Source organism: Bidens hawaiensis, unplaced genomic scaffold (genome assembly GCF_021521415.1).
Source record: "Bidens hawaiensis isolate Kalapana, Puna unplaced genomic scaffold, B.hawaiensis_p1.1 tig00002423_1, whole genome shotgun sequence".
In the NCBI taxonomy this organism is placed as follows: domain Eukaryota; kingdom Viridiplantae; phylum Streptophyta; class Magnoliopsida; order Asterales; family Asteraceae; genus Bidens; species Bidens hawaiensis.
In genome coordinates, this window is record NW_027491133.1 from 1,897,542 (window position 1) to 1,958,489 (window position 60,948).

Sequence of the window (60,948 nt, forward strand, 5' to 3'; positions counted from 1 at the left end):
TGTGCACCTTTACGATCTCGATTCAACCGAGCTTTTCTTGTGAGACGAGGCGATGTTTGGTCGTCACCAAATAAAACATGTTCGATCGTAAACTTCATTGCATGTAGAAAAAAATCCGTATCGCCGGACGAAGAAGAATCATTCATTTTGATATTTTGGGTTGAAATTATATGATTTTGGTTTAATTATGTAGGTTTGAGAATGGTTGAAATGGTTTGAGACTGGTTGGAACGGTTTTTCAAATATAATAAAATCAAATTTTTTTTATTTTACCTTTGCCAACGGTCAAATGAGCACCCACATGAAACCCTCACTGACGCGAATAAGGGAGTGTTTGAGATTCCTTATTTTACTTCCTTATAAATTTTCATTAAGTTAATAAGTTACAAAAGTGTAACTTATGGAGCTTTCTCTCTCACAATATAAGCAATCTCAAACACTTTATTACTTTTAAAAAAGTTTATAAGCTAAAATTTGGTGAAGATAAGCAATCCCAAACACCCCCTAACCATCCTCAGTGAGGTCAGGTCACACGTGACCAAAATGGGGGCGGGGCGGTGTTTTCGTGAGAGCAGTGAAGGTGGCCAAGTGACTGCCACCTAGGATCAGCGGGGGTTGCCCACTAGTGTATACCCTAAACCTTAAAGATATATCAATATTATGAGAACGTACATTAATTACAAATAATTAAATAATTAAGTTTTACTCATCAAATTAAATGCTAATATGATCTAAAACGATGGCAATGCTGAAATCGATACATTCAAAGTATAAACTTGCAGGGTCTGGATATGGTAGAAACCATGTATTGGGTAGGAAACGTAAGAAACAATCTTATCCATTCATTATTAGATCGAAGGCGTGAGATCATTCCAATCAATTCAATATGTTTTTAATGTTTAAACGGTTAAAAAAGGGAAATTGTGGTAAAGTGTTGTTTTTTAAAAAAGGGCAATGCTTAAAAGTTGCATCGTTATTATTCTTCAATCAGCAGTAAGACTCACCAAAATGTTCACTCCCTAATCACACTTCACATCCGAGTAATCAAAATTGAAGACAAAATGAGGCAATCGAAGATCATCAATGACATTTCAACCAGTAAATGTCTCGATTTTCTACCGATTATAGCAATTAAGTAAAAGAGTTAGTAAACCTTAAAATTTTTGGTCGTTCGAATTTGGTGCTGCTCCGTTAAATTCCCAACTGCTTTATGTTTTTCCGGTGAGGGTTCAAATCTGTCAACTATAGAAGGAGTATCGGCGGCGGTTATCCATAAAGTGGTTGTGGTGGTGGCTCCGATGTGTGCAAATGAACAGGGAGGTAGTCGGCGTGATTTCTGGCGACCGGCAAATTTTAGGTTAAAGTCGAAATTCGATGATGTACATGCGCAATTGACTTTTAATTTTATTATATTTTTTGAGGTGCATACAGTTGGTGTGACCAGTTTACTTGGTTTTGGTGGTGACAACAATTGGTGTTGGTTTTAGTGTGTGTTAGCCACATAGATGTGTAGGTTAAAGGGTCTGTTGGTTGGGCATGTGATACTAACTAGTTTATATTAGTTCAAGTGTTTGGTGGAAATTTTTTGGTTGAGACTATGTTGGTTTGTAAAAATATTGGTAACCAATATAGTTAAGTTAGTGTTGGTATGTTATTAAACGATTATGTTGCTGTTGTATAAGTGGTTGGGTCGTGTTGCTTGGGACTGTGTTGGTTGGTGAAGTGAGCGTAGCCAAGATAGTTAGGCTTGTGTTGGTATGTTAGTAAAAGGTCGTGTGGTGCTGGTTTTGCTGTATTGTTGGTCTATTTGTGTCTGTGTTGCACCAGATTGTGTTACCGGTCTACTTGTGTCGACGTTTGGGTTAGTTTGGTGGTCTTTTTTGTGTGTGTGGTGTTGGTTTTGTTGTGTTGCAGTTAGTAGAAGTTTATTGGAAGGTGATTTTTTGTGTTGGTAGTAACATATTTTCTAAGTTGTGTGGAATTTAAAAGTGGACAGGTAAGTGTTATGAGGTGAGGGTTATGATGTGCTAGTAATTTGCATGATTTAAGATATATTGACGTGCATTTGATATTTGTAATGGTGGTGGTATAAGTTCTAAAATTGTAACTGATGGTGCTTGATTATAGGAATTAAATAGATTATATTTTACAATATTGCCCTTTATTAGTTAATAATTAATTTTTATTTGCTTAATTCTAATTGGTTCTTACATTTCTCACCAAAATAACACTTTCTATTTGATCATTTAAACTTGCAAAACGCACGTAAACATTTGTTGGAAAAATAAACACAAATATTACTATACAAACCTTTTAACAACTAATATATATATATATATATATATATATATATATATATATATGAGAGAGAGTTATTTTGAGAACCATGGTGAGTTTTAAGAACTTTAAGAACTCAATTTTGGACCACACATTTAATTAAATGATATGAAACATGTGACTGAGATTAAATGTAATTAAAAAATGAAGCAGGAGTGAGAATAAATAATTTTGATAATTACACAAGTTTAAACGTAAGTTACACTTGTGTAAAAAGTCGATTCGGTGTGTAAAAAAATACCATAATTTTTTGTACATCACTTACACTTACGTATTACACATGTGTAAAAAAAATTCGGAAAAAAAAATTGTTACGTTGAGTTCTTTCAAGTTCTTAAAACTCAAAGTGGTTCTCAAAAGAAATCAATCCTATATATATATATATATATATATAGGATGAGTATCATTACAGAACTGATAAATTATTTAAGAACTTGAAGGAACCCTTGAAAACTAACGTTTTTTATAAAAAAATTTGTATGTTAATATTATTTGAGTGTAGTTTTATCATTTTGTATATCTATATTTACGATTACAATTTTGAAAATTAGTTTTTATACATATCTACCTTTTGTTTTACACATATGTAAATTTGTGAATTAATATATTTAATCAATTTTTTTTATATATAATATGATAAAACTACTCTTAAGTAATTTTAATATATAAAAAAAATTTAAAAATGTTTGGTTGTGTAGAGTTCCTAAGAGTTCTTAACTTTTTTATACCAACCCTATATATATATATATATATATTAGCAACAAAAAAAATTTCATTGTTAGAATTACAAGATAGAATCATAGAAAAAGATTCATACAATATGAATGTATAATATGCCATGTTACTCAGAAATCGTTGGCGACGACTTTAATAAGTCGACGCATCAAAGTAAACCTTATAATTTTGTTATTTAGTATCAATTTGCATATTTATAGTCAAAGTCTACGACTAACTTGAACGTCTCATCCTTCTATATATACTTACATTTTCAGCCACAATTTCCATACACATGCACCTCACAAAAATGGAGAACAAAGTGTTGGGCTTCTGCGCAATTGCAGCAGTGCTTGGAGTAATATCCGCTGCCACAGGATTCGCAGGGGAGGCGACAAGAGTTAAGGTAACGACAACAACTGATAGTAATAAGTTTGTTTAACTAAACTTAAGAAATGTTTTTGACATTTATAATGATATGTGTGCAGGCTTCTGAGGTTTTTATTTATGACGATTCGTGTGTTTATCCAAGTAGTCCGGCTCTCGCACTTGGAATCGTGTCAGCCGTGTTCACGATCATTACACGCATTTACACAAGTGTTTCATTTGGCGGAGCTGGTTGTTGTCGAACGGACCCTAATTCGACTCCGATTTCCAAACTACTTTTTGTACTCTCATGGTATGATATTATGATATAGATCTTGTTTTCAGTTACATATTATTATAGCAATATGTAATCTAGTAACTATATAATAATTATAACTAGTTTAATGTTGGATATCCAGGGTAGCTTCAGTTATAGCAGTGGTTCTACTGTTGACAGCTGCAGGACTAAATAACAGACAAGGTGGAGAGGTGGATGCATATGGGTATATTACAGCTTCAGTTAGCCCTGCTTGTGGTGCGCACATATGATGTATATATGTGTGAACCCTCGGGTGGGCAAAAGTGAAATTGCACTAATTTTGACGTTATTTTACTAATCTCGTGAAAATAACGTTAAAAGTGACGGACGGTTAATCAGGCATCATGTAGTGGCGTTGATAGCCGAAAGACAAGGGTACATGCACCGATCAGCCGGTGTCCCGATGATTGAGTTCTATGTGCCTTATGTCCAACGCTTGATGCAAAACTACTATCGAGCCGGGGGTCTCACCGAAAGCAGCCTCTCTATCCTTATAGGGTAGAGGTAAGGCTGTCTACATCTTACCCTCCTCATACCCTACCATAGCTTTGCTATTGGTGGGATATACTGAGTACGATGATGATGATGATGACATGCTATGTTGTGAAGCCTGGAATATTTGCAGCAGGAGCTATTTTAGCTCTCTTAAGTGCGGTTCTTGGTATTGCGGCGTATATTACACTAGCTCCGCCATCGCAAACCAACACGTATCCTGCGGCTGCGATCCCGATGGGTACTGCTAATGTTGATCCAGAGAAGAATCCAGGGCCATTCCCTCCTCAGCAATACCCTCCCCAACAATACCCTCCTCAGCAATAGTCAAAGTAATAAGATGGGACATGCATTTTACACTAGTATCTGAATGGAATTTTAATTGTGTGGTTCATATTGTAAGACTTGTTTTCTTTGTTGTTTGACTTTGTTATTTGTAGTTTCATTTTCAGTACTCCTTCATGATATGGTATGTGTAATAGTAAAATGATTATATCAATTGTTAAAATAAGTCTTTTCTCCACAAAGATTTAGTCAAATACTTATTGCATTTCATTAAATGATTTGACTAACTACCATCACTTCTCATGTTCTATTAAATTCTCAAAAGATGTTATTTTTGCATCTATATATATATTAATATATGAATTACAAAAAAATCAGTATTCTTGTAAAGCAAGATGTATTTTGTACTGTAAACGGTACATGCTTCGTTTGCAATGAAAACACACATACAAAAATTAGTTAAGATATCGTCAGGAAAGTATCAAAGATAAATGCGTGTAACATTCTTCTTTTGTATATTTCTTTCTAAAGTTCAAACAAAAATTATAAATCTGATAAATATATACCGGTAGACCACTAAACATGAAAACAAAAAGGGATAAATGATGTAGTAATATGCCCTCCCCAACAATACCCTCCTCAGCAATATCCCCCGCAACAATAATCAAAGTAATAAGATGGGACATTTTACACTAGTATCTGAATGGAATTTTTGTTGTGTGGTTTATATTGTAAGTTTTGTTTTCTTTGTTGTTTGAACTAGGTTAGTTATCTGTGTGCAATAAATAAATTTATTTAAATAATAATATAATGTAAAATACAAAAAATATATTCAAAAAATATAAAGATATATTATATGGTAGAATAAATTACACATTACATAATATGAAAATAAAAAGTTGTTAGAAATTCATAAATCTCTAAATATTTCTTTGTACACAATACTTGTAGTTTAACTGTAACTTTATTTTCTATATAAAAACATAGTAGTTTCGCATTGTTTTTGTTTATAACTCTAAATAATGCAACATTTAACTATCATGAGTTAAAATAAATTGTCTAAAAAACATACCAACCATCTATAATAATTGACCTTAGCTTTTATTAATCTTTAATGCAAAATAAAAATAAAGTGAAAATTTCATACTTTGAAATTAATCATTTTATCTAAAGGTATAAGATTTTTTTAAGAATAAAAATTGAGTTCCAATATTACTTCCGGATATGATTTTGGCATCTATAACACAGTTATCTTAATTGTTGTATTTTCACATATAGTTTAGTTTCACTGCATATACCAATTTTCTAGTTAATATTTTAAGCAACATTAATTCAACGTCGACTTTTTAGGACTAATCTATAACTTGACAACCTTAGATTTTAAGGTCATTTAAAACATCGCTAAACTAATACTTTTTTGTAACGTATCATTTTATGACTAATAGAACATAGATAGCGAACTCTTGCTAGTTTCTTGAATGACCACTTTTTTCGGTGCAAGTATAACTCACTCACTAAAGAAAAATGAAATTTTAAAATCTTCAATAATAGAAGAATATACAAAGTCAATTTATCATATGATTAATAGTGTGCTAATGTCTAACATGTGTATTCCAAAGATAAGTGATTTTATCCACCTGAAAAACCAAAACATGTAGTCTAGTTTTTATATTTTTGTGAATTTTTAAGATTATGAACTTAACATAAATGATTGGTTGATTAAATAGTTAACTAAAAAGAAGTTGTAAATGGCTATTTTTTAAACCAACCCGTGGACTGAAATTTATTTTAATCATAAACTGTTTTGACTTGAACCATGTTTGATATTTTAACCGGCTAAAGAAACCCGCTGGTTTAAGTTAACACAAACACTAAGAATACATCAATAGTGAATTTTTCTTTTCAGGGTTTGAAATAAAAGGACTTGTAATTTAGTAAATAATCATATATATTTAATAAGTTAAATTTTATTGAAATTTGATTTTAAAATTAATCTTGCCTCTTCATCTAATAATATCATTTCTTATAAAACCTTAATTAATATAATATATTTAAAACCTTAATTTTTGAAATCATTATTCAATATCAACGTGAAAATTGGTTAATTAAAAAAACCTAATATTAATAACTAATATAATATATTTATATAAAACAGAAAAACATATTTACGTTAGTATTTAATTGTTTAAATTAGGAAAGTATTATTAAAAAGAGAAAATGAAAAATTAAAAAGTAAAAAAATAAACTACAAAATTATTAATAGCAAAGAATTATTAAAAAGAGAAAATGAAAGATTAAAAGGTAGAAAAAAATGAAATACAAGATTATTAATAAGAAACAGAATTATCAAAGGTATTTAATATGAGAGAAAGGAGGAAAAATTTGTAAGAAAAAATTTGATGATTACATATGACACTTATTAATTTTATTGATTATATAATATAGATTTGAGTTTGTAATTTGTAGTTTCATTTTCAGTGCTCCTTCATGATATGGTAAGTGTAATACTAACATGATTATATCAATTAATTGTTTAAATAAGTTATTTAACTAAGACTTAGTCAAATATGTATTGCACTTCATTTAAAGATTTGACTATCACTTCTCATGCTCTATTAAATTCTTATATATATATATATATATATATATATATATATATATATATATGATTGATTTCTTTTGAGAACCGTTTTGAGTTTTAAGAACTCGAAAGACTTAACGTAACAATTTTTTTTGTGAATTTTTTTTACTCATGTGTAATACGTACAAAAAATTACCGTAATTTTTTACACACCGAATCGACTTTTTACACATGTGTAACTAAAGTTTAAACTTGTGTAATCAACAAAAATATTTATTCTCTCTCCTGATTCATTTTTTCAATCAAATTTAATCTCAGTCACATATTCTAACTCATTTAATTAAATGTGTGGTTCAAAATTGAGTTCTTACAACTCATCAAGTTCTCAAAATATCCCTCCCCTATATATATAATGGATCTTGCGAGAAGTGATATTACAGCGAGAAGTGAATGTATAACTCCATTAATCCCTAATTTCACTCCCTTTCATATGATGTTACATACATATATGTAGGTTGGTTGTATTTATGTCTTAATTACACATTCAAACCAACCTACAAACATATAAATGTACTGAGTCACATTCAAACCTATGTACCTACACACATACAAACATACACATATACAAACATACACACACATATACAAACATACGTACCTACACACATACATATGCACCTACACATAAGAAAGGGAGTGAAATTAGGGATTAACGGAGTTACACCTTCACTTCTCGCACTTCTCGCTGTAAAAAAACTTCTGAAATGATCTAATACCTATATATATATATATATATATATATATATATATATATAGACAGTAGAAACTCTATAAAATAATACACTTGGGACCACCAAAATTTATTAATTAAAAGAGTTATTAATTAATCGATAAATTAATAATTATTAATTTATATATTAATTAATATTTTATTAATTTATAAAAGAGTTATTAACTAATTTATAGTAAAATGTAGTTGCACAGTTGTTGACTGATGAATAAATTATTGAAAGCGTTATTGAAATTAATAAAGATGATATCGATGAAGAAGATGATGAAAATTCTACAATGGAGCCCCCTTCGTGAAACGAAGCTATTAAAGCGGCAATCACGTTGAACAATTTCTTGTTGAGCTATGAGAAAACAACACCAGAAGTTCTTACCATGCTAAGGAAAATTAGATACGAGATTCAAGGGGAAATTGATTTCAGCAAAAAACAAAAGACAATTGAGTCATTTTTCAAGAAACATTCATAAATCATTCATGTAATATGCTATATATAAGGAATTATTACTTTATATTTTATATGGGGTCTAAAGAAATTATTAAAAATGTATTATCTTATAATTTTAGCAAATTATTAATTTAGCATCCTATCCCCGAGTCGGGACCGGCAAAAAATATTATCTTAGAGAGTTTATTAAATAATCAAGTATTAATTTATCGAGTTTCTATTGTATATGTTATAAAAATTTAGAATTCTTGTAAAAAGCAAGATGTATTTTCTCCCGTAAATGGTGTTCGTTTGCAATTAAAACACATGTACATGCAATAATTAGTTAAGATATCAATTCATTTCCTGTGATACAAGATCAAAAAAGCATAAATGGCAGGGCCGTTTCGTGGATAAGCTAAATGAGGCAATGGCTTTAGGCCTCCAGATTTATAGAGCCTCCAGCTTAAATAAGAGTTATGTATTATGAGATTTTAAAGTGGAGTTCTTTTAAAATTGGTAACTCAATGATGAGCCACAAGCTAAGGATGATTGCTTCATATCCATTATCACGGCATATCATTTCATATTCTATAATTTTTGTATACTCTCTACCGCTATACGCATAAATAAAAGAAAATAAAAAGGCCTCAACATTTGAGTTAGTTTTAGGCCCTCGAGGACGTTAAGCCAGCCCTGATAAAAGGTAAATGACAAAAATTATATGACAAATATATAACGGTAGACCACTAAAACATGAAAACCAAAAGGTTGAAATGATGTAGTAATATGCCCTTGCAAGCTAAATGTTTGCAACAACGTGAAGCTTGGAAAGAAGAATGTCAACTTGATCGAGTGGAGAACGCCTAACCTTTTTTAGAAAACCAACAACTTAAATAACATTAAGAACTTAAATCACAAAAGACTAGATATATAACAAACGATGCGCTTAAGAGCGTCCCAATGACTTGTCATTGGAGCGTGCATGTGCATGCATACTTGCTGAACTGCATAACTGATGTCTGGTCTGGTGAAAGTAAGATATTGAAGAGCACCGGTCATGCTATGGTATAGCGTCTTGTCAGAAAACAGTGTGCCGGTTGAGGCACTTAGTTTCCCATTTGTGTCGACTGATGTAGCTACGGGCTTGCAAGACTCCATACCGGCCCTTTTAATTATGTCTCGAGCGTAGTTAGCTTGAGATAAAAACATGTTGTCACCTGTACGTGTAACCGAAATACCAAAAAAGTAGCTCAACGGCCCTAAATCTTTCATGGCAAACTCGCTGGATAGGCTAGACAGTAGATGTTGACGGAGTGCATCAGATGAGGTGGTGAAAAGAATGTCGTAAACATATAGTAACAGGTATGCTGAGTCGTTTCCCTGATTTAAAATTAATAGAGAAGTATCGCAACGAATTTGTCTAAAACCCAATCGTAAAACATAATTAGTGAATCTTTGATACCAAGCCCTTGGTGCCTGCTTTAACCCGTATAATTATTTTTTAAGTAAACAAACATAATCCGAATAATCTTTGTGACGAAACCCCATCGGTTGATACATGTAAACTGTTTCGTTTAAATTCCCATGTAAAAAAGCATTCGTGACATCCAACTGATGAACTGGCCAAGATCGTGATAAAGCAATAGATAAAACTGTGCGGATCGTTACCGGTTTAACAACCGGACTAAAGGTTTCTCCACAATCAATACCAACCTGTTGAGACCGACCGCTGTAACACCCCGGCTAAAGCGGAATACGCCCGAGTGTAACATACAAATTGCTCAAAACACATGTGACACTATTAAGTGACAATATTATCATTAATTAATTTAAACATCAAGTATATAAGTTTGTAACAAGAAATACAAGGGAAATACAAGAACAATTAACAACTTGTCCATTTATTACTAAAACCTAAGTTCTAGTGTCTTCTTCATGGCAGCATACCTCTACATAAGGTACCTGTAGCACATATATATATAAAATAAAGGTCAACTATATGAATAGTTGGTGAGCTTCCACGGTTTGATATAAGTACAGAAAAATCATACATGTAACGCCCCGATCTCGGTGCCCTACATTGGACGTTGGATTTACTCATAAACACAGTTCTACAATCAGAGTTAATTAAAACTTTCGCGGAAACGTTAACTTAAATCATTCGTTACAAAACATTTAATCTTTTCTTTAAACCATAACATAAAAACATCATATTTAGAACATCACTTCTTCCATCTTTAGATGCCAGCCGTTCAATCCTTGCCATGTGCCCTCCTCATGCTAGCTCGTTAAACATATTCACCTGCGTGCATACTAAAAGTCAGATACGCTGAGTGAGTTCTAGTTACTCAGGCGACATACAATACATACATATATTGTACATACATACATATCTTAAACTTGTATAAATATCCATAAGAGGAACGTCACGTAATATCTACTAAAAGAACTATTACTATTGTCCATGCTATAAATTCTCCATCGAAGGAACACACTCTCTCTCTATATATATTATCCATAGAAGGAACACTCTATTTACTTTCCATAGAAGGAACACCCTATAGACTTTCCATAGAAGGAACACTCTGCTAACCATAGAAGGAAAAATACACTATCCATAGAAGGAAACACTATACTATCCGTAGAAGGAACATTATACATTATCTATAGAAGGAACTCTATATGTTATCCATAGGAGGAACACTGTATATAATTTATTATCTCATGTCCATGTAAGGAGCTAATCATTTCCCTCGGCAATACGTGCAATATATGAATATCGTTCATGTACCGACAAACAATCATTCGTATCTACCACATATATCATACATGGCATACTCTTACCATTCATACATTATATATATCATACGTATCTGTGATCATAACCCAATAGTACATGCAATATCCGAAGATCGTACATGTACACATCATACATATATCATTCATACATTACATATAGAAATCATATCTTTAAACTACCACCTGGCGATACATGCAATATCCGAAGATCGTTCACGCACCGTCAAGCATTCATCATACATGAATCACACAAGGTATACACTTACCACTAGGTAAGTGTATTAGCTATCACATCGAGTATGCACACAACCCCGAAAACATAACAAGGAAGTGGGGCTAGAACTCACCTGAATGCGGTTACGTTCACCGTTAATGGTTATTCCCTTCTTTAGTTGTGCACGACTAACTGTATAACAATTACACGTATTAATTACTATCACTAACCATATTGTATTTCCAGTTTAATTATAACCCTCAACGAACGGGGGTCCGGGGGCAACGCCCCTGGTAGCGGGGTTCAAGAAGCAGAGCCCCTGGCTGGGGTTAAGCTGCCAGGTCAGCTTAGAAAAAATTTATTTTCATTAATTGTCTTAACACATTTTCCATTAGGATTTCATAATAATATTTTATTGTTAACCCCTTAATCCTTTAAGGTATCTTCTATAAATTAATAAAGTTCAAGGGCTATTTTGTAATTAAATCATTCTTCTCTAAGTCCAGGGACCATTTATGTCATCATTTAAACTTAATTCGTTACCCTGCATAACGAATTGGTGAACTAATTCGTTATTTGATCACAGCCTGATTCGTTATCTGAACTTAGCGAATTGGTGAGTAACGAATCACTTGATTCGTTATCCTAACATAACGAACTGGAAGAGTAACGAATCACTTGATTCGTTATCTTAACATACGGGTAACGAATCACTTGATTCGTTATCTTAACGAGTTGGTCATCATCATAATGAATTGGACCTTAATTGGACCTTAACAAACTGGTCATCATTATGACGAACTGAACCTTAACGAACTGGTCATCATCATAATGAATTAGGCTAGTTCGTTAAACCTTCATTAATGAATTAGGGTTCCGGCGCCGCCTTTCTGGCGCCGCATTTGCCGAAAAAACGGGATCTCGTCGGAAAAGCGAGATCTCGCTTGTTTCACCACCGTTTTCACCGTTTTTCGTCACGTTCAATCCAGATCTGAGTTAGGGTTATTCCTAACCATCCGGATTGTTCACCAACGTACTCAGATAAGCACAAGTAATGTCTTTTCCAATTGGTAACAACCAATGTACTCGGATCGGGGGTCCCTATTCCACTCATAACATCGAGGTCTTGAGTGCATAGGGGGCGTATGATCATACTTATTAAGGAAACCATGATCAATTAATCTTTGAGCAAGTAAGCAAATACACACACAAGTCCATGTAACGAATTGTAGTTTGTAAATAATAAATAAACGAAATTGTAATGTTGATAGGATATATATGCTACCCCAAAAATATTTAAAAGCGTTAAAAGGGGGGGGGGGGTGAGAAACTCACCTTGATGTTGAAGACAAACTTGTAATAAAACCGAAAGCACGTAAATGAAATCGAAGCAAGTGAACGCCACGAACTAGAATTAAAAGCATAAAAATTAATATTAACTGACGGCTTATAAAAGTAGATATTCATACAAGCACTATAAGTATTTTCTAAGCGATTCCTATAATCCTTAGTATCCAAACAATCCCACGGTTTATTAAAAGTTTGACCAAAGTTTGACTTTCCGTTGACTTTGACCAAAAGGTCCAAGTTGTTGACCGTTGACTAAAAATATTGACCGTTGACCAAAATATTGACCGTTGACCTTAAATGTTGACTAACGACCCGTTAGTGACTTTTGACCAATTATCTAAACTTAAAATAGTCATAAGATATTCATAGTCGCAACCTAATAATCGATCATGTAATTTGCAGTTAATCATTTTTTTTCATGCAACCCTATGGCTAAGTCACACTTTTACCAATTTAATTTCCCATAAGTAAGACTAACCACTTAGCTAAATGGTTCTAAGTTGACCCATAAAGCCAAAATTCAATTTACCACAATCAATCTATTACAAATTACAATTATTTTCACTAACCAATATGTTGATCATCCTTAACAAGTTTTCAATCATCAAAATTGATTTTTTTCAACCAACCAAAACTTGTGTTTAAATTACCAAATAATTCACACATATTCTTTCAAGTATTATGTATAACATATATTTTTCTTATAATTTTCCAATTCACACAAATATACAAAATATTCACACTCTACAACAACCTAATTTCAGTCTCTGTTTTAACACAGTAGTACACAAATATTTGCTAAAAATTCTATATTTGTCCAATTGATGCAAGACCAATTGTAGATTCCTACTTAAATTTATAACATTCTAGAAGTGGAATAACACCCATATCTATTTTCAATCTCAAGTTATACAATTTAAAACACAGCTCAGAAAATTTCTCTTTCAATCAGGATTGCAACCCGATGTTGTAAATTAATAAAAACTAGTCAACAAAAGTCTAAAAATTATTATTCTTGACTTTTTGAAAACTATATTCAAAGTACTTAATCACAGTATCACAAATCAATCAGAAACACCAACGTATCATCAAGTTATACAATCTACAATCTAAAACATAGAATCTGTCAACAAGAAGATTCAAACAAAAAGTCACAAAAATCATAATTCTTATTTCCTTATGATCTTTAATCATCAAGGAACCATTTTTATAACCAAATCTTATTTATTTCATTATTTTACTGATTTATAAAATAATATTTATGTACAAAAGGTTTCCATACTTTCTTTTATGACAAGACACACAATTTCTTTTAAGACCATCAACTTGATCATCTTTTTATTTCTTATAATTACATGTGTTTGGATACTCAATCCCACAATCCCAAATCAAAGAAACATAAACAAAATATATATTAACCATTCTTACTTACTTGCTTGATCAATGCTATATCACTATTTGTTCCAAGAATCACCTAACTTGATTATGATATTTTAAGAGTGTTTTAGAAAAATAAAATGTATGTGTGTGATGTGATATGGACGGCCAAAATAAAGAAAAAGAAAAGTTATAACCTTAATTGTTATTTACTCATCATTAAGCCATAATTAATTTTATTAAACTTTAGGTTATGTCAATTTTTATTACATGTGACATGTTACATTATATTATAAACATTTTCTAGTAACCATATGTTGTGTACTATTCTTTTTGTTACTTGTCATGTAATATATCATAGGTTATGTTATTTTAATTATTCAATTCTCCTACAACAAATAAGTATACAACAACTAATCATGTAGCATGTAACACAATTTCACCCACCACATATAATACATGTAACATATCATGTGTGACAAATTTATTATAAGATATCATATATTATAACATGTGTGACAAGTTTATTATTCTAGTTATCAATAACTAGTTACTCTCACTTAGGTCACCAACGACACCACTGACTCAATGTATGCATACATGACACTATATGCATGGGAGTTCATTAACTTAGTTAACAAAACTAACTGGGTTTACTGACACAGTCAACAGGATTTAACTGAAAATGTCGGGTGTCACATCAGGGATTAGAAATGTTGAATCTATATTTTATTATGGAGTTGGATATTATAATATGTTTTTATACATATAATTATAAATAAAAACCAAAAATTTAAAACGGGTCGGATTTTCGGGTTTGAAAAGTAACGAATGTTACAACCGCCACACACTAGTCGAGCCTTATATCGCTCGAGGGTGCCATTCGAGTTAAATTTGTGCTTAAAAAGCCACATGCTACGAATAATATTCATTTGAGGATGACGTGAGACTAGTTTCAAAGTCTCATTTTTAAGAAGGGCATTAAACTCGTCAGACATGGCGTTACGCCATTCCGGGACGGACAAAACAAAGGTTGGATATTTTGAATAAGGATTATGGAAATCGTAGAAAGATTAAATAATTTCTTAGGTTTGACAATACCATCTATGCCACGTGTGCGCATGGAGCGGGTAGTGGGCGGAGGTGGATGAGGGGCGGTGACAGGAGTGATGGTGGTGGAAGTTGTATTTGTGTTCAGCGGTGTTGCGAATGAATTGGTTTGAGATGGTGGGTGAGCCGATGTTGGTATGATTTGAGAGAGGGTTGTAGGAGAAGTGGTAGGGCTAGGTGTAATGAGTTGGGTATGTGCATGATGTGATGGAGAGCTAGAGGAGTTGGTCGTGGGTGGGTATTGAGTTAAGGTGGGTGTGGGTCAATATGGGCCCAGATTTGGTAAGATCCATACCCGTGAATTCGGGTTAAATGCATGAGAAGCCTCCATTTAAAAATCAAGCAATCTGGTGGCTTCCATAAAAGAGGGGAGCGACCACATAGCGACACGTAGGATTTTTGAGTTTTCGTTTATCTATACTACATTATAATACAGATAGACAACTTTTCAAATTCATGTACTCTCTCTCTCTAAGATGCTGATTAATTACCCTACACCCATCCTTCTCACTCCTTCTTCAGCAACCCATCCCAGCCGCCACCCTTCCAACTCCGGCTTAAGCAAATCATCTCGGCCACTACAATCCTACCGTCGACCTTAATAATTTCTTTTAATTTCTCTCCTCTCTCCATACGTTACATCTTCAATAATCAATTTCTTCTTCAACAATCAATCAATTCATCAATCAATTTTTTTTAATTGATGTCAGTTTGTGTGTAATATAATGCTATAAAAACAGCAACACGAACTTGTTCTTCACCAGACTCTACACAAAGGTATGTTATACTCTTCCTTTGTATTACAATTCCCATGATTGTTGATTACTCATAGTTTAGAAACTAATTCACTTTTAAATTGGGTTTAATTGTGGCTTATTGGTGGATAATTAGGTTTAATTTTCTTAGGTCATATGTATTCATAATTTCGTGATTTCATTCTGGTTTGAACCTAATTCACTTTTAAATTGGGTTTTAATTATGGTTTATTGGTGGATAATTAGGCTTAATTTTCTTAGATAATTTGATTTTGGTAATCTATACAAGAAATTTGAGGTTATGAATTGGGTCTCTATTGTATTTATAGCATACACATAGAACACCTGTCATTTTTTTTTACTTAATTCTTCTTACATTTTGGTTACTCAGGAGCTACAAAGGAAGAGGTTGAAGGTGATGGTTTAAAAATACATGATTGGTCTAATAGGGAAATGGTAGCCTGAGAGTTTAGAGATTAGCTACACAGTTTGAACTTACCGCTTTCACATATCAACAGGTGTATATTTGATGTATTTTGTTATTATTACTACACTTGACCTTGACACATTGCAGTGGTTATATGGCATATCTATACCTTTACTACATATTAAAAAGCTAACTTGTTATCTTATTTTTAGTTTATGAAAGATCTTATTTGCTGTAAAATACCAAGTCATTGAACTTCATCTCAACTTGATTTTTTTGTCATTATTTCTAAAGACTAATACAACAGTGTGCATATAAAAAGATTGTTTTCAAACTATCAAACCAGCCCATCAAGATGTGAATTAACCAACCAAACTGGTTTGGTTTTACTGTCCTTTAACCCTTTATATGACTTTTTCTCCAAATGTAATTTATGTGTATAACTTCAACTAATTCGATAAAAGCCATAGTTGTAACTGTCCATTTACCTCTTTATTGTATGTTTTACACGGATTTCATTTGTCATGATTTGTGAAAAAAAATTATGTGATTTAGATATATTATTTTAGATACATGATACTATGTTGGTGATGCATTTTGGTTATGCCATGTTTTTGCTACCATGACTTATATTGTTAATTCGTAATATTTTATATACTAATTTGTGGTATGTTATCATGACTTATGTTAATTCTTAATCTTTTATATAGTAATTCAAGGTATTTTTATTACAGCATGTTAACCTCGACATGTATGTCTGTACCATGACAGGTTTACCCCCTCGCTTCATTGAACCCGTATCAAGGAAACTGGACCATTAAAGTCCGTCTCACGGATAAAGTGCCCACGCGTCACTACAACCATACACGAGGACAGGTGAAGGATGCTTTTTTAGTGTCGAGCTAACTGACGACGATGTAAGTCCCCGTTTTTTCGATAGTCATTATATGTTATTCCAAACTATGAAGACTATTAGTGCGGTTGATTATGGCATAAAAAAATTACTAAAAAGAAATGAACCATCCTAAAACGGAATTCATGATAAGCCGGTAAAAGGTCTAATATACCCTTTTCTGAATTTACAAAATCATTTAATGTCAAAATGTAACATAATTTTTTTGCTCTTTTAATAGATTAATTTTGTGCTTGAACCTTTCTCAATGCATCCATAGAAGTATAATGACATGTCTTTAATCATGCTTTCATTTATATTATACAAATATTGTATTACTATAAAAATTATTACTCCTAACTGTTTATATTTATATTTATCTTTGTGGCATAGGCCTTTATGATTACTTTTAATGGGACCAAAGATATGATTAATGAACTGGTCTTTATGTATCTTGGGGAATTTTTATGAAAGGAAACAAGTAATGTAAGTGTTACTATTAATTTACTAATTTCAATGTTAAATAATTTTGTGTTTGCTTCCATGTGATTCTTTAACTTATGATTAAGATTGATGGTCGGTTAATTTGTACATATTTTAGTTTGTTTATTATTTAGTTTTAATCGTTTATTTTAGAACTTTGGTACTTCATACGTGCTTTTATATATCAGGTCATTGATAATTAAAGATGCTAAATAGGAGACTTGTACAAGCATGGAGTTATATCTCGGGAAGACTGAAGCATGATTTGATGTCTTGGGAAGTGTTACAAGGATTCGGGAAGAGTATGGATGAGTGATCATAAGCCGATGCTAAAACTGAACAAGATGGGTTGACAAAATGCGACCTTGAAGTAAAACGAGCATATCCTGAGCTAGAAAATGAGTCACGGGAGCTATAATATATGAATTTTGGGTTTCTCGACGAGAGGAATCTAAAAATGTGGTTTTCTTAGGTCGCGATACGCGATGGGATGGTCATATGTCCATCGCGTATCGCGGTGGACATAAAAGACGGGAAAATTAGGTTTTAAGCATATTATTCATGATAAAGAACCCTAACTCCGTTTTGACGAAGAAAAGGCGATTCCAGCAGCTCCAAGAGTCGATTTCCACCATTATAGCTTGTGCCAAGACCTTCTGCATGATCCATATCATCCATATTGAAGATTCAATGATGTCAAGGCTTGGCTAATCTCCTAGAATCGCACCCGGAATGTATAGTTTGTAATCTTTACAGTTTTTCTCATGTGATTAAGAACACTTGTGTATAATTATTGATGATTGATATATTATTATTGATGTTTGGTATTTCTGTGTGTTCGGTCGGTTTAAGTTTACGTTGGTCTGAACGAACTGTTACCAGTTGCTAGATAATTAATCATATAATTGTTTGGTTAGATTGAATTCGATAAAACATACAAATGCCCTTAACTGAGTCACACTGGCAAGGACTGTTTGATAACCACTACCGTGTCTAAAGTGATTATTGATGTCTAAGGTTTTGTCCGATTGATCAGTTTTCAGTTAATCGTTAATAATTAACCTGTTAGGTTGCATGAGATAACTGTTTGTTGCTTACTTGAATTCCCGGGTGTGATTTGTTTTGTTAACTGCTTAAAACTCGTTTACTTGTTCGTTACTCAGTTCTCTAAATTCACTTAAATTGCTTGTCTGATCAGCACTAAACACTAGTACTTCATAATATTAAATCTGTACACGAATTGCATTGACCACATACTCCTTGTGATACGATACCCTACTTGCTCTAACTATTTAGTTTAATTAAGTTTTTGATTGACTCAAACGACGGTCATCAAAATGGCGCCGTTGCCGGGGAGTTAGTGCGCTTAGTGTTTTTTGTGTTATTTGATTTCTTTGTTTATTTTAGTTTAGTTTAGTAATTTTTAATTTTATTTTTGGTTTTTATTTTATTTTTCCATATTAAGCGGGGTGTGTTGTTTGTGCAGGTAACAGGTTTTAGACACCCGCCACTTGGGCAGACAGTCACCGCTTACGGGTTAAAACCAAAACCCATCCCGAAACCCGAGCACACAACTGTCACTATGAGCAATTATGGTGATTTTCGTTATTGTCAAGGCCCGTATCATTATCGGTATTGTCCAGTAGTTGCACAAAATCGGCAAGAGCGTTGCCATGGGCGAAGATATATGACGACATTCTATGAAGATAAAGAGATTTTGTCATGTTATTCACACTCTGAACAACAGACATCACCAAATTATGATGAAGATTATCAATCAGACATGGATGACCAATATGATCAAGAGTCGTATTATGCCAACTGAGAACCGGAGATGCCCTATTCCTCAAGTTCCCAAGACACGGTGGAATCCAAACTTGACAAATTGATAAATATTATGGTTGAGCATAACAAGGAATTAGAACAACAAAGGAAATCACTCGAGGCTAAGTGGACCAATCAAATTAATGAAGAGATTATACACACTGAACCAGACTATGATGAGGATGATTATGAATATTCTCCTGAAGAAGATGATTATGAATATCCTCAGTCGGTTGATGAAGACCAACAAAATATTCTGCACTCTAAGATCGATACCATCATGAACACGTTAATGGAACATAAGAGACATATGATGGAAGAAGAAAAGGAATATGAGCTAAGACATGAAAGAATTTTGGCCTCGCTCAATCCGAATATTGAGGACAATACTAAAATCAAACAAGACTAAGAAGAGTTGGCTAGTGGTACTGTGTTTGATGGTGATGAAGAGAATGAGGTTGTTGATCTTCCAAAGCAAGAAAGTGAAAGTGGGATTCAAGTAGAAGATACAACTCCTTCAGAGTATGAAGAGCCCAAGTTAGCCAATGTGAATCCTATGCCTTCTCCAGTACTTATTATTTAAAACAACAAGTGTGAGAATGAAGGCTTGGTAAAGAATGAAAAGAAAGTAAGCTTGCAAGATATTGGGGAAATAATTAAGAAGCGGCATCACAATAATCATTCAAGTAGCATGCCAATCACTGTAAAGCGGTTATGGACTTGGCATGTAAGCTACCGAGCGCATATTGGAAACTCGATGGGTAAGTGTGCACTTCGACCACCGTGATAAATTCAGGTATTGTCAAGCTGTAGACATCAATTCAGCGCTATCCGGGAGGCAACCCGGGGTTTGTAAGTATCTTTCCAATTTGTTTTTATTTGAGTTATTATCTGCTGTATTTTGATTTATTGTATATTGTGTTGTATTTGGAACTTTGTGGGTGTAGTTCACTATAAACCCTCACGAGACCTCACTCGTCCACCCGGGCTACCGGGGGGTTTAAAGGGCTTGTTGCATACGCTAAATGCAATCGTGATTCCTACGAAAGTGAGTTAGGTCTTTTAACGTTTTAACTTGCTTAACAAAATTAATTATGAAACGACTTAATTTGGCTCGTTAGTTATTTTAATAAACTCAACAGAAAATCAATTTTTTATAACTCTTAAAATACATAGGTCTTACACTTGTGAGAAGCTTGCTTCTACACGTCTTGAGATTTTGCAGGTTCGGTTGTCAATTTTGGTACTTGGTTGAGACGAGAGTATACGAGTGTTTACGAGAGTTCGCGACCCGACTGGTCCTTTTCGAGTCTCACTGATATCAGGTGATTTCAGTTTCTTAATCTATTTTGTTTTTATTAGTTTAAATGTTAAAAGTGTAATTGTATAATTGCTAGTAGAACCATCACATTTGAGCCCCGAGTTTTTAAATTGCTTAACAGTCAAAAAGTCAATTTCAACCCTGTCCCTCAAATGTTCTTTATTTATTTAGCTATTTCAACATTGAGGACAATGTAAACCTCAAGTGTAGGGATGGGTAAAATTTGAAAATTTTAACCCGATAGTACCTCGAAGAGTGTTCAGAAACCAAAGTTGTTAACTGTGAATTATTGCCATTAATGTCAAGTTATAGGTTTCTGGTCATGGTTGGTTTTTCAGCTTCTCAATAGTCTTACTCACAAATGTTTTCATAACGAGAAGTTGAAAATGGGGTCGTTTAGGCGGGGATAACGAGTCATGAGGACAGGTACACATGTTTATATCGTCAACCATATTCCTCCGGTACGTGTGTGAGCTGACCCAAATATATATAATACACATATAATATATAGTACACACATGTCAATTGAGTGCTTTGATCGATGTTCATGGATTACGGGATCGTAGTTGGCAAAATGCAAAAGTGATAGAGGGAATTAGGTTAAGCCTCGTCTGGATGAGCGAGAGTGTGGGTACTGGGGGGTTGGGCCTCATACATTATACATATGAGTGTGGGTAATGTGAGGGGCGGGGGGTTGGGTCCCTTAGAAAACCTTTCTTGGACTTATTTTTCATTGTTTAACCCCGACATTATGTTACGAGACAATCCGGCTTACTAAGTTTATTTGTAAGTGTATTTGTCTTTGTTTTTATATTTGTATTTGTTCCATTATTAAGCATCACGTTATTATGGTAAAAAAAATTGAGGAAAAAGCCAAAAAGATGTCTGTTTTTATTCAGTTATGTATTCAATAGTTCGTTTAAGTAAAAAAAATGAAATCAGTATGTATGTTAGTTTGCTTATTTAGAGGTTGTATAATAAGGCAGACAGTTTGTATAGTAGTTCGTTTATTTAGATGTTTTGTAATAAGCCGGTTCGGATCGTTTGAGCTACTCAAATATTTCTTTTTCATACCCTTACACCTGGCCCTGTTACAACCCTTTTAAGACCTCTTGATTTGCATTTGTGTCAAAGCAGTTTTATGGATGAATATTTGCTTATGAGTGATATTGAGAGCAGAGTGATAATGGCACATCTTTTGCTAGTCCAGATATTAAACCGAGAGGAGAGATGTTATATTATGAGGGGTATGAGCATGTGTGCCTTAACCGGAAACAATGTACACTTGTCTGAGCGCCTCTATTGTTTTTATTATAGAACTTAACCTTATTTGTGAGATGTCAATCTAAAAACAGTGTCAGTCTGGGAAACTGGGTATGACCTTAAACCTTACTAGTATTAATGGTGATAATTTACATATATATGATGGAGGTTAATGTTTGCTTTAGAGTTTGCTTGAGGGCAAGCAAAAGATAAGTGTGGGGTTGTGATGGTCGGGTATTTTGTATATATATTAGTGTATTAATTATGTAGTTTTATTGAATATATTGTTAGAACTTTGGTACTTCATACGTGCTTTTGTATATCAGGTCATTGATCATTAAAGATGATAAATTGGAGACTTGTACGAGCATGGAATGATATCTCGGGAAAACCGAAGCATGATTTGATGTCTTGGGAAGTGTTACAAGGATTCGGGAAGAGTATGGATGAGTGATCATAAGCCGATGCTAAAACTGAACAAGATGGGTTGACAAAATGCGACCTTGAAGTAAAACGAGCATATCCTGAGCTAGAAAATGAGTTACGGGTGCCATAATATATGAATTTTGGGTTTCTCGACGAGAGGAATCTGAAAATGAGGTTTTCTTAGGTCTCTATACCCGATGGGATGGTCATATGGCCATCTCGTATCGCGATGGACATAAAAGACGGGAAAATTAGGTTTTAAGCATATTATTCATGATAAAGAACCCTAACTCCGTTTTTACGAAGAAAGGCGATTCCAGCAGCTCCAAGAGGCGATTTCCACCATTATAGCTTGTGCCAAGACCTTCCGCATGATCCATATCATCCATATCGAAGATTCAATGATGTCAAGGCTCGGCTAATCTCTTAGAATCGCACCCGGGATGTATAGTTTATAATCTTTACAGTTTTTCTCATGTGATTAAGAACACTTGTGTATAATTATTGATGATTGATATATGATTATTGATGTTTGGTATTTCTGTGTGTTCGGTCGGTTTAGGTTTACGTTGGTCTGAACGATCTGTTACCAGTTGCTAGATAATTAATCATATAATTGTTTGGTTAGATTGAATTCGATAAAACATACAAATGCCCTTAACTGAGTCACACTGGCAAGGACTGTTTGATAACCAGTGTCGTGTGTAAAGTGATTGTTGATGTCTAAGGTTTTGTCTGATTGATCAGTTTTCAGTTAATCGTTAATAATTAACCTGTTAGGTTGCATGAGATAACTGTTGGTTGCTTACTTGAATTCCCGGGTGTGATTTGTTTTGTTAAATGCTTAAAACTCATTTACTTGTTCGTTACTCAGTTCTCTAAATTCACTTAAACTGCTTGTGTGATCAGCACTAAACACTAGTACTTCATAATATTAAATCGGTACATGAATTGCATTGACCACATGTTCCTTGTGATACGATACCCTACTTGCTCTAACTATTTAGTTTAATTAGGTTTCCTCTCATCGAGAAACCCAAAATTCATATTTTATGGCTCCCGTAACTCATTTTCTAGCTCAAGATATTCTCGTTTTACTTCAAGGTCGCATTTTTTCAACCCATCTTGTTCAGTTTTAGCAACGGCTTATGATCACTCATACATACTCTTCCCGAATCCTTGTAACACTTCCCAAGACATCAAATCATGCTTCTTCTTCCCGAGATATCATTCCATGCTCGTACAAGTCTCCAATTTAGCATTTTTAATGATCATTGACCTGATATACAAAAGCACGTATGAAGTACCAAAGTTCTAACAATATATTCAATAGAACTACATAATTAATACACTAATATATATACAAAATACCCGACCATCACAACCCCACACTTATCTTTTGCTTGCCCTCAAGCAAACTCTAAAGAAAACATTAACCTCCATCATATGTATGTAAATTATCACCATTAATACTAGTAAGGTTTAAGGTCATACCCATTTTCCCAGACTGACACTGTTTTTAGATTGACATCTCACAAATAAGGTTAAGTTCTATAATAAAAACAATAGAGGCGCCCAGACAAGTGTACTTTGTTTCTGGTTAAGGCACACATGCTCATACCCCTCGTAATATAACATCTCTCCTCTCGGTTTAATATCTGGACTAGCAAAAGATGTGCTAGTATGACTCTGCTCTCAATATCACTCATAAGCAAATATTCATCCATAAAGCTGCTTTGACACAAATGTAAATCAAGAGGTCTTAAAAGGGTTGTAACGGGGCCAGGTGTAAGGGTATGAAAAGGAAATATTTGAGTAGCTCAAATGATCCGAACCGGCTTATTACAAAACATCTAAATAAACGAACTACTATACCAACTGACTGTCTTATTATACAACCTCTAAATAAGCAAACTAACATACATACTGATTTCATTTTTTTTTACATAAACAAACTTAAACGAACTACTGAATACATAACTGAATAAAAACAGACAAAGATTTTGCTGCAGACATTTTTTCCAAACCTATTCATACAGTGCTAAGTTGTCTCATTGGTGCCTCTCTCATATTCATACATGTGTGGACTTTTATCTAAACCGATCGGGCCGGGTTGGTCGGTTGGCACATCAATGGTTTTCTTTTAAATAAAATTGTTGTTTCAATCTGGTCAAACTAAGAAAATTAAGCACACAAGAGAATAGATTAAACGAGCCAAACGAGTAGAAAGTATTGAATTGCATACGACCTCTTATTTTTTCACTCGACTAATTTTGGTGCAACAATAATAATTGGTTTTTGGTGATTGTAGGACATTGCTATGGCAACCTTTGGGTCGTTGAAGCAATACTAATTTAATAAAGGAACTCCACTCAAGCTTCACATACTAGATTTAACTAAGCCACTTGCATATTATTTGTATAAATGTCATCAGTTTTATTTGTATGTAAATAACTAAGCATGTCAAAATAGTGAGCTGATATATTAACATGTCAAGTTAGGGTGAAACAACATTAAACGGGTCAAAAAATGTTGTATAAAATGAAACGTACCAACATATGGCATTTTAAAATGAAACGGGCCAAAATCTATTTACTTATTCAAGATCGAGTTGTTAAAAAGTCAAATTAAGGCAAGCCAAAACCATAACTAATTTAATAAGGGAACTCCACTCAAGCTTCACATACTGAATTTAACTATGGCACTTGTATATTATTTGTGTAACCGTCATCAGTTATGTTTGTATGTAAATGACTAAACATGTCAAAATAGTGAGCCGATATATTAACAGGTCAAGTTAGGGTGAAACAAAATTAAACGGGTCAAAAGATGTTGTATTAAAATGAAGCGTGCCAACATAGGGCAATTTAAGATGAAACAGGCCAAAATCTGGTTTACTAAAATGAAACAGCTCAGAACAAACTGAATTAAAACATGTCCAAATATAATAAACGAGTCCAAATATGGTGTATTAAAATGAAACGGTTCAATATATGAACGATTCAGAATACGGGGAAACGAAATTAAACGGGTCAAAATAAGTTGAATTAAAATGAAGCGGGCCAAAATATGTAGTTTCACGATGATACGGGCCAAAGTCTGGTGATTCAAATGAAACTGGTCAGAACATAGTGTAACATTCGTCAATTTTCAGACCCGAAATCACGACCCGTTTTAAATTTTTATTATTATTAACCGGACATTTGTAACATTTCGGTTATTTTATCAATCGAGTTCCATATTTGTTTAGTTTTTATTTATTTCTTTTATTAATAACTATGAGAGTTGTACAAAATCAACCCCTTAACTAAATTTTATCCACTCTTGCACCCACAACTGAAGACCAAGGACCAAATCGCAAAAATCATCCAAACCCTTTTCCCTCTCTCCCTTCCTTCCCGTCGACGTCCAAGACCCCCCCCCCCCCCCCCCCACCTTTGCCTTTTCCTCAATCTTCGGCGAAATTAATCTTTCCAAATCCTTTGCTAACCATAAACGCGTTGTACCGACGCTCTATACATGGTAAACTATAAATTTGACAGCTGACTCGTTAATAACCAAACTGCGGCCAAAAGTGTCCCTAAACCACTATAAATACGTCGCCATTTTTCAATTAAACCTACACACACCTCCCTCTCTACCTCGCGACCTAAAACCCTAAGGCAATCAACCCATACATTGCTGTTAAGATTGTTTTCGCATTCAAGCTTTGATCCGTAACCCTAAACGGTCGTTATCACTCAATTAATCATCAATCATGGTAATTATGATTGCTTTATGTTCGTTTTTATGTAATTAATAGAAACCCCAACTCAATTTAACCAACTATGAACGAATTAGACGATTTTAAATTCTAGGGTTTGTTAGTGTATTGGGGTTTATCTTGTTACCTGGTTATGTATTATCATTCTGGTTTCCTACACAAGTTAGACACCAGCCCAGTTGGCTGGTGCACTCGTTTTAAAAACTAAACCGGCCTACGGCGCGGGTTCGAATCCCCCAGGCCCGGTTTTTGGTTTTTATTTCTTAAAAAAATCATTTTACAAGTTTTGGTTACTATTATGCATATACATATTTAGTTCAACTTGTTTGCCTTTTTTTTATTTAATTACAACTCATAACTTTTTATAAACGTCTTTTCATATATAAACCTATTACAATAATAAAATCTTTTACTATTCTCGCTTGTCGAACTAAACTATATTCTCGTATGATTTTTTTATCATATATATAAAGATCCGATTATATAATGTTATTCTTATTTGTGACCCAACGTAAGATTTAATAATAATAATAATAATAACAACAACAACATTAATAGTAATAGTTTAAACCATAAATGTCTCCAAAATCCTTTTAAACCAATTTGTAACCGTTATGTCATGTCATTTTTTATTTTATTGGTTATACCTTCTAATTTATATGATAACTAAACTAATAACAACTTTTGTTTTTATCAAAGAACGCGCTTTAACCATATCAATTCTCATATCCGTCCTACGCCTTGTTATTATTTAACTAATATTATTTAGTTAATATTAATATTAACTAGGAACTTTTGTTGACGTAACCCAAGGAGCTCGCCACTTTTATCTTAAATTTTCTCTTGTCGCCTTCTCATTCTCATCAATCCCACACTCTAAGGTGAGTTTACATATCCCCCTTTTTTCATCTTTTATATTTTGGGGGTGACATGTATACCCTATTTAAATTACTCATTTTTATCTACTTATCTATTCATAACACAATTCAATATATGTTTATGTGTGATTATTGCGTACTCTATGATAATGCTTTATGTGCTTAATTGTTTATTTTATGTTTGGTGGTTGGTATCCCATCCTCATATATTCTCATCTAGTATGATCATACATTTACCAAAGTACTTTGATTTCGTATCAATAAGAACGGGTCCACATCTATTTAGTTGTTTACATTTTCATAGGAATTGTAATACTCATCATTAACATACGAATTGTGGTTTTTATCTATATATGTATCTCAACTAAAAACTTATGTATTCTCACCAACATTCGTGTTGACAAACTCTATTTTTATACATGTTACAGGTACAAGTAATATACATTGATCAAGATTGAAGATATTAGTTTTTACCTTAGGATATTTATTCAAACAATTAACATGATGTAATTGTTTTGATTATTATAATTATGTACTTGTTTTGATATTAATGAATTAAATGTTTATTGTCATTTTAATTAGTGTCTTTTGAGCTACTGTCCAATCAATACGTTACGCCCCGGCATGTTCCGCCTTTGGTCGGGGTGTGACACATAGTGACTTAACAAGTCAAATTATAGTTAACTGATATATAAACAAGTCAAAATATGGTGTATTAGAATGAAATGGTTGAATATATGAATGGATCAAACTACGGGAAACGGAATTAAATGGGCCAAAATACGTTGAATTAAATTGAAACGAGCCAAAATATGTCATTTTAAGATGAAACGGACCAAAATCTGGTGTATTAAAATTAAACAGGACAAAACATAGTGACTTAAAACGAAAAGGTTCAAAATATAGTTATAACTGATATATATATATATATATATATATATATATATATATATATATATATATATATATATATATATACGAGTCAAAATATGGTGTATTAAAATGAAATGGGTCAAAACATAATGAATTAGTGATAACCAGTTCAGGTAGTGAATTAAAATCAAGCAGGTCCAAATAGGCGCTTGAATTGAATCCGTAAAAAAGGTTCAAAATAGTCAACCGGGTCATGTGGTTTTCCAAAAATGTTTTGATATTATGAAAGGAATGTTTTGTTCCACCTTTTCTGAACTATATATGGTATTCTTACTATTGTTCTCCTTACTAGCTTATCATGTGGTTAGAACGAGCCAACCATTACACCACCGCTCGGGTGAATTTCACAACGTAAACACATGTCTTTATGATAACATGTTATTATTACTTCTCGAATGCATTTTTTGTCCAGCTATGCTACAAACTAAATCATATACAATCGACTTAGGGGCAACTAATGGATGGAACCTAATCCAACTAACCTGCTTTATAACATCATATAGTTATGCTTTGTTCATAGTTAACTCCTTACATCCAATTCTAATCACAATAGCTCCGTTTCTTATTCAACTATATAAATTATTTGCTCACTTACACCTATCATGCACTCGCCACATTGCCGTAAACAGTTACTGACTGAATTCTCTAAGCGTCACCAACACACCGCAAATCGACCCCATACCGAACACATCCCCTGCCTCCCCGCCGCAACGCGTGGACACAACTACTAGTATATATTATAGATGGATTATAAACATTTAGGGCATGTTCGTTTCACAGAATTTGTGGGAATTCAAAGGAATTTGAATTAAAATCCCATGACATGGCGTGTTCGTTTCGTTGGAATTGGAATCTTAATTCCATTTTGGTGTGTTCAGTTCAAAGAATTGGAATTGGAATTCAATTCCTTCAAATTCCTTTAAATAGAAGAGTTTCAAATCCTTCCAAAATGTGGAGGAATTCAAGGATATTCATTGGAATCTTATCTCGAGTGTTTTTTTTTAACGAGGAACATTTTAGTTTTTTTAGTTTTTTTGTTTTTTAATTTATATTTTGAGTTATGAATTTTTTATTATTATTTTTGAATATTTTTTAAGGGGTTTTTGATCTTAATAGAAAACCCATAAAAATAAAAAAAATAAAAAAAATCATAACGTAAAATATAAATTAAAAACAAAAAATCTAAAAAAACTAAAATGTTTTCGCCGTTATCATTGTAAAAAAAAACTTCTTGATTTCTATTCGTTTGTTAAACGAACACATTAAGAATGTATTTGGATTTCAATTCCAATTCCTATTGGAATGTTCAGATTCCAAATCCAATTCCTTCAAATTCCAAATCTTAGCAAATTTCAATTCTAATTCCATTCCATTCCATTTCGTGAAACGAACACGCCCTAGTATTCTTGTATATAGCAAGATGTATTTTGTACTGTAAATGGTGTTCGTTTACAATCAAAACACATGCACATGCAATAATTAGTTAAGATATTAATTCATTTCCTATGATACAAGATCAAAAAAAGTATGAAAGATAAATGACAAAAATTATATGACAAATATATAACGGTAGACCACTAAAACATGAAAACCAAAAGGATGCAATGATGTACTAATATGCCCTTGCAAGCTAAATCTTTGCAACAACGTGATGCTTGGAAAGAAGAATGTCAACTTGAGTGGAGATCGACTAACCTCAATTAGAAAACCAACAACTTAAATCGCATTAAGAAGATATCAAACTAGGACTGTTTGTGAAAGCACTATATCGCAATAACATTTAAACAAATCTTAATATGTTTCATGCATTAGTGAAACATCAGTGGCAGCAAAATGCCTAAATATATGTCGTCAATGTTGTCACACAGTAGCCTCTTAACAGTCATTAAGAGGCTACCTCTTAATGGGTCATAACTTCTTAATGGTTAAGAGGTAGCCTTAGGTCTGAATGGTTAAGAGGTAACTATTAAGAGGTAACCTCTTAACCATTCAAACTTAAGGTTGTCTCTTAACCATTCAGAGGTTACGACCCATTAAGAGGTAGCCTCTTAATGACTGTTAAGAGGCTACCAAACAGCCCCTCAGGGGCTAACAAGAACATCCAATTCTTTAATACTAGACCTCACAACAATATATTTTTTCTTTCAACTCCAACCGCTGAGGTTGATTGGCGAAATACATAATAGATGTAACACTCTGTCTTACGGGGTACAGTTTAAACGAGGAAAATTACTTATAACTTGAAAGTTGAAAGTGTACTTAAGAGGGTGTAAATAGAATAATGAATAAGGTTAAACAAGTCTACTAGGGCATTTGAAAGTTAAGGACTGCAATCTTGTCAAATCTGCAAAGCTAATGTCTAGGGACTAAAGCGTATATTTGTGAAACTCGACCTATATATACAGGCTATGAGGTCTAGATGGCCATATGACAGCTGATAAGCAATATTCACATAAACCTTTCCTTTTGCCACACTTTCATCAATGTTTCACCCGTTGGAAAAGGAAACAAAAATATTGAGAAATTAACGAGATCTGGCTTTAAATAGATGGTCAAAACACAATCAAGATAGAATAAGACCAGCAAATCTCGAGCTTTCTTTTAACAAATTATTCCTTGTTTAAGCACAACTTGTATCTATATAACTTTGTACAATTGCTCAAATATAACAAAAAAGTTCAATACAATTCAAAACTCTTGATTCCTAACCTGGTGATGTGATGCTTGCTCATAGGACAACTTATAGGGAAGCATGGCTTTGACATAGAAGACTAGGACATCCGTCCACTGGTTATTTGCATCTTTTGTTCCCTAAATTCTTCCGTTCCAACGGTATGTTAAATTGTGAAACTTGTATTCTAGCCAAAAGCCATAAAAAACATTTAAACCAACTAACACCATAGGGTTAATTTACCTTTTTCTTTAATTCATTCTGATGTTTGGGATCCATCCAAAGTTAAAGGTATTGGGTTCAATTTTAATTTAGTCATTTATCCTTTGGTATCTTTTATGTTTATCATTTTATTGTATCGATAGGGAGAGATTTGTTTCTGTATTTGAATCCAAAAGTCTTATGTACTTATTCCCTTCTACCATTTGGTTTTGGAATAATAAGAAAACAAAAATATTCTTCTCTGATATTATTTTCATCACCAAATCCATAAAACCTAACTGCTCAAATAATATCCTCATGGTAGGAGACGACTCCCAGCAAAAGAACAATTCTGATTAGAGGAACGACGCCTCGAAGCATACCAAGGTCTCCGTCATCTTACTGGCGGAGATACTCACCGTCTCCAGTTAGCCGACGGCACCGGAGGGATAGTACTCGTTCACCTTACACAACTTTTCACAACATGGGAAGAAGTCACTCTGGTAGCCTTCGTTGCCGTAGATTTCAGTCATCGGTTTCTGGACGTAAGAGAAGTCGGTCTCCAACACCAAGGCGTCATAGAAGGCGAAGAAGCAGAACTTTTTCGCTAAGTCCTATCGGGTCACCAATTCCAATTACTAAACACAGCAATGCCATTGAAAAATCAAGAAAAGAAATGGAAGATGATAAAAAAGAAGGGTTGAACAGGAGATGAAATTCAAGGATTTAAAAAAAGAAAAAATAAGGGAAACCACCAGGATTGGTGGCCTGAATGAAAATCAATACCAAGTCCTTCTTAAACACTTTACAGGGGCTAACAAGAACATCTAATGTGATCGGCTATTTTATGCTAACATGGCCATGGCGAGTAAGCCTTCACAACTTGATGAATAGATTATTGACTTGGGTTCGACGGATCATATAGTCCACACACTTAACTTTCTTGAAAATTACACCGAACATACCAAAGAAACACCCGTAATGATTTCGAACGGTGATAATGTGACAGTTAAGGGTATGGCAGAAAGTAGGTTAAAAGACCAAACAAAGATAAATAGAGTTCTATACATGCCCGACTTTAATTGTAACCACTTTCGGGCGGTAGACTTGCCACATGACTACCTCAGTTTAAAAAAAAATAACGAAATTTTTTGAAACCGATGTTAGAAAAAAAGTACCAAATTATCCCCGACTTAACGGAAAAAATAGACGAGGTTAGAAAAAAAGTACTAAAAATCCAAATTTTTTGAAACCGATGTAGTCATTTGCACAAAATAAAGAATATATACTAAATTTTTGTAATTGGCCAAATCACATGTACTAAAATAGCACTTAACTCTTACAATTATAACAACAATGGATATATAGATTAGGATTAATTTAAAGATGCTAACTCATCCACTAAAAATAATTAATATGGACCTAAATAAACCCGACCCCAAATTCTTCTTCATGTAAACCAGATAACCAAAAGCCCGAATTGGCTTCGCAAATCCTATTAACGTATCTATCTAAATTAAGAAAAATAAACTATCTTGTTACAGCAATTCCAATTCCTAGGTTGACAACAGAAACATTTACATATTTTAAAGAATATTCTCCAGCTATTTTATGGTATCATCCATCTATATATACTTATATTTCCAGTCCCAAGTTTCTTCACCCAAAGTCTTCTTAATATAACACTCCATATTCTCATACGCAGCTCATAAATGGAGAGCAAAGGAGTCGGTTTCTGCTCAGTTGTCGCAGTGCTCGGAATAATATCAGCAGCCACTGGTCTCGCTGGGGAGTTCACAAGGGTTAAGGTAACTATCAAAACCAGTATGATTAAGCTATAGTATATTACGTTTGAATATAACAAGAACTTTAACTGTTATGCGTATATAATATGCATTCAGGCTTCCGATATTTCTATTCAAGATGATTCATGTGTTTATCCAAGTAGTCCGGCTCTCGCTCTTGGAATAGTATCAGCGGTTTTCGCAATTATAACTCAAGTTTACATAAGCGTTACAATTGGAGGTTGTAGATATTGTTGTGCAAATGACCCTACTTTGAACCCAGCTTCGAAACTCTTTTCTGGACTGTCACGGTACTAGACAAGCGCCAATCTTGATGTTTTATGTTTATCAATTATCATGAATGTTATCTTATAATGCTAGCTAGTTAATATATAGAACTAATATAGTGTTGAATATTCAGGGCAGCTACTGTGATAGGTGTGATTCTACTGTTGGCAGCTGCCGCGCTAAATAATAAAGGTGGACAAGTTGATTCATATGGTTATTTTACATGTTATGTTGTGAAGCCTGGCATCTTTGCAGCGGGAGGTTTAGCTCTTTTGAGTGCAGTTTTTGGTATTGTTGCTTATGTTGCATTAGCTCCACCAGCTACACAGACCACCACAAGCCCTGCAGTTGCATTGCCGGTTGGTGTGAATGCTGATCCTGAAAAAAGTCCTGTACCTTTTCTTCCTCAGCAACACCCTAATTGGCAATACGCTTAATTAAACAGATTGGTAATTGGTCAAGTCATCAAATAAATATATGGATCGGTACCAGGCAAAATGAAGATTCGAGTACATACCTTTCACGCTTGTTTCTGGGTGCTTGAAATAGGAGAGTTGGGTGTTGTTTTGATGAATTTTAAATTTTTATCTGTGTGTTTTGCATTTCTAGTTTTGATATTGAATTATCAGCTTTTATACTCTGAATTTTTATGTTGGTATTTAACAAAGATGGTTATATCTACATATGTTTCTGCTCAATGCATGGAAATTAGTATAAATTAATAGAGACATTGACAACACGTTAATGTAAAACCATATGCACAATATCTAATGTTAGCATTTTGGCCTTCAATTGAATGATCGATCAACATTATATATTCATATTATATTATGTATTTAACGTGTCATATTAATTATATAGGTTGTATTAATATTGTGTTAAACTGGGAGCACATGAAAACCAAGAACATGTTCTGAGTTTTGATCAACGCTTGATCCACTCTTTTTGTTTACAATTAACTTAAAACAAAGAACATTACAAGGATTTATATATACCCGCCATAAAAGAAGTAACAAGAAATGAAGTTGTACCTTTTTGAATAATTCCATAGATCTTGTGATTGAGGTTTTACCTTTATTTGTATGCCCTATCAGTGATAATAACTCTAATTACCATTTAGTTTCAGTAATTGAAATTGCAATCCACTATTGTATGATGCCATTATTCCCAGAATTCTGATCTTCCCATGGTTGTCATCTTTCGTAATTAGCTACTGAGGTTATTTTTGCCTATTCAATTTGAGCCAACGCAGGTTCGTATTGAATCAGCACAAGTTGTTTTTATCAAACCCACATAGGTTTTTAACAAATTCACATAAGTTTTGTGTTCTTCTTGATTGCCTTTTTTAAAGAATTGACCCACACAGGTATTTCGATTGTTATTAAGAAATCGAATTCAATATTTCAGTTGGTTTTTCCTGAATCAGTTTATCAAAGTCGGCCAAAAAATCGACGTATATTAAATATATGTCAAGAGCAAATTGAGTTCTGAAATCCAATTGATATAACCCAAGTCAATTACATCAAAAGGGGATAGCGGCGCAGCTTGTTGCTCGCTTACCCATTATCCAGATGTAGCTTGGTTTGTGTTAAATATTTATAATATTACTTTTACAAATTACTAACACATGGCATGGCTAATTAAGGCCATTATTGTACTTATCAATCATACACAATGCCATTGATACCTAAACAACCTGTTATGAACTAATGTAACGTTATCACTAACACATGATATATAAGGCCTATAATACATAGTTCACTTGTGCCAAAATGACATTATGGCTTATTATGACTTTGTTTAACCTAGAACAACTAACACATGGCAAAGCTTATAGAACGACATTTCACATTTGGTGTGTATGCATGCATGCACATGCATACGTTTGTATGTTGGACCCAAACAACTATCCATAATCCATAGGTGTCTCTGTCAATATTATATGCATCTTTAAATACTATTAAAGCAATACACTTTGTTCACATGACATTATTCTATCATGTCCACATATGCATCCAGTCAGCAACTTTCCATTGTCAGATTGTTTATTATGTTGCCACGTGTCATCTTCACCAAATCACCCTATATTTAAAAGTTAACTATTCATAATTTTTCACCCTAAACATAATTTTCTCTCTTTCTCTATTAGCCGGATCTCCTTTTACCCTCTCATATATTCCGGCTACTCTAGATCCAGATTTGTATTAATCGTTTTTCGGTAAGTTTATATTTTATAATAAGCATCCGATTGTTGATATATGTATTTCCGGTAACATTATATTTTCTTCTGGTTATTGTTTCCTCTAATCTTCTTATCTTTATTTTCATTGTTAACTGATTTTATTAAAATTTTAGGTTGTAATAAAAAACGGCGATGAAGCTAATATGTTGACGTATTTACGTTTTTCCGGTAAGTTTACAGTTTAGTTTTTCCGGTTATATGTTATACTTAAAACAATGGTTGTTTATATTTATTTGAAGTTTTATATTTTTCTTTCCACTCATATATTCCGGCTAATCTATATCTAGATTTGTATTAATCGTTTTCCGGTAAGTTTATATTTTATAATAAACTTCCGATTGTTGATACATGTATTTCCGGCAACTTTATATTTTATTCCGATTGCTGTTTCCTCTAACCTTTTTATCTTTATTTTCATTGTTAACAAACGGCGATGAAGCTAATATGTGGACGTATTTACGTTTTTACGGTAAGTTTTTCCGGTTATGTGTTATACCTATAACAATGGTTATTTTATATTTATTTGAAGTTTAATATTTTTTTCCCCGTTTTTTGTTTTACATGTTGTTCTTCTAGGTTCTAAATAAAAATCACATTTATTATTTTGTTTTTCTGGTAAGACACATTTAAATTATCCATTTAAGTATCTCATTAATACAATTTATTTAGTTTGGCTATCCTTATTTGTTTAAATAACTAATAAGGATAGTCAAACTCAATAAATTAGATTAATGGTTTTAATACAATTTAATTAACATATTTAAACTTCTTTTAAATTCAAAATTCTAACAAAATAAAGATGGTGCAAGACACGAAATTTTAACAACCTGTGTTTAAACATAAATCAATACCAAAATTGCAAATAATTGACTTTACTATTGCTAGCCGACTTCTAAAATAAAAAATCGTTGCCAAAATTGCAATTCAGTGTTGACTTTTAAATTACTTTGATTTACACATATGTTACGGTTACTATTTAATTACATCTATAATAATTTCCATGTTTATAATCTTCTAAGAATAACCTGTTGTCCAATCACTATATGACATACATAATATGTTGACATGTTGTTGGATCCACTTGGCATTTTATTTTGTTAACCTCTATCGGGTTTGATTTTCTGTAGGTTTTTTTCGTGTATGCACGAGATTGACCCGAGACTAAATATGCTAGGAATTGAGGACTAAAAGACACATATAAATTTTTTGGCATTTTATATTTTTCCTGTTTTTTTGTTTTACATGTTGTTCTTCAAGGTTCTAAATAAAAAATCAGTTTTATCCGTGGACAATATCATTATTTCATTTCCGGTAAGACACATTTAAATTATCCGGTTATAAATTATAATTCTAATATTTCATAATATCAATATTATAACAAAACTTTATTATTTCAGGTTGTTTACCCGATTGTTTTATGGAATATTTCAGTTTACCTTCTAAATCTAAATCTGAGATGCCATGGTTATTATCATTATATTGTTATTTTTCCGGTAAGGCATTTAATTTTTTCGGTTATAAATTAAATATCAAATTTTCCATAATATCAATATTAATATTCTACTTTATAATTTCAGGTTAATGTCCCGACTGATACAAGCTAATATTCATGGATTGAGCATTACTTCATAAGATGTACTTTTTAATATTGATGTATATTTCTTTTTTGAATATTCAATTATATTCATTATTTATATATAAAATAATATATTGATGTACATCGGAGATACCTTGCTGTATATTTTTTTCCGGCGTGCCTTAGTATACATAAATTACACATTTAAGTATCCCATTAATACAATTTATAGAGTTTGACTATCCTTATTTGTTTAAATAACGAATTATAACTTAATTAACTTTCTAACTTAAATAGTTTTCCGACCATTTCTAAATTAAGCATGTTGCATACTGATTTTTAAAATATACTAAATTTACTAAACTAAATATAATATTGATTTTTAAATATACTAAATTAAGTTTTTTAAATTAAGCATGTTGCATACATATTAATTAAGTTTTTTATTAACATTTACAAATTATAAATATACTAAATTTACTAAACTAAATATAATATTGATTTTTAAAATTAAAATACATATTAAATTATGATATCCACCTTCCACATATAATTTATTCTCGAATTTAATAAAGATATTAATGTACATAACTGATTCCATTATTAATTAACTTTTTGACTATAATTTGAAATTAAAATTCAAATTATTACTGACTATATTTAAATGTTTGACTCTATTAACTATAATTAAGGAAATAATTAATGTTTTTATATAATATTAAATAAAATTGTATGACCGTATATAATCATAAAGTTTCTAAATATTTATTAATATTTATTGAATTATAAATTTAGTAAATTTACTAAATCATAATAGTGATTTTTAAAATTAAACAAAAAAGTATAATATTGATTTTTCAAATATAATATATTCTAGAAGTTTCTAAAAATATTAATCTACATTAAATTAATCCGTTATTATTCCAGAATTTTATAATTTATTAGTTATCTCAATAAATAATTAAATAATTTAATAACAGTCTCTAATTATCTAGATATTGTTATATGAGAAAAGATTGTTAAGGTGTTTATTCGTGATCTAAAATTATATAATATTACATAAAATTATATAATAGTATATAATCATAGATTCTAAATATACTTTGTTTTATGATCAATATTTTATTTTTCCAAATATAATATATTCTAGAAGTTTCTAAAAATGTTAATATTTTATTTTACACTAATTTGAAATTCAAATATATTATAATGTTTGACTATAAAAACGATAATTAAGAAGAGAGTTTAATGTTTATATATTATTCTTATTATTATTTCATTTTTAAATTAAGCAACTTATTATTGTCTTTGTTACCTTATTTTGATTAACCTTAATTATAGTAAACCATTCTAAATATACATTTCCAATATAAATTCTTTAGATATTGTTGTTAGATTTAATACAAGTAGTAGATAGTCAACACCTCTTTACACTTTCTAATAACTATAATTTGAAAGTTAAGATTTATTAGTTCCATATAACAACTTTAGTAATGTTTATATGTTACTAATTATTATACATGTTGTTTTGTGTGGTTTATATTTTATATAATCTGCTATTGTGTTGTAACAATTTTCAGGTGTGTTAGGAAAAGTGATTTTCTTTTAGTTGGAGTTTTCAAGATGTTGATGATGGTTTAATAGCAAAGAACATTATGAGTTATTTTGTTGATGTGTAATGGTTGTTATGCTCAAATTAACTTCTTGTAATTTGAAAGTTTTAATATTAAGACAATGTAAATCTATTAATTTTTGGTTGGTATGGTGATGTGTATAGTGACAATGTAAATCTATCAAGTTTTAATAGTTAAAGAAATATATGTTTGTTTAAATTGATGTTTAAGTTGATTATGTTTAGTGACATGTTATTCCACCCGCGTGTCACGCGGGTTATAACCTAGTTAGTAACTAGTCGAAAACGTTGCTCATTTGCAACACCGGAGAACCCCTCCGTACTTTGTTGTTGATACTAATTGTAGGTGATCCTTAAGTAAATTTTGTCAATAATTCACTAAAAATTGAAGAGCCCCTCATCATTTTATGTTTTTTTATAAGTTGGCCTTTCAAAAAGAAAAGAAAAACCTAAGGCTAAACATTTTGGGGGTGGCGCTTATGCCACCTCATCATCAAGTCTCCGCCAAAACAAAAACCAGAAAGCAAGACTCCAAGGGCATTGAGACCCTTTGGGTATTGCATGTTAATGGGCACGAGGAGTGGGGCCACAAAACGTTTTTATAAAAGAAATTTTTAAAAAGCACGTACTTGTGTTGTTATAATTAAACCATTACGGATTTTTGAGTAAAAAGATAGTTATTTTCACTTTTAGTTAAAACAATAGACATAGTCCAATCATTGTTTATTGATAAGAGTATCACCGATAGTTAGGGCTGCCTGCTTGGCGCAGGTTTGAGTCCCCTCCACACTCATTTTTCATGTGTTTTACTAAAATTGGTTGATTTTTAGTTGGCCTTCAGTAAACAAAACTAGGGGTGTTCATGGTCCGGTTTGGCCAGTTTTTAGATCAAACCGTTAGTAACGGTTTTTTATTATTGAAAACCAAAACCGAACCGTTAAAATTTAAAACCAAACCAAACCGTTACTGACGGTTTGGTTAGGTTTGGTTTCACGCTTTAGACTTAAATATATAAAAGCAAACAATGTAACTTATCCAAAAAAGAACACGAGCTAATAGAAATACAGTTTCTAAGAATTCATGTAACTTAACAGTTTGACACGAAGATAAAATGCTTAAGCTCAAAAAAAACATAACCAATACATAAACCAATTTCAAGCATATTCAAAACCCATTTCAGTTTCAATAACTTTAAAATGGATTTCACCAATTAACCTTGGAGGGTTATTGGGTTCATATAATAAATTGGATAGCCACTTAACTTAACCAGTTTACTTAAAGATAAATTAGTCTTAATCAGTTTTATTTAAGTGTTATATACAATACTAGTAAAATCTATCTTAAAAACAAATAATTGAATCCAACGGTCCGGTCCAGTTTTATACGGCTGGTTTTTTGTGTAAACCATAGACCAAATCGTTCACTACGGTTTGAAAATTTTTAAACCGACCGACCGGAAGCTAAGAAAAAAAACCGACCATGAAACCAAACCGATGACCGGTTTGGGCGGTTTCATGGTTTTAAACCAAACCGTGAACACCCCTAAACAAAACCATACCCAATATCAAAAACAATTCTAACAAAAATAATAGTATATACTTTTTTATAACTAATTAATTAATCATGTTCATTTTTTAGGCCCATTTTATGACTTTTATAGGGACACAAAGGGCCTCGAGTTCTTAGGGACGACCCTACGACGATGGTACCAACCTTCATGTAGGGCCAATATTCTATATTAGTTTTAGGATTGTGTATGTCTTTATATTCGCTAAGAGTCGGTGTAATACGTACCTCAGTATGTTTATTTTGTAAGGACAAAATGTAATTGTTGAAGAAATGGGGACCCTATATAAAGGGTCACTTAACCCATTTCTCCATAACCTTTGTGAAAAAACTCTTGCATTTTCACATCCAAGTATTCCATATTCTCTCTGACTCTAAAACTCTCTCAACTCCTCACCCTCCTCAAGTTTCGGTTTTCTCTTATACACATACAAGATCTGAGATCTCGGTCCAACTAGTTGTTTCCGCTTACTAGTTGTGAGGTTGATCCAAGAACAACTAGTATCTTAGTTTGTTTTGTTGTTTGATCCGGTTTCGGGACCTACAATTGGTATCAGAGCTTACGGGCTCTACTAGTTGTAGATCTTGGGTCACAACCTTGGATTTTGGTCTTGTATGTGAAAAGACGGAATTTTGGAGAAAATAATTGGTTTCGGGTTCTTGTGTTCTTGAAGTTCTTGAGACATATAAGTTGTTCATGCTCAAAAAGTTGTTCAAGATGTGTTAAAGTGTGTGTTTGTGGTGTGTGATTCTCAAGAAATTGTGTTTGTATGGTTACATATGAAGGATTGTGTCAAAAGATGTGTGTTGCATGTATTTGGATATGGTTGAGAAATGTGACAAGGAAAGTGGGTTGGTGACTTACTAAATTTGTTTAAAATTTTCGCCTAATTTTCCAAAAATCGATCAGTTTTCAAAAACGCTAAGTTTTCAAAATCTCTCAGTTTTCAAAATCTCCCAGTTTCCAAAATCGATCAGTTTTCAAAATCGCTCAGTTTTCAAAAACGCTCAGTTTTCAAAATCGATAAGTTTCAAAAATCGATCAGTTTAAAAAATCGATCAGTTTTCAAAACCTCTCAGTTTTCAAAACCGCTCAGTTTTCAAAATCGATCAGTTTTCTAAAACGACCAGTTTACCAAATTGATCAGTTTTCTAAATCGATCAGTTTTCTAAATCAATCAGTTTTCAAAATTGATTAGTTTTCAAAATCGCTCAGTTTTCAAAATCGCTCAGTTTTCAAATTCGATCACTTATCAAAAATCGTTTTCAAAACCCGTCTTTTTTAAATCTCATTTTTTTCAAAAACCCATCCTTTTCAAAAATCCATCGTTTTTAAATCCCATTTAAAAAAAATCCCATCCTTTTCAAAAACCCATCGTTTTTTTTAATCCCATCGTCTTTAATCCCATCGTTTTTTTAAAAACCCCATCGTTTTTCAGATACCCATCGTTTTTCAAAAAAAAAATATATGTCTTGCAATTCTAAGCTTGAAGGGAGTCTCAATATGAGGGAATGCCAAAATGACATATTAAAAGAAAAATTCAACATGTATAAACATATTCAAGGAGAATCAGTTCGCCTCTCTCATCAACAGATTTGAGTCACTAGTTACTATATTGAGAACTGTCGGTATCATCCCTGAGTTGTCTGAGATCAACATGAAGTTGTTGGATTCACTGCCTTACGCATGGAACACCAGTGTGATTACCATCAAGAGAACGACAAACCTGGATACCTTAACACTCTCAGATTTGACTTCTACCATCAAGCTTTGGTGCAAAAATAAATATAGATGAGACAAGTGATGCGGGTATGAGCAGTCAAGCAAGTCCTATCATCCCCGAGTGTGCTGCAGGTGGAAGTAGTCAAGCAAACACCTCGTCAAGCTCCACTGATGGGATTCCTACACCTGCCTCTCTCATTCCCGAGGTACACAAACTTTGCTCTCAAGAATGTATTGATAAAGTTATTCACTACAGAAACCATAATGCTAAAATTCTTGAACAAATTGATAGAATTAGAGTTCAGAATGATGATCTTAAAAAGGCTGCAAAGATTTATACTACTAGGATTAACACTCATGGTAATGATATGGCAGATCTTAGGGAAAAAGTTTCCATTGCTACAAATTTAGCCAAACGTCATGAAAATCATGTTATTGAACTAAAGGCTAAAATTGTTAAATTAGAAATTGAGTTAACCCAAAAGAAAATTGTCATAGAAAACTTTGAGTTAGCTTTTGAAAAGCTGAATAAATTAATTGGGTCTCAAATGGAGTTAAAAATAAAGACATGAATAGGCTATGATAGTTCTTCAGTTCCACTGCCTTTTAATAATAACTATACTAGCCTTCCTCACTTTGATTTTAACTCTCCTTCAGAAGAAGAAATGGTCTATGGTATTGGTCATGTGCCAATTTCAAAGACATTTGTTCTTGCTGCTCCCAACACTGTTGATTCAGCTGTTTTTTCAGTTAATCCTAATAGTAGTTCATCTTCTGTAGCAGTTTGTGTAGAAGAAAGTGGGTAGGTGGAAAGGCCTGTTGAGGTGAACACATCAAGTTGTTCATCATCAAGTTGTGAGACTGAGGATAATTCAAGTAAAAGAAAAGTGTTTGAAAATGATAATCAACCGAGTACTTCATGTAAATATGTGCCACCAAATAAAAGATCATTTTCTCAAACAACTAATCAATCACAAATTCCTCAGTCATACAATTGTTTGATAACAACTACTATGGTCATTATCAACAAAATTTTGTTGATCCATATTACACTAATGTTTTTGATGATCGGGGTCAATCATCAAATGTGTTTTATAATCATGTTCCTTTCCACGGATCACCTTTCCCACCACACCAACCATTTTATAGTTCTGATGAGTTCTATAGTGCTCATAGGAGAAAGTGTTGTTTTATTTGTGGTCATTCTTCTAACCTTGCAAGACATTGCAAGCATTGGTTCAAACAACAACTTGATATTCAAAGGCGGCTTAGTCAGTCACCAAAAGGTGCTTTTAGTAGCCCAGATTCAAGGACTGATCAAGCTAATAGTGAAGCCAGTGTAATGGGTGTGAGATCCAAGATCAATAAACTAAAACACAAGAGAAAACCTTTTTGGAGAACTAAAAAGGACAAAATCAAAAAGGATCCTAAGACTGAAAAGTCTAAGGATTCACCAAAAACAGTTTTAAAATCTAGAAAACAAAAGTCCAAAATTACCAAAACCAAGGAACAAGCTTGTGCTTGGATTCCTAAGGACTGCTTTTCAAGCGATGAGTCGCCAAGAAATAAATTGTTTTCAAGAAATAAAATCAAGCTTTGTCGATTTATGGTCGAATTTCCCGAGACAACTAAGTCTCGGGAACCCACGTCCATTTAAACGCTTAGTGCATGTAGGATCAATCAAGGAGGACTATCAAGGGTATTCGGTACTTAGATAGTGGTTACACCCAACATATGATGGGAGACGAACCCTTGCTATTTGATGCTAAACCATTAGATGGCGGATTCGAGTCTTTCATAAGCGACATGGGAGAACTATAAGAAAAGGGAAATGTTTCATACTTTGTGCTTCAACAATGCCAACCTTGTTCAAATAGATCAACAACAACTTGTCGAGCGTCTCTCAAACTCATTTCGTCCAACTACTTCTTTCAAGTGATGGATCCCGCATCAGCCACTGGGCTTCGGTTTGAATCTCTTCAACTTTGTTATATGATGTGACAATGCATGTTTAGGATAGTCCATCTCACAACAGCTTTGTTAACCTTTTCACTAAAGCCATTGTTCTATTTTGATTAAAACAACCTATCTATCTTTATATATAAAATTGTAAATATTTTTCAAATATGTCTCAATTTTAGAGGGATAAAAAGAGTTAACTTTAACTCACCAAAAATATTTTATATTATTATTTTAATTAAGAAAACCTGAAAAAGACTTAAAAATATAATAGATTTTACCTTTTTTAAGAAAAACAAAAAATGAGTCACTTGACTTTTCAAAAATATCTTATATTATTTATTTTAATTAAGAAAATCTGAAAAAGTTTGAAAAGTATAATCTCTTGTTTAGAGGGAGCTCTTGTTTAGAGGGAGTCGGATAAAATTAAAATATAAGAAAATTTTGAGAAATTGATCCGACCTTTGGAAAATGATAGAAAATTGTCTTAGGTGATCCGAGCACATGAAAAGAGTAGATCAAAAGTCAACAAGATCATTGATTGATGTGTAGATAGGCTTAACAAATGAGTATCATAGTGATATAAACTTAAATATTTGCCTATGCTAGTGGTTACACTCTTATGAAGCGGTTGCCGACTCCAAATAAGTCATATTAATGAAGGCAAAAATCATAACAGTCAGTCATACACGAGCCCGTTAGTGATTGGTCACAATGAAAAATTATTTCTTGCTTTAGCTTCAAATATTGAAAATATCAAAAAATTATTCAAAATTATGCTAGTGGTTACACTCTTAGTGATTGGAGTCATACACGACTCCAAAACTGCAAAATACTCAAAAAGTATTCAAAATCAACAAAAAAAAAATGTTGATAATTTTATCAAACAAAAAGGGGTATATTAGAACCACGTAACGTGGGGCAAACAAGTAAGTCCTAAACACTTTATATGAATGCATAAGCCAACAAGGCTAGTAAGTCCATGGTTCAACCTTTACATATTGTTTGAAAGAAAAGTTTGCAAAAAGTCTATGAAGCTCAAAATGTTTTGATCAATCATTAGGGGGTCAGAGTAAATTCGGGGTGATACTGATGAACACAAACTATGCCCGAGGTATGATGGAGTTTGTAACATGTTGGATTAACAGGGGACCACACAAGTATTGTGCCTAATTAATACCCTAACGTATCACGGTGAAATCAAAATACTTGTTAAGTTTAAAGTGGACCAACATATCTACAATCGACTTTGGGTTCTTGGCATAATAATATCCAAATAGAAGTGTGATCTAGGACATTATAGACAATGTGATTCCATGTTGTGATCTTTCTCGCAGAAAATATTAAAGTCATTAGAAAATTATGTAAATATTATTGTTGTCTAATATTAATTTCATCCTTACTCATATTTTTATTTTATTTTATGTTTTAACTTCAAAACATCATGTATATATATTTGTAATATTTGATATATGAAAATTCTAAAAAGATTTTAAGTTATGTGTTCGTACATATTTTATTAAACCTTTGTTCTATTCAAAATCATGTGTTTTGTTGTCAAGGTCGTTCATACAAAGTTCATTGGAAACATGGGACTTAAACAGATCATTTACAAGTTGAGAGAGTGAAATTGGTATTTTATGAAAAGTCAAGATAAAATAAAATTTCAGAGTTATTCTGCAAATACTTCAAACCAAGAGCATGTTTTAAAAGGAATATTCTTCTTTGACCCTCAATAGGGTCTGTGAACGAATCTTATTTGCTCTAAGTTTTGTGCAGCAGTACACAGGTAGATCAAGATCAAGATCAAGTGTCCTAGGCTGCAGAGTTTGAAGTTGCCGATGCTGAAGCGCTTAAAAGAAAACGAGAACGCGACAGTTGGCTGTTGAACCTAAATATGAACTGATCGTGTCTGAAGATCAGTCGAAGAACAAAACAAAGAAACAAGTTGGCATAAGAAAGTCAACACAAGAAAATTAGATGTCAAGCCTCCCACATCTAATGTTTCTAAAATTTGCTGCTGCCGATCCTTCCCATAAAATAAGATTGAAGTTCAAGTCTTCAAGATCGGAAAATAAAGAATTGTCAAGATCCAATCTCGTTCAAGATCTTAGGATCAAGACAAGTACTAGATTTCGAGAAATAAAGACTAAGCAAGAAACTTGATGAAGTTTTCTAGACATACTCAATCCTAGAGGGAGATTGTAGGGCCAATATTCTATATTAGTTTTAGGATTGTGTATGTCTTTATATTCGCTAAGAGTCGGTGTAATACGTACCTCAGTACGTTTATTTTGTAAGGACAAAATGTAATTGTTGGAGAAATGGGGACCCTATATAAAGGGTCGCTTAACCCATTTCTCCACAACCTTTGTGAAATAACTCTTGCATTTTCACATCCAAGTATTCCATATTCTCTCTAACTCTAAAACTCTCTCAACTCCTCACCCTCCTTCCAAGTTTCGGTTTTCTCTTACACACATACAAGATCCGAGATCTCGGTCCAACTAGTTGTTTCCGCCAACTAGTTGTGATGTTGATCCAAGAACGACTAGTACTTAGTTTGTTGTGTTGTTTGATCCGGTCACGGGACCTACACTTCACAGACACAGCATTCCAACGAAACTTCCCTAGATGATATTCAATGGTTTTGTAATGAAAATTTTTAATATGCTAATGGGATCCTAGTAATACAACGCATACACAAATTCTAAATATGATAAGTCAGGAATAAAAAGTTTTGAAGTCGTTAAGCATTAAGTCAATGAGAGTTTAAGGTTCATATATAAGAATTAGCGAACAAAATGACAACTAATCTTGACTATAAAATACACTGATTTTAAATGTTCGGTAGTCTAATGTTTTTTAATACGATAATGATGTAACTATCATCAATAAATAAAAATAAACAGCTAAATTTGTTCCAACATTCTGACCAAGCCTAGGTTGACATCAGAAAGTAAACTTTGTTTCTTAATTAATATACTAATATCCAATTGTTCATTTGCATTTATAGGAATCTCTCCAGCTGTTTTATGGCATCACCCATCTATATATACTTACAATTCCAGTTGCAAGTTTCTTCATCCACAAGATCTAGAATAATATCTACATATTTTCATACACAGCTCATAAATGGAGAGCAAAGCGGTAGGCTTCTGTGCAATTGTGGCTGTGCTTGGAATAATATCCGCGGCCACCGGTTTTGGTGGGGAGTTCACAAGGGTTAAGGTAATTATCTTATTTAATAAATATATCCATTCCGATTAATATTTGTGATACATTTCAATATAAGTACATAACATGAGATATGTGTTATGGACATATATGCTGCATGCAGGCTTCTGATGTTACTATTGATGATGATTCGTGTGTTTATCCAAGTAGTCCAGCTCTCGCTCTTGGAATCATATCAGCTGTATTCGCAATTATTACACAAATTTACATAAGCGTTACATTTGGCGGTTGTAGATGTTGTAAAAATGACCCTAACTTGACCCCGATTTCGAAACTCTTTTCTGTATTGTCATGGTACTAGACTTGATCTTGCTTTTTTACTTTGTCATATGATTGTCTTATGTATATATATGAATAAAACTAATCTAGTGTTGAATATTATTCAGGGTAGCCACTGTCATTGGTGTGATTATGCTGCTGACTGCTGCTGGGCTGAATAATAGAGAAGGCGGACAAGTTGATTCATATGGTTACTTTACATGTTATGTTGTGAAGCCAGGAATCTTTGCAGCCGGAGCTGTTTTAGCTCTCTTGAGTGCAGTGTTTGGTATTGCTGCTTATATTACATTAGCACCAGCACCGCAAACCACCATGAACCCTGCGGTTGCATTGCCGGTGGGTGTGAATGTTGATCCAGAAAAAAGTCCAATGCCTTTCCTTCCTCAGCAATACCCTCCAGAACAATACCCTCCTCAACAATACCCTCCACAACAATAATATTATAAAGTAAAAAAAAATTGTTTAATTTGTCAAATGCACAATGATCTCATGAAAAAGGGTGTTGTGTTGATGGTTTTTATTATTATTTATTTTGTTGGTGTGATTTGCATTTTTAGTTTTGTGTACATTGTATTATCTCAATTTGTATATTTTGGTTTCTTGAAGTTGAAGGTTTCATTGTAACTGTTGAGTTTTATTCACATTTCTTCAGTTTTTGAGATTTGATTAATTTATTGGTATTTAAAAGTTTTTAGGAGAATGCATAAATAATACCATGGTATTGTTGCATCCCTTCTATCTCTTCTGCATAAATATTAGTTGATTCTTTTGTGTAAGGTTTAAAATTGTAAAGCAAAAAAGAAAAACACGTTTTCACACGGGGACTTATAAGAAACTATTTTCTTGTTTCAACCCGGGGTTTACAAACCTGTCTCGTCTAGATCTTGTATTCTTGTGTGCCCGGTTGCATAAGTTCTTCTATGGCCTCAAACAAGCACCAATAGCGTACTAAACCTGTTTCGCAACATATATCACCAAATGTGGTTTTCGTATAGTAGCACAAGTGATCCCTTGTATTGGTCTATAAACGCGATACCCAAGTGGCATGTTTACTTTTGTATGTTGATAATGTTATACTTACAGCTTCCAATCCTAGCATTTTTAGCATTTTATTACATATTTATCACTAGAAATTTGCGATGTCAAATCACGGTAGAATTTTGCACGGTGTACCAAATGAGTTATTTACATGATTCAGATCCTGTATGTTCATTCGTCTGGCTACTGCTCAAATTGTGAAGGATTATTCCTTGTATAATATACATCCCATGTCAATGAATTGTATTATTCACGGATTATCAAGGTTTACAATTACATGTAGGATCTAACAAAGATTATATATGCAATGTATACAAGATCTCTACATGAACATATTTTCATATTTATGTGCAAATTTTGACTTTAAGCATATGTGTAAATGATCAAAACATAAACAACGTATTATAAATGTGAGTTACACAAATCCCCATCCCAGAGTGACTTGCAGATAGTTAAAAATCTTTGATTTTTACAGATCGTCATATTTTATAATTTGAAATTATTTTGTAGTAGCTTAAGGCTTTAAAACATTACAAACAACAAACCTTTATTTAAACTCAAATATTAGTATTCTATCACTAAATCTTCTTGTGGGCTATAAAAGGAACTTCAAAAGTTGATGTGTCCAACTTTAACGCTCGACACACCACGTCAGGGCGTTAAAGCCCATGCGGTAAGGGAGAAGCTAAATATGATGATGCCCAAATGCTAAATGGTCTTGCTTTAACTGTTAACCAGACTTTAAACCACGGCACGATATTAAAAATGTATGACTTTAATATAACATAACGCTTTAATTAAAAATATAAAACCCCTTAACAACAACAACCCTCGATAACTTAACAAAGGACACTCGTTATTCCTTTATGAACTTGTAAATTCTAGTCAAAAGTGGATGTAATTCCAAGTTTCCAACACCAAATTCTAGAAAACATGGTTCATGCTATTTTTAACCACAAAAACATAATCGCATGGATGATGTCACAACGCCACGAATCAAGACCCATCTAGAACCAACACCAAAAAAAATTTAATAATCTCACCATTCATTTCCATTAAATTTAAATTCATCAATTTACAAATTATGGGGTTTCTAAGAACCGTTGCTGCAGCAACGTCAACAACGACGGCCATTACAGCAGCTCTCGCCTTTAATTCACTCTCACCATCTTCATCCTCATCACACATTTACAATTACAACTTCACCAAACCCATCTTCAATCAACCTCGTTTAACCCTCATCAAGAATCTCACTAACCCACCTTCTGCTCTTCATATGGATACTAAACCGGCCACACAGGTTAGAAGTTTGTGCTTTAGTTTAAACAGCTAGTTTATTAGTTTTGGGTTTAGGGTTGATGTATCGATTGTTTGTGTTGTTGCAGCTCGATGCCGAGTTACCGGAAGTTATGGTGCGTTTTGATTACTCTTTTTTTGATTGATTTATGTGATTGGTTTGATAAAAATCTCTTCTTTTTTATTGGTTTCTTGTTAATTTGGGGATTATTGACTTATTGCTGGCTTTATTACTTGATGATTGAAGATGTTGAATACTCAATTTGGGAATAATTAAGCTGATACTAATTGACTGATAGAAACCCTAAATTTGAAATTTTGAATGCTCAATTTGGTAATACTTAAGCTGATGCTAACTGACTAACAGAAACCATAAGTTTGAATTTGATTATGGTTATTGGTAATCAAAGATCAGTGCGGTAGAACTCGTTAAGCGCTAATAGGGCAGTAAGGTACCAACCAGTAATCAATAGGATTAATCGGGATTAATAGGAATGGAATTTTTTATAGTCAATGAAAAAATTTGGGGTTAACGGGTTAAAACCAAGGTCCGATTTGGGCCGCCTTTGACTGGCTACTGATTATCGGGTATGATTAGCTGAAATTGCATCGGTCTAGGACCGATCATAGTTATCAAATGTGCTAGGCGCACATGCCTCACTTGGGGCCTAGGCACAAGGCGCAAAATAAGCGAAGGCCTGAAGTAAAAAAAAGCGCACTAAAAATAAAAAAAAATACATATAATGTATATGAAAAATAATGTTATTCTTCAAATAAAATAAACAAAGTTATTATATGGCATTTAATATCATCTAATTAGTACCAAAAGTTTTTAAATAGTCAAGATTCACATGTAATTCTAAAACTTGAATAACAAAATTTATCGATACGTTGCCTTTAACCTCTCCTAGATCTAAGTTTCAATAGCGCTCGTTGCGTTTCTTTTACTCGGCTTTTATCTTGACATGTTCTTGTCATAGACATTGCCGAAGCACTAACCTAGGAACTAGAAGCGCATTTATTGAGCCCCGCCTGAAAAATGGGTCTAGGCGCAAGAAGCGAGGGCTTTAAATTAACTATGGGACCGATTACCCGATTAATCACTGCCCAGAACCGATTTTTACAACACTGTCTAAGATCTTGAAATTTTGCAATTACAGACAGAGTTCATGGTGGATATGAGTTGTGAAGGCTGTGTTAAAGCAGTGAAGAATAAGTTACAAACAGTGAATGGTGAGTATTATGAACAGGGTGACGTTATACCTTTGTGACTTTGTAGTGTTTTATGCATTTGACATCTGTTAATTTATTATCCTTTAGGAATTAAGAGCATTGATGTGGATTTAGCCAATCAAGTAGTTAGAATTTCCGGGTCTTCACCGGTTAAGACCATGGCTGAAGCTTTGGAGCAGACGGGTAAAAAAACCCGGTTAATCGGTCAAGGGTTACCAGGAGGTAGGTTTGATTGATTTAACCGAATTCAACTGAAAAGTTCTTATTTAGTTTACTCTTTATGACTATTAAACAAAATAAAGTCTCTTACTGTCGGTTTTGCAATTCAGAGGTGTTGATTTCGGCTGCTGTTGCTGAATTCAAAGGCCCACAAATATTTGGGGTGGTTCGTTTGGCCCAAGTGAATATGGAGTTAGCTAGAATCGAAGCTAATTTTAGTGGGTTGTCACCTGGAAAACACGGTTGGTCCATAAACGAGTTTGGTGACCTTACTCGAGGTGCTGCGAGTACTGGCAAAGTGTTCAATCTTGTTAATCAGTTGTCAGAAGAAAAGGTCAGTTTATATAAATGCGTCCATAACTTTAAGAAGTGTAGTGTAAGCTGTTTATTATGTTAAGAATTTAGGAAAATTTATGAAGTATGCCCATTTTAGACAGGTCTATGGACTTTAATATACAAAAGTTCAGACTTTTTTGTTTATATTGTTAGGCTTGTAGACGAATCAAAACGAACAAGACTGAGGCATGTTTGTGTTCGTTCATTTAACTTTAGCCGAACAAACAATCGAACACGACCTGTTAAAGGAATAGGGTTTTCTTGTTCGTCTTTTTTTATGTTCGTTTGTTAATATAAACAAGCAGGTCACACATGTAAACAAACATATCTGAACATAGATTAATGAATATAACAGAGCTAAAATCAGCTAAAAGTAATGTGAAGAACATTGTGTTGGGCCTATAAAGTTATTAAAACTATATTAAGTTGTAAGGCTATGTGTAGTGGAGGGGCTACAAAATGGGGCGTTTTGCGCCATGTGGCGCCCAGTCAGCAAATGGTAGGTTTTTGTTTTTGGGGTGTAATGGTGTTATAGCCCCTATATATATATATATGTATGTATATATAACACACATTAGAATATAATAATAATAAAAAAGAAAGGAAGAACAAGCGATAAGCAGAAGTCCCCCCACCCCCACAAATCGCCCATTTGTAGCCCAGGGGGGGCGGTGTTGTAGCCCCTTATCGCCCCAAAACTCTCAATTGTCGCCCGCTTACCACTACCACTACACACACCCTAATAGGCAAACAAAATTAATGAATGTATTACAGAACATAAGCGAACGGACCCAAACAAACGTAAATGAATAAAACATAAACGAATTTAAATGAACGGACGTAAATGAATGTTCATGGTCATAAATGAACGAACGACTGAACGAGACATGTGTTCAATAAAATCTTTTGTTCATGTTTGGCTCATTTACAGGCCTATATATTTTACAAGTTTGGTGACTTTAATATACCAAAGTTAGACTTTTTCATGTATGTTTTACAAATCTAAGAGCTTTAATATACCAAAAAGAGTTTGATCTTTTTTGTATGAAACTAAGAAAGTACGTTGGCTTCTATGGTATCGACCCTTTATCATATGAAAATAAAACATTATTTGTAGGCGCTTGGTGACCTGGGAACACTAGAGGCTGATGAGAACGGTGAAGTGTTCTTCTCGGGCGTGAAAAAGAACCTTAAAATTGCAGATCTTATTGGTAGGGCGATAGCGGTGTATGAAAATGAAGACAGACGCGATGCTGGGCTTGCAGCTGCCGTTATAGCAAGAAGTGCTGGAGTTGGCGAGAACTACAAGAAGCTCTGCACCTGTGATGGCACCACCATTTGGGAAGCAACCAATGCTGATTATGTAACCAGTAAAGTTTAATGTGAAGTTGTTAAAGAGTTATTATCCATTTTGATTTGTGAAACTTTGTATTTGGATAACCTTCATGCCGACTTTTCAACTAGGATGGCCTATAAACCGGTTGCTATTATAGAATAATGAAAAATCCAGTGAGATAATGTGTATTATTGATTACCTATTTATGGCGTCAATGTTGTGTGACCATCATTGTCGGTGAGATCAGCCAACGGCGTTTTGTTTATGTGCTTGGAGTCATGGAGTGCACCTGGCATTAGTATAAGTAGGGCACCTTGCCTTATGTGAGGGGCATATGCAGGTTCTAACCATATTAAATGGATGCTGTTAAGACTACGGGGTCAAAACCGCTAACAAAATTAAACGTTGGGTGTTCATGTTCAAATATGTCAAAATAACAATTTACTCATATGTTCCAAGTTAAAATTAGAGAGTATTAGCAGTTTTTTGTATGCTATGGTTTAATCCTTTAGTTACACATTAATATATATATTAAAAGGGAGACTAAATCTCACTCACAAATTTACTATTTACTTATTAATATATTAATATTTTATTACTTATTTTAACCACTAAATCAATAACCTAAATTATATAAATAAAAATAATGGTTTTTATTGTTTTGTTTTACTTTTCTTTTTCAAAACATAACAAATTATATTTCTAAACACAAAACTTGGGGAAGTGTCGGCTTTACATGTTTTATTTGTCGGTTAAACAATTTTCTTAAACTTTGATTTCATATTTTATATAGTTCGTTACAATGACGAAACCTTTTTCATGATCTACAAATATCTCATCTTCACACGGTTTTATATCGGCGTTTCAATATTTGATACATCACCTTTAAAATATTTATTTTGGCTTACTAATATATGTTTACGAATTTGTGTTGGTACCGCTGATATTAACCGAATTTGTGTTGGTTCGGAGTTGTAATGTGCCGGTTTTTTTGGTTATATATATATATAGGGTAGGGTTAATGTAAATAACAATATTTTTGTGAGAAGAATAAAAAAAAACTAGGACCTTGGATCTATGATCTAGTGGTTGAGATTGACAGTTTCTAAATAATTGTATTGTTTCATATTTACATGGTATAATGTTATATTTAGGTGAGTTTTTTTTTATTTCAAAGTTCTTCTCACACTTCTCACAAAACAATTGTTTTTTATTTGAACCATTTTCTATATATATATATGTGTGTGTGTGTGTGATAATTTGTTGTATTTTGGCATTGACTGGTTATTTATTATGTTTAGTTTTAATGTTGTAACTTGATACATACTGACTTCGCGTCGACTTGTAGCGAGTTTATGGTATAACATTTTTAGTTATGTTTTTTTGTTCGATTTAACGGTCCCGTCGCGAAGCGCGGGGTCCAAAATCTTATTAAAGTTTTATTATTATACAACCACTTTAGTATATTATAATCAGTTAATAGTCATGCGATGATTTAAGAAAAACGTAATGAAGGTCACGTTTGAAATGTGAAAGGTGACGACAGCAATTAGACTAGTGCCCCACTGGTTTCACGAGGAGTGTCAGACCCAACGACTCTAAATTAAACCATTTACCGTCACCGGCCACAAGCCACAAGCCACCACCCTAATTATCAAGGAGCCAATTATGTCATGTCCTACTTAAATTATTTGGTTGCTTTGAAAATTCTTTTTTCAATATTTAAATAGTAGTAGTTATATTCGATGAAAGGAAAAAGAACAATTTTAACCCGGAAAACATAAGAACCGTGGAGAAATCGGTGGAGAAAAGACGGTTGATGTGGATAAGAGATGGTGCGGGACAGAGAAATTGGCATCCTTGCCATTGAGGAACGTTACATAGAAGACGCTTGTAGATTTTGTGACAGAGAAGGGAAGTTCGCGGAAGGGGAGATAGAAACTCGTAGGTCCGTTATTCACTTTAGCGGAGAAACTGACGTGATAGTCTATCGCCCTCCTTGACTACTGATGTTTTAAGGATTCATACGTACTACATAGCGTATATCATATTTATTAGCAAAGAACAAATGAGACAGCTAAGTAACCATCTTATGTACTTTAATTACAAGTATAAATGTTTATACGGTGTTGTGAATGTAATTATAAAATTTATCTTACTAAAGTAGTGATACAACATTTAAAATAAAACAATATAAGGGTGATGGGTGTCGCTAATAACATCCTTGACACTCTCTCTAATTTACATCAACACATAAGACACACATTGAAGAGGTACGTCTGCGCAAAGAGTATTAACAAATAAATACACCTTAAGTGGCTTCTAAATCATTATTAAAATAGTTAATTATCAATAATTACGAGCGAAATTACCGTGTTTCATAATATTTTGAGTTGAAATCTACAAAATTAAGCTAACATATAAAAAAATAAAATTTATATTAAAAATGTTTTTAGAAATAATATTTAGACTAATATAGAAAGTTCGACATGTTATTATTCAAGAAATAAATTAAAACTAAATTCATACACATTATAATTCGTATGAAGTCTTGAATAATTGAGTTAATTGAAAAGACCTGCTAAGATCCCAGTTGTCTAAACCCCACTTCTCTTTATGACGATGATAATATATAAATAAGGTAATATGTAAACAAGTAACAAAATGCTAATGTTGTTAGGAACTTAAAATTAGTAAAATTTAAGTATAATTAGAAATGCAATTATTCATTTGATACTTTTAAATGATTTCAGTTCAATGGACTACGTTATAGAGTATTATACATATGAGACTAATTTTAAATTGGATACTTGACTTAAATATTAAAATTCATCTCTAATAATACATTATACAATGCAAGTATTACAAGCAAGTATATATGTATAATTTAATAAAAAACAATAATTCCATGACCAAATTTAATAGAGTTTGTTTTATTATATAAGAATTCTAGAATTAAAATTAAATGAAGAGTTATTACTCCATTGTTATATATCTCGTATGCTCCAACATGAAACAAGATAGTAGTGTGTTAAATAATGAATAACATGGCAATGGCAGGCTCATCATCTTCAACAGATCCATCATCCTTACTTGACCAAATATCAAACTATACCAGTGTCATTAGCAACAATGGCGGATTAGGGTTCACGTTTATGCAGATGGAGGAGCTCAAACTACAAGCTTTAATCTACAAATACATGGAGGCCGGATTACCTGTGCCTTCTCATCTCATTCTCCCAATTTGGAACTCCGTTCTTGCATCCATCACAGGTACTCAACACTACCCTCGTTTTATTTCAGACCATCAAACTGCCGTCCACATAACATTCAGACGGTTGTTTTAATAAAAAAAGTCGGACTTTGAAAATTATTGGTTAAAACAGCAGTTTGAATAATATCTGGACAGTCATTCTGACCATAAGAGGTCAAACTTTAAAAATTATTGATCAGAATGATCGTTTGTCCAATATCCAGACGCCAAACGCCGTTCTAACAATAGACAACCAAACTCAAGATATGAAGTGTGTAAATCAATTGTGTTATTGTTTAGGTTCAGGAGGCGATCGGAGTTTGTATGAAAACTATAGAAACGCCATGGAAGCTGAACCAGGAAGATGTAAGAGAACCGATGGAAAGAAATGGAGGTGTAGCAAACAAGTTGTGACCGGTTATAAGTACTGCGAAAGGCATTTGCACCGCGGCCGGAGCCGTTCAAGAAAGGATGTGGAAGCTGATAAACATGTATGAATAATGAACATAACACCGTATATCGGGATTACGATCATCTCATAATTGAAAAAGCTAGGAAGATTGATCTAGTTTCTATAAATATATGTTATAACAAATTCTTGATAAGATGTTACTGATAATCAAGTGTTAAGATTGTGGTGCAAGTAGGCATAGATAAGATTTTTTTGGTGAGTCAAGATAGATAGAACATTAACGGCAGTGGGGCTGGAACTTGCAAGCATGGTCCCAACGTGTTTTCTTTTTTGTTTCTTTGTGGTTTCACAGCAGGAAACTTTTTGTTTGGCAAAGGCTGAAAACGCAAATTTGCTGAGACAGGTAGCACAATAGTGGTAACATAATGATAGTGTGTGAATATCAATTCGAGTTTCCCGTTTTTTACATGATATTGTTAAGAACAAAGCGGCGCACAGAAGCGAAACAACACACAAACAAGCACCAATGACAAACACGTAATGCAGAAAATATGAAACGACAGAAGAATTTTATCGTGGTTCGGCCCTAGTGAGGAGGCTACATCCATGGGTTGCAACTAGGGTTTCTCTTTATTAGCTCAGAACGAAAGATTATATTTACAATGACTAAATATATAAGATAGAATTAGGATTAACTTAATAAAATCAGCTCATCATTAATCTTTTAACCAAAAGCCCAATCACGAAGGACTTCAAACCCAACGGATAAGTCGGTTTTAACCTTTTTGAACAAGAGGGTCTCTCTTTTGTTCAACTTGGAAGGGATCACCACTACGACATCTCACTAAAAAGGTAATGATCGGTCATCTGTTATAGTCTCAATAATCTTAGTAGTAACATCTCCCTAATCTAGGTAGTGATTGCCTCTTTTATATCTCAATAATCTAAGTGGTGAGCACCCCTCAAACATCTCATTAATCTAGCTAGGTTGTGTTTACCTTTTAAACATCTCAAGCATCTTACAAATCTACATTGTGAACATGTTTCAAAGTCAAATATCTCACTAATTTAGGTAATGATTCCACCTCTGACATATATACTACTGAACATTACAGTTGTAGCACCACTTGAATAAAATGTATGTTCTAGTTTTAAGCTTTCAAGAGGCTGAGTCAAATTAAGTGTGGAAGGAAAGGCTATTTAATAGTCAAGAGGAGAGAGAGCACATTCAGCACAAGCTCTGTCCTGAAGAAGTACAACAGGTCCACGGTCTCCCCACCGGGTGCATGACCATTGCCCCATTTTATGCCTTGGAATAATTCATTGCAATTGGTCCAAAAGTGTTTTTAAGCTTTTGAGCAGATGTTAAGCTTCAGAGAATACAGGTTATTGATTGAGATTAGACTTAAGTTTATCGATCACAGGTTATTGATGAGAGGGACCAAAGTTTGTATTGCTAAAAGTACTTTGCTTTCGCTTTTCCACTTATCCCTTAAGTTTATCACTTCTTATGTATATTAAACCATCTCTTCTTGACTTACTTTAGACTTGAATTAATAAGAATTTGAGAATTCCTTTCGTTGATCATAAGTCATTAATCGTTTTATTGCTCTTGAATCTTGAGTTTATCAAATATTAAACCTCCATAACTCTCGTATTTCATCATATGATATTAATTTAAATTTCATAAATAAAAATAGGCAAATGATTTACAATTAAGTGGCAGTTAAACGGGCAACAAGCTGCCGCAACCCCCTTTTGGATAGCAAAACCAATCCTATTAAAAACAAAGTTTCCGTTCTTATGGGCCGATAAGTTACTATGCACGACCTTCTGAACTCTATTCAAAAGGTCCACGGCATCCGGAGCTAAGAACCCAAATGTGTCAAAGGCGAAGGGGATAAACACGTGTTGGTTCTCCAAACAGGCCTTCTCGTGTTTAGCAACCTTGCCCGATGCCACCTTCAATGCTGTCTGGCCTGCTACAAACCCATTGTCTCTAAGCCCAACAAGAGGGGGCACTCCTGTGAGGTCGACACAGGTGTGTTTTCCCCCTACCCACCCGAAAACAAGAATATCGGTCGGTCGTAATGTAGATCTTCCTTTAAGAGGATCCGTAAGAAAGTTTACGGGGGCTTCATTTCTAGCCGAAATTCCGGCTCGTTTAAGAACATCGCATAGAACATCCCTCACCAAATCATGTCTGTACTTAAACCCAGGCAACTCTTTGCAATGAACAGCATGCTCGCCAAAAGAATCCAAACAAACCTTGTGACAAACCGGGCACGGCTCATCTACCGGAAACAAAGGGATCATTAACCGATACTTCAGGATGGTCCGACACTCCAAAGCCGACATATGTTAGCCCAATCCTTCAATAGGGAGAACACTTAAGAAATCTTGAGCCCGAGGAGCCCGAAGACACTCAAACATCGCTTTCTGATGAGGGGATAAATCAAACTTCATTTCCAAACTCTAGATGATTCCACTATAAAGGGAACTCGTCAAAGCATGTTGGGCTTTAGGGGGGGGGCGGTGTCTTTATTAGAGAAACCGCTAGTATCAAAATCGGGAAGTGAAGTGTGCAGCTGATCTATCGCACTCCCATAATCGGAGTCAAACCTGTCAATACCACAACCTCTAAGAATGTGGTCTTGCAATTCCCAAGATTGCGCCCTCGAGGCCACAAACGCATATGTAGATACGTCTGAAGCTGAGCATAAACCCAAACCTCCAAAACGAGTCGGAAGTGATGCCAACCTCCACTGAAAATCTCCAAAAAAGGCACCTCCACAAACCACGATATCCTCAATCGCCCTCCGAAGGCCATTGTCAAAAACAGAAACTGCTTCCCCTACATACACAGGTTGGCATCCGAACAGCAACTTTCCAACTCCCATACATGAGCGGAGTAAAAGGAGCTCGCATTGAGAGTCCCGCAAACGCGGGAGATAACTCATCAACTCCACCGCCCTCGAAGCCCTTTTCATGGCAAGTCCGCTGATGAACCCGACATCCCGGCTAACGGCTCCCCCGAGGAGTTTCACACCTAGCACTGGTCTTCCAATCTTACAGGGAAACACCCCCTCATGCACCTTATCTCCATTGCACGAAGGCTAGAATACTTCTGTTTTCTGAACATTAAGTTCAAGGCCCAGGTGGGGGCATTCCGACCTGATAATATCTAAAGCTTTAGCAACCTCTTTAGCGCCTTCAATAATTGTACCATCATCTAGGTACCACGCATGAAAGAGCAGCTTACAGGAATCATGTACAAGATGAACAAGAGGGTGCAGAACTGACTCGCTAAATAATTAAATGCCCAAGTACACCATGACCGATCCAGACGATCTCATCAATTATGGATAATTTGTTATTTTTTTCAAGGCTTGACCAGTTTTTATGTCCCCATGCATTAGATGCTCGATGCACGTTTTGTTCATGACATCAAACATGATTCTTCTATCCAATTTCTTGATTGATTTGCTTAGTTAGTTGATCATTTGGACAACCTTTCTTGTAATTGAGGAACGAAGGGTAACATTTGAATAATATTGTTTAGCATTTATATCGCATGTACTGTAAAACTTGGAGCAACACCAACTTGAAGGACCCGAATGGATAATACGAAAAGTATAAGGGTGGTACGAAAGATCTTAAGGGGCGATTCGGTGGAGATCCAAAGTTCAGGGACCAAGTTGAATAACCTGGTGTTATAGTTATCTTTTATTATTATTAATTAAATTAGAAGTCTAGTTTAGTTATGATTCCTAGTTTGAGTAGGATTAGAATGTTGGTGTTATATAAACCCATCATAAGTTTCTTTTGTTTAGAGTAGAAGAGAGTAGAAAGTAGTTTGTTCTTGTTTCTTATTAATGAAAAGAGTCGCATAAACGTTTTATGCAAAATCGTGTTTGGTGTTCTTGATTCACTTGTCTAAGGTTTAACATGTACGTCTTTTATTGTCATCAAAACAAGCGTTGTATTTTATACAGTGTGACAAGTTACGCACCTACAATCTCCTCTTCTTTTATGATGACAAAAATATGCATCATCTAGTAGAACTGCTAAGTGCAATTACGCGTATGTTAGCAATGTTGCATACCTAGTTACCTACACTTTCACCTATCAATGCAAAATGGGCTCTCCAGTTTCCATAACACATCTTCTCACTTAAAGTTGTGTTCGTCTCTAAATCAAGCTCCCTCTGATTAGTGATCCTATTTAATTTATGATCTTGTTCACCCATCGATGCAAACAAAGGCTCTCCATAACACATATTCTCATTTTAAAGTTGTGCTCGTCTCTAAATGAAGCTCCCTTTGATTAGTGATCTTAGTTAATTTATCATTGTCCCCCCCCCCTTTTTAACGCATACGTGTACAAACTTTGCTTTATATAAGAGAAATAACTTAACAGGACAAAACAAGTCCAAATTAAATATATAATGAAGCGGATATTCATATTTTAAGTTTCTAAATACTTGGCCTTTATCAAATTGACATTCACATAGTTCATAGATACATATAACACGTTTGGG

At 33.4% G+C, this 60,948-nt stretch overlaps 5 protein-coding genes across 5 annotated transcripts; all 5 read left to right on the top strand.

The window, feature by feature from the left end:
- The first annotated feature begins 3,188 nt into the window (after positions 1 to 3,188).
- Positions 3,189 to 4,570, top strand: LOC143619298 (protein MODIFYING WALL LIGNIN-1-like). Its single transcript, XM_077091259.1, has 4 exons — positions 3,189 to 3,457; positions 3,540 to 3,730; positions 3,837 to 3,924; positions 4,325 to 4,570. The coding sequence occupies exons 1-4, from the start codon at positions 3,347 to 3,349 to the stop codon at positions 4,553 to 4,555; spliced, it is 621 nt and encodes a 206-aa protein (XP_076947374.1). The 5' UTR covers positions 3,189 to 3,346; the 3' UTR covers positions 4,556 to 4,570.
- A 28,140-nt stretch (positions 4,571 to 32,710) lies between these two features.
- On the top strand, positions 32,711 to 33,507 carry LOC143619230 (protein MODIFYING WALL LIGNIN-1-like). The gene is made up of 3 exons (XM_077091206.1): positions 32,711 to 32,806; positions 32,900 to 33,093; positions 33,204 to 33,507. The coding sequence occupies exons 1-3, from the start codon at positions 32,711 to 32,713 to the stop codon at positions 33,505 to 33,507; spliced, it is 594 nt and encodes a 197-aa protein (XP_076947321.1).
- A 13,375-nt stretch (positions 33,508 to 46,882) lies between these two features.
- Positions 46,883 to 48,140, top strand: LOC143619301 (protein MODIFYING WALL LIGNIN-1-like). Its single transcript, XM_077091260.1, has 3 exons — positions 46,883 to 47,000; positions 47,110 to 47,300; positions 47,393 to 48,140. The coding sequence occupies exons 1-3, from the start codon at positions 46,905 to 46,907 to the stop codon at positions 47,721 to 47,723; spliced, it is 618 nt and encodes a 205-aa protein (XP_076947375.1). The 5' UTR covers positions 46,883 to 46,904; the 3' UTR covers positions 47,724 to 48,140.
- A 1,237-nt stretch (positions 48,141 to 49,377) lies between these two features.
- Positions 49,378 to 52,944, top strand: LOC143619357 (copper chaperone for superoxide dismutase, chloroplastic/cytosolic-like). The gene is made up of 6 exons (XM_077091306.1): positions 49,378 to 49,623; positions 49,709 to 49,735; positions 50,780 to 50,852; positions 50,940 to 51,074; positions 51,182 to 51,405; positions 52,525 to 52,944. The coding sequence occupies exons 1-6, from the start codon at positions 49,408 to 49,410 to the stop codon at positions 52,786 to 52,788; spliced, it is 939 nt and encodes a 312-aa protein (XP_076947421.1). The 5' UTR covers positions 49,378 to 49,407; the 3' UTR covers positions 52,789 to 52,944.
- Positions 52,945 to 55,790: 2,846 nt separating this feature from the next.
- Positions 55,791 to 56,493, top strand: LOC143619231 (growth-regulating factor 12-like). The gene is made up of 2 exons (XM_077091207.1): positions 55,791 to 56,016; positions 56,297 to 56,493. The coding sequence occupies exons 1-2, from the start codon at positions 55,791 to 55,793 to the stop codon at positions 56,491 to 56,493; spliced, it is 423 nt and encodes a 140-aa protein (XP_076947322.1).
- The last annotated feature ends 4,455 nt before the right edge of the window (positions 56,494 to 60,948 follow it).

Excerpts from the sequence above, each read along its gene's own strand:
- LOC143619298 (XM_077091259.1), top strand. The coding sequence starts at position 3,347 with ATGCACCTCACAAAAATGGAGAACAAAGTGTTGGGCTTCTGCGCAATT. Across the intron at positions 3,458-3,539 it reads GGGAGGCGACAAGAGTTAAG|GCTTCTGAGGTTTTTATTTA; the intron begins GTAACGACAACA and ends ATATGTGTGCAG. Across the intron at positions 3,731-3,836 it reads CTACTTTTTGTACTCTCATG|GGTAGCTTCAGTTATAGCAG; the intron begins GTATGATATTAT and ends TTGGATATCCAG.
- LOC143619230 (XM_077091206.1), top strand. The coding sequence starts at position 32,711 with ATGGAGAGCAAAGGAGTCGGTTTCTGCTCAGTTGTCGCAGTGCTCGGA. Across the intron at positions 32,807-32,899 it reads GGGAGTTCACAAGGGTTAAG|GCTTCCGATATTTCTATTCA; the intron begins GTAACTATCAAA and ends ATATGCATTCAG. Across the intron at positions 33,094-33,203 it reads CTCTTTTCTGGACTGTCACG|GGCAGCTACTGTGATAGGTG; the intron begins GTACTAGACAAG and ends TTGAATATTCAG.
- LOC143619301 (XM_077091260.1), top strand. The coding sequence starts at position 46,905 with ATGGAGAGCAAAGCGGTAGGCTTCTGTGCAATTGTGGCTGTGCTTGGA. Across the intron at positions 47,001-47,109 it reads GGGAGTTCACAAGGGTTAAG|GCTTCTGATGTTACTATTGA; the intron begins GTAATTATCTTA and ends TGCTGCATGCAG. Across the intron at positions 47,301-47,392 it reads CTCTTTTCTGTATTGTCATG|GGTAGCCACTGTCATTGGTG; the intron begins GTACTAGACTTG and ends AATATTATTCAG.
- LOC143619357 (XM_077091306.1), top strand. The coding sequence starts at position 49,408 with ATGGGGTTTCTAAGAACCGTTGCTGCAGCAACGTCAACAACGACGGCC. Across the intron at positions 49,624-49,708 it reads ATACTAAACCGGCCACACAG|CTCGATGCCGAGTTACCGGA; the intron begins GTTAGAAGTTTG and ends GTGTTGTTGCAG. Across the intron at positions 49,736-50,779 it reads CCGAGTTACCGGAAGTTATG|ACAGAGTTCATGGTGGATAT; the intron begins GTGCGTTTTGAT and ends TTGCAATTACAG.
- LOC143619231 (XM_077091207.1), top strand. The coding sequence starts at position 55,791 with ATGGCAATGGCAGGCTCATCATCTTCAACAGATCCATCATCCTTACTT. Across the intron at positions 56,017-56,296 it reads CGTTCTTGCATCCATCACAG|GTTCAGGAGGCGATCGGAGT; the intron begins GTACTCAACACT and ends GTTATTGTTTAG.